Below are 72,089 nucleotides of genomic sequence, written 5' to 3' on the forward strand. Positions count from 1 at the left end.
ACCAGCGTTCAACGGGGTCTCTGCATTTGTAGTCATATTTTCATACATAGCTTTAGCAAATGTTTGTACTCCAACATCATGAATCATTTCCTTTAATCTATTCTCCATTGTCGAGTCCACAAATTCATGTGTTTCAGCCACAGTTGGTGTAAGATTCGCTAAATTTAATTAAATAAATAAATAATTAATTAATAAATGTGGGTAGGAGGAGCCTTTATAACATTAAATGTTAATTAATGTGATGTAGAAAAGTATTAGCTAAAATGGTTGAAAGTACTTGGTTATGTGAGAGGACTTGGGTTCAAGTCCTATGTGTGTCATATATGTGATATTTACTTGATTATTATTTTAATAATATGATGGATCATGATGAGTGATAATATAATCCTAGAATCTTAAGAGTGAAACTTTGGTAGTGATTGAGGCAAAGGAACTGAATTGGGAGAGAGCAAAAAGGGAGGCCATTGGCGATAAAAGAAACTCTCAAAAGTCCAATTTTAAGCAATGGAAAAAAGGTTAGGGGAGCTGAACCACATTCTATTTATGTTTTATGTGTAACTGTATGAATTATAGCATGTATATGTATGATCATTCCTCTTTTGCATTGAAATTCGTTTTTCTAAAATTTTTCCAAAAATCGCCTGGCGGGATATGAACTGCCGTCAGGCGACTCATATATTTTGTGTGGTTTTTTGGGTTCCTGCTAAGGAACCGCCTGACGGTAAGCAACGTGCCGCCAAGCGACACAAGCCTAATCCACCCAGTTTATAGGTTTTTTCATGAACTACCTGGCGATGATGAATACCCGCCAAGCGATCTGAGGATAGTGACTCAATTTTGTAGTTTTACTGGTTATGGAATGATTTTGATGGGGAAAAAGGGATATTCTAACTATTGGTGAATGATTAGATGCCAGGTATCGTCGAATTTCATGTGATTGGGGGTTAAATTGAAAGGAAATTGTAGGAACATCGGTTTAGGGTTTAAGAAATTGGGGGTTTTCAAGTTGATAAGGATTAAGGTGCGAATTGAAGTTGGGTACCTGTAGGCACTCTTCCGAATTGATATTTCCTAGCGTGGGATGTACAATTGACTGTTAAATTATGAAAATCATTAGAGGAACGCGTTTTGGAAATGTTGGGGAGTGAAAAATTGTCGCCAGGCGACATGCGTGGACCAGCAAAGGGATGGTTGACTTGACAGGGGCAGATTGGCTTGCAGTGTGGAATGGTATTGGGTAGTGAACCTGATCAGGAGGAAAAATATATATAGTGGAGTTAGTTGGATTTTGGAAAGGGACTCATGACTTGTGAGGTTAAGAGTGGGAAGCCATAGGTAAGATCTAAGTGATTGAAATGAATTGGACAATAAAATGACTGAACTACCGCAAGAGTGAATTTACTTGAGCGAGACATTGTGTTCCTAATGGTTATAGAAAGTTTATTATTAACCTAAGGTTGAATGTTGTTAAGGATTACTAATAGCATGAATTAAATGGGGATTCTTTGATGTGATAATTATGTTGATGGGCAGGCACAATAGACACTCATAATAGGCAAAGAAATGACAATTAAACTGGTTAAGTGTCAATTAATTTATGTTCAGCTTAGAGGGAGGTTGCATTCTTAAAGGGAATTGAAGGATATTGTAAGACCCGTGGGATTTAATTAATTAAATAGATAATTAATTAATAAATGCGGGTGGGAAAATAATTATGAAAAGCATGACGTGGAAAAGTACTAACTCAAGTGGTTGAGAGTACTTTCATTGTGTGAAAGGACTTGGGTTCGAATCCTATGTATGCCATTTTTGAGTTTTTATTCGTTAATATTTTTAATATATGTTAATCATGTTGTAAAATAATATGTTAATTGGATGATGATTGTTAGCATGAAATATGAATTGGCATGATGGCTTGATGTTGATTGGGCAATTGCATGGTTATGGGTTCAAGTCTTGGGAAACCCAAAGTAAACCTTACTTTTCTTTTGCTAATGTTAACTTTGGATAGAATTGGAAGGGGTATGCATAGCCACCAGGCGGCTCATCCATTTTTGTGTGTGCTATTGTGTTTCTGGGTGTAGCGCCTAGCGGTGAATCCCTGTACCACTAGGCGACTCAAAGTCTGGGAATGTTATGGGTTTTTCTGCATGAAGCGCCTGGCGGATTTGGCTGAGACCGCCAGGCAATGCGGGTCTGTGGACCGATTTGTGTTGTTTCGCGTGGTTTGACATGAATTGCTTGAAGGAAAAGCGAGGAGTGGCTCTTAGGAGATGATCGAGATTAGTAAATCTCTGACTTTGGGCGTAGTTGATAGAGTAATTCGATGGAACAATGAGTATGGAACGTAGGGTTGGCAAAGTGATGTTTTAACGAATTTTTGGATAATGGGTGGTGATTTGCACTGGAATTGTGTTAGATGTGGTCGACGCTGAAAATTTGTACCCTTGCTAGCATGTGTACGATCGGAAAGATGAACCTAACATAGAACAAAATGGAGGAGTGTCCAAGGTGGGCTTTATAGCGCTGGAATTTCTGGAGTTTCCCAGAATCCTAAGCACCGCCTGGCGGTAATGGTTTAGTCGCCAGGTGCAAGCACAGAGAAGGGGAAATTGTGTGGCTGTGAGGTGTACTGGAGGGGTTTTGTTGCTGAGTCGTGATTTTGGGGGAGGAGTAGATTTGTGAGGAGGACAAAGTTGGGTGCGGTAGAGGGATGTGAAAACTTGGTGGTGATATGTGGAAATTGGAGTATGACATTTGGAGAGTTGAAGTGGAGAGGACATATATCTTAGGTACAACAAGGGCTACAGCTGGAGCGACAGTGGGGTGTTGTACAACTCACGTGGAGACAGTAATGGGGATAGGAGAAAACACAGAATAGTATGATTAATTGAGATAAGCCAAAGTGGATAAATTGTAATATATTAGTACTAAACAAAGATTGGTAAACAAAGGAAATCTGATATAAGCTTAGCTATATGACGAGATGATGAAGTTAGAACAGGTGCGTAAGACTATCAATGATTTATTGGATTAGTAAGATTGTACTTAAGACATTATAATTAGTTGAAATTTCGGTTTGGAGATCTTATATGGTATTGAGACTTTTGGTTAGATGACTTGTTGTAAGTGAAGTTGATTAGTTGGGAAGGTTCACTATTAGTTGTACTAACTTAGAATGCAAACTGTTAGAGAGCCAAACTAGAAAGGGGAAAAATCATTTAAGTGAGATTGTTGATATATCGCCCGGCGGTGAGCTGGAGACCGCCAGGCGGAAGTGACAAAACAGAAGGGCACCTGATTCGTGGGCGCCTGGCGGTGAGGGACTTTCAGCTAGGCGGTACCTGCAGCGAGGGAAGTTTTTGAGGCGTTGTGCGCCTGGCGGTACGCGACACCCGCCAGGCGGTCTGGGAGCTGGCAGTGCGTGGCGACACATGTCCCCCGCCAGGCGATTTGTACTGCTGCAGCTTGGAATTTTGGTTGTGTAATTGTGATCTACAAGGCATCTAGTGGTTCTTTAAAGGTGGGTTTGCTGGTGTTCCTTGAGTTGTGGCTCGGAACGTATCCCTTGAGTTGTGGCTCGGGATAGGGGTTAAGCACGTGGTATTCCTTGAGTTGTGGCTCGGAATAGCATCTCTTGAGTTGTGGCTTGGGATGGCGGATGAACACGAGGAACCCTTGAGTTGTGGCTTGGGTTGGCGAGTGTTGCCGGTGTGAGTGTGCTGGTTGTGACCAGTACAGATGGGTCCAAATAGATTGCCCTCCTCAGTTGTTGGCTGACGAGTTTGGTAGTCTTGGGACGATACAGACTATGTTCGTATATGGGAACTCTACCTAGCGTTACGGTGTATGATCCGTAGCATTGTTTCCCGCACGTGCTCTATCGGTTGTGGCCGATAGGTATGGCAGCAAGTCACCTTGAAGTAATCATTAGACGATGTAGAACACGAATAATCTGATTGGGGGTAAGATGGTAGGAATTAAAGTATAGAATAATGTGGGATGTTAAGTTATGAATAGTGATATGTGTGTATGTAGATATATATATATATATATATATATATATATATATATATATATATATATATATATATATATATATATATATATATATATATAACTGTAATATTATATATGTTTTATTTGTTAAGCTCACGATATCTGCGTGTGTTTGGCGATGATCGTGTACGCAGTACACGAGAGCAGATGTTGTTGATGCAGATGTCTCAGGTGAAGCTTAGTCGCGGAGAGGGGGATATACTAGGGGAATCCTTATATTTTCTTTTATTGCTTTTGGAATCTGTTGTAAACCCTGATGGGTGATTTTATAACATTGTTCTTTTGGTTTTCATAACGGATGGTTATGAACATTATTTGCTCATTTAATAAATTTTAAATTTTCCTGTGTTTTGGGAAAATGAGGTATTATTAAATGCGCTGTTATTTAATTATTTCTTTTATTTTATTTATGAATCCGTAATATCTTGACGGGATGTTACAGATCATAATTTGTAAGATGTGAATGATGGTGGTCAATGTATAGGGGTATATATAATTAATTAGACATATATATATATATATATATATATATATATATATATATAAGAGGTTTTAGCAAACTAGATGCATATCACAGGATTAAAGTGGTAGAACTTGGCTAAAAGTGTGCAAAAGCAGTAAGATGCGTGTTACTGGTTTGTCATCTGGCGGTGGTGTTTGAACTGCTAGGTGATAGCCACGAAATAGTGCGGTGAAGGTGGTCCCGCCAGGCGATGTCTGTAGAACAATGGGCTCTGAGGCGCTTGGTGCTTGGCGATATGTGTCCCTTGCCAGGCGGTCTAGAAGCCTCTTGCGCCTGGCGACTTGTGAGTAGTGCCATGCGATATTGGTGAGGCAAAAGTGGTTTGCTTGTTTGATTGTGCGTGGTTTACAAGGCTTTAGTGATATCTCGAAGGTCGGCTTGCTAGTGTTCTTTGAGTTGTGGCTCGGAACGTATCCCTTGAGTTGTGGCTCGGGATAGGGGTTAAGCACGTGGCATTCCTTGAGTTGTGGCTCGGAATGGCATCTCTTGAGTTGTGACTCGGGATGGTGGATGAACAAGAGGAACTCTTGAGTTGTGGCTCGGGTCGGCAAGTGTTGCCGGTGTGAGTGTACACATTGTGGTGTGTATGGTTGGTCCAATTAGATTGCCCTCTTCAATTTTAAGCTGACGAGTTTGGTAGTCTTGGGACGTTACGAATTTAAGGATGTGTGCATTGCTTAATTGCATAATGAAGTTGGATTGTAACTTTCGCTTAATGGGTTATTATCTATTGGATTGAGAGAAGGCAGAGGTGTTGATTTGGTGGCCTATGATAAGTGAAATTGTGTTTGAATCAAGGATGTCAATACGTTTTTAATCACTCTCGCATTTAATTTAATTTGTTGATTAGCATATTGAATCTGCCAACCCCTGTATGTTATAGTGTTGTGTTCATCTAGAAATTGAAGCTTTGGACGAAAATATTGGTCATTGGAAGACGACTTGGTTCAACTTTCACATATTGCATTTCACTGTTTTAATTTGGTGGGGTACGACCTCTATTAGCAACAAATGGGCATATATCTTGAATTTCCATTATAATCAACCTTAGGAAAGCTTTCTACATTTCCATGTATTGGAACTCAACCATAGAAGGAATAAAATTTGGAAGGGAGTATAGGTGGCTGTCATGTGGAGTTTATGGAATCATAGAAACAATGTTGTGTTTAGCAACGTCATATCTAATGGAGAAGAAATATTTTGTATGGCTCAACTAAGAGTGTGAGCATGGATGAAACATAAAAGCACTAATGTAAGATTCTCTTTTTCGGATTGGTGCATATGTCATGTACACTACATCAGATCTATAACATAGCAAACCACTGAAATATTAGACTACAAAGGTAAGAACAATTGGGAGGTGGGTGATTAGATGGAAGGCAAGAGGGGGGTGAATTTTAACAAATATATTCTAGGTTTGTTTTGGATACAAGTGTGGATATAAAGGGCAAGAGGGACTGGAAGAATGGGAAATGGAACTACCAAATACTAGTAGAAGGCATGCTACTACAATGTCAAAGGGTGATTGCTAAACCACTCACAACTAGGATGAACATAGGTTGAAAACAAAATCATGAAAACAACAATCAATGAACGTGGGATATTGATGTGAAAGATGAAATTTGCAATGTGTTTTCAAGAGCACCATGAACAACCTTTATATGGAAACAAAGGCAAGTTGAATAATTTGATCTAAGTCTTGGAATCATAGGTAAAAGAAAGTAATGAATGGTAAACCAACCAAAGAAATTATAAGCGTGGAAAGATGTATTGAGTATCACAACAAAATTCTTGTATGCTTTAATGAATATTTTTTCCTTGCAAATGCACATATAAATCTATGTTTTTTTTTAGTGGTATAGATGTGATAAACCCACCTTTTTTTGTTTGGTTGGTCGGGATTTTTTATATTATATGTACAGGTTATTAACCATGACATATAAGGGTTGAATGATTGGGAATAATATATATATTTTTGTATACGGGCTGGGATATCCAAATGTTCTTATATATATATACTCGTCATGAATGTAACGGTAATAAGCAGAAGGAAGAAGTATGAAGAAGTATACATCGTTATAAAGTCGACATAGGGGTGAAGAAGTATATATCGTCATAAAGTCGACATAGGGGTGAAGAAGTATGAAGAAGTATATATCGTCATAAAGCTGGCATAGGGGTGAAAAAGTATGAAGAAGTATATATCGTCATAAAGACGACATAGGAGTGAAGAAGTATGAAGAAGTATATATCGTCGTAAAGCCGATATGGTAATGAAGAGATTTAGAAGAGATTGCATCGCCATAAAACTGACGTTCTGAAGAAGAGTGCGAGTCGTCATAAAACCGACATGGTGGTAAAAGAAGTCATATGGCCACAAAGGAGAATTGATATTAGGCTGGGTCGATCTGTTAAAATAAGATTGTAAAGATAAGACATGTAATCATTTAGTTTTTATTCAGCATTGGTTGATGATATATTGTGGTTAAGATTTAGGAAGATATTGATGATATATTTTATAACAAATTCATTTTATTATAAATAAGAATGTTACTCCCATGGTCAAGGGACAGATTGTTTTTTACCTAAGCAAATCTTAAGTTAGGGTTAAAGATATTTCTTTCTTTTTCTTTTTGGTTAAGAATTATCCGACACTTTTCTTAACCAAAACAATATATATATATATATATATATAATGCGGATATTTTCAGGGGCAGAGAGGGGTCGTGGTGCCCTCCAAATTTTGAATGTTTTTTAATTATATATATATATATATATATTTGAAATTTATTAAATTTTTTAAATTGTAGGTGGAATATATTAGGAAACGATGAAAATTAAATTGTGTATCTTTTTATTTCTTTTATATAAAGCACAACATCTAAAGTTAATAGATAATAAAATATAAAGTTAAATATAATAAAGAATACAAATATTCAAGTTCAATTTTTCTTTTGGTTTCTGATTTTGTTCAAAAATTGACACTAGGATTATGTTAATTACATCAACAATAAAGCAAGTCATTCATATTAAGAGTTTCAATTTTAATGAAAAAAATCATTGATCTATTTCAAGGAATTTAACGAAATTTATCGTAAAAGATTAAATTGCATAAGTTTTTTAAAAATAGAGACCAAATTGAGACTAAAAAAAATCTGGAGAACCAACTTAACATTTTCAAACGAAAATATGAATAAAAAAAGTAATTAAACCAAATATTTATTAACATAATTTTTATTTTCCTTTTCATTGCCTTTTTAGTTTTTCACAAATTGTAATAATCTCTCACTCTCATAGGTTTTCTTTTTATTTTTAGAGAAAAAAAGTTAGACATAAACTCATTATATTTCTCATTTATCCTCTTCTTTTCTTGTCTCTTGTCTCGCTTGATAATGAAAACATTTTTTTTATCTCATGAGATTTTTGTATATTCATTTTTTGTATGAATATAGAAATAATAATAATAATGTATTATGTAAATTTTCATAACCAATTTTTAATTGTCACTTGACTATAATATATTTTTCTTTTAATAATTATGTGTCTCAATTTTTTATTAGATTATGATAAATTATTTTTCAATATTATTTACAAAAAAAAAATATTTTAATAAAGAATAAAAGAATAAATTCATTGCTTAAAAGTGGTGAGAAGGGAATTATTGATGAAAACAAGATAGATTATACTCCTTCACGTATTTTGAAGCATTATACTAATAATGATTAGAGAAACCGTTTTTGGAAAAATTATACTAATAATCAAATCTAATGATCTCAAACCTATATTACTTTGCCCCCTCCAACATTTTTGGTCAAGATCTACCACTATATATATATATATATATATATATATATATACATGTATATGTGTATATACATATACATGTATATACATATGTATATGTATATACATATGTATATACATGTATATGTATATACACATATACATGTATATATATATATATATATATATATATATATATACATGTATATGTGTATACACATATACATATATATATATATATATATATATATATATATGTGTATATATATATATATATATATATATATATATATATACACATATATATATATATATATATATATACTAGAATTATGACCCGTGCAACGTACAGGGTATTTTTTAGATGAATGAATTTTGTTTTTTTATAGTAAATGGAAAAAAATTAAGAAATTAAAAATAAATATTAATAGTAATGATAAATAAGTTTAAAATAGGTGATATTAATTTTATCATGTTTATAAATGAATGCATAAAGTTCTGAACATTCAGGATCATAACAATACTAATTGTAGTAATTATTGTTTTGTCTAATATAAAGTTTTAACTTTTTGAACATTTATAACATGTATACAAAACTTCTGATAGATTTCATGGGTTAGAAGACCATTATAGTCTGCAATATAAAATTGATATAACTTTATTAAATTTAAAGTTTGACCAAAAAAGCAAAAGAATGCAATACAATAATTGACAAATAACCAAAATAGTATAAGATTAATTTGTATACCTCTTATCAAATATTTTTAAATATTTATTTGTAAACCACATTTGTAGTTGTAGCGGTTAGTTACATTTCCATTTTCATCCATAATTAGTATTTTCAATCCAATCTTCTTTATTATTTCACTGTAGAATCTGTTACATATAGTTGTCCATGAATGAATATGGAGCGAGGAAGATAAAGTCCAACTTTAGAGAGGGTTTATAACTAATTAAATTAAATATTCACAATACATCACACAAATTCATTTCTTAATTAAATTAAATATTAATATAACTAAAATTCATTTCTCAATAAAAAAATAATATAATTAAAATCCAACTACAATACATCACACAAATTTTCAATTAAAATTTAATACAATCATAATTTCGTAATTTTGCAACCACAATTTTGTATAGAACCAAAACATAATAACATTTAGTATTTATTAATTATAACGTTAGTATTTATTACTTTTCGTATTTATTAATTATAATGTTAGTATTTATTATTTCTTGTATATATAAATTTATATTAATGTTATTCGTGATGGATAAGAAATTGCTTCTTTTGATTTATTTTCCCTCTTTTATTTTATTTTAATTCTTTTCATATTTTTATATTTTATATATTAATGCTATTCGTTAAGACTGGTAAAAGATTATTTCTTTTGATTTATTTTCCCTCTTTTATTTTATTTTAATTCTTTTCATATTTCCATACTTATTATTAAAAAAAACAAACATAAATAATTTCAAAATTATATATTAATATTTCGTGTTTGAAACAAAATATTATATTTTAAAAGTGCACAATATAAAATAAAGTACTAAAAAATTAAATTAAATATTAAATTATGTAATTAAATATTAATGAGAGAGCTTAAATACCTTCTTTTTTCACCAAAATCAGTATTAAAATAAAATCATTAATTATTCTACAAACTTGAAAGAAACTACAACTATAAAAGAAAAACCTAAAATTTATCATATCATAAAAAAAATCAGCAAAAAGTAAAGATATGAGGTTGTCATCCCTCTGAATTCTACATACTACATAGTCCTTATCATTAGACTTACTAAAACCACTACATTATCATCAACTAATATGGGAACATAGTACAGAGGATTCAATCTCTCGAATTCTGATGATAATAGAAACTTTTACAATCAAAGAAACTTTCCTTACCACTGTTAAGTTTGGCTCGTATCACACTACATTTCTTATTGAGCTCTAAATTCACGTGGACTATAATACTCTCCTTTTGCTTTGTCGCTCTGAATTCACCTAGACTATAATGTTCTCCTTTTACTTGGTCCTCTTCTTTGTACTCATATGGAATGCCTAGTCATATCACATCAAAAGAATAGAAAACAAAATCAGTCACGAAACCAAAGTTTCATTAAAGAGGTTCTTTTATATTATATATATGTATATGTATAAAGACTAACGAAAAAATAAATTTGAAAATTAGTTAATTAACTTATCAATTCTCACACTTCAAAAGAAGATGACGTATTTAAAGGGATAAATTAGATAATGGGACGACTGCAAAATATTCCATGAATGACTTAATAAACAATAATTCATATGTGTTTAAATTAGTTCATATGTGTTTAAATGATTCGATTATATTAAAACATATTATATGTCAGTGAAACAATTTCATGAACAATTTCTTATTATATACCCGAAACGGTGATCAAGAAATGAACTTCAACCTAAAAGGAAGAATTGAAAAAAAAATCAAAAGAATTGAAAAAAAGAAACTGATGCTCACAGGACATTGAAAGAATAAGAAAACATCTTAAATAAAAATAAATGTGCATAACCTAGATTTAAATGTAATAACATTGAACAAATATCAAGACAGTATGAATCCAATCCTGAAAGAATAAGTTGAGAAAATGGAAGACAATTGCAGGATCTGATGATTTTGAGCACCTGAAATTAGCATTTTGCAATTAGCGGTGGTGACGGACATATTAAATTTAAAAAACTGATGCGCACAGGAAATGATTGGCACCAAAGGCTTGGATCTTTACCAAGGTAACCAATCACTAAATAGTTGCTTGTGAATAATGTTTGTGTGACCATCCAAGTGCTCCACCACATTCCCCTTATAGAAACAAAAATCCCACTTACCATCCAACAATTAATGTGTTTTAAGGACAATAGTAACAACTTCCATACTAAATAAATTACTAAAGCAATGTTGGTTTATAAAATTGTATCATAATCAAATTGCTTACTACTACAATGATATAACTTAACAAAATGATATAACTTAACATGTACTATTAAACGTTTTTTATTTGTAGTTCATTGAATTTTTTCTTTTCAATGGAAGAAACCTATTTCACCTAGGTCTATCCATGATCATTAGACATAAAATGATACGATCTATGCTTAATGATTAGTTAAAAATTTTGCGCGATCTTGTTACAAAATTCTGCTATGATTTTTATTTACTTGGCTCTTGTACACTTTTTTTTCTGTTGTAACGTCATAATTCCTTATACATCCAATCACCGAATCTTAAGAATAACAATGATGATATAGTAAAATTTGATAGAAGTAACATGCCAATATGTTGTGATGATGAAATGATAATAAAACAGAAATGTCTTGCTAATAAAACAATGCCTCTGCTGGAAGATCACAATGCAGTTAATGAACTTACTTCGATCTTGAATTGTAATTTGTGCTACCTTAAATTGTATTATGTATAGACTCCAACACTGCCTAAGACAACAGTTCCACCTTGGGTTCCAATCAACAAATCTGAGTATGTCAGAATAATGGGATAAAGCTTCAGAAAGAGGATCACCAAGTTGTAGAAGTTGTTTAGTGTGCTTCCACTTAAAACGTCCTTTTTTACTGTTTATTAATCACGTGTGCATGGTTCGTTGCTTGGGTAACCCTGCACGTCACATACACACGGACCTTTCCTCTTAGCCTTTATATACCCACCTTTCTCTCTCTTTTTGTACACAAAACTATCATTCAATATACAGTTTCTCTTTTCTTTTCTTTTCTCTGTGCTTTTTGCTTTTCATGTTGAGTCTGAGCGAATATGCAACTTTCGCACTGCATGCCTAACGCTCTGCTGCATCTTCAAGTGTTTTTGATATGCCCATACGATTCTAAGATGGTATCAGAGCACTTCATTTGAAGTGCTCTACTGCGCATCTTTGATCGTTCTTTCTTTCTTTGTTCTTTAATCTGTTATTGCATTTCTGGTACTTCTTTCTTTCTTTCACCATGAGCAAAGATTCATCTGATATCATTTCTGTCAATAGTTACCTATACTTGCATCCAAATGAAAGTCCGGCTGTTGCGTTGGTCTTGCTGGTCCTAGACATCAACAACTATCATTCATGGAAGAGGTCCATGACTACGGCTCTCATTGCAAAGAACAAGTTCGAGTTCGTTGATGGATCAACTCCTGAACCAGCAAAGGATGAAGACATCTATCAAGCATGGAGAAGGTGCAATAACATGGTGGTTTCTTGGCTCGTTCATTCGGTGTCACCGTCCATTCGTCAAAGCATTCTGTGGATGAGCAAAGCTGAGGATATTTGGAAAGATCTTCAAGCAAGATATTTTCAAGGGAATCTTATACGCGTTTTTGATCTTCAAATGGAGGCCTCTTCCATCAAGCAAGGGGATCTTACGGTAACCGATTATTTCACTAAACTCCGCATAATCTGGGATGAGATAGAAAACTTTCGACCCGATCCTACATGTTCTTGCAAGTGTTCTTGTGGTGTAATGACTTTGATATTACAAAGAAAGGTGGAAGACCAAGTGATGCAATTTCTCAAAGGCTTGAATGAACAATATAATAATGTAAAATCTCATGTGCTTTTGATGGATCCCATGCCTTCGATCAATAAGATTTTTTCATATGTTGCTCAACAAGAGAGACAAATCATGGGAAATAACGCTTTCAATGACATGGAGGTGAAAGTCAATGCTGCCAACAATCAAATAAGTTGCACTTTTTGTTGGAAGAGCGGCCATCTTGAAGCCAATTGCTACAAGAAAAATGGGTTTCCCCAGAACAGTGACAACAAGGGTTTCAAGAATGTAAATAAGAAAGTTTGTGTTCATTGTGGACGAAACGGGAACACTATAGATGTTTGCTATAGAAAACACGGGTTTCCAGCAAGATATAAGTTCTCCAACAGTAAAGCTAATGCTGTCAAAACCATGGATGATCAACAAGAAAGTAGTCAAGATAATGTGACTCAGGAACAAGACTTTCGTCCGACGCAACAACAATATCAGGCTCTCATGAATTTGCTTCAAAGCAATAACAACGAAGGTTTAGCAACGGAGGCACATGCAAATAAGATCAATATCATTTGCACATATTTGACTCAACGAGGTAACAGTTTTGTTGGCACTTGCGTTCTTGGTAAAAATAATGTTTGGATCTTAGACTCAGGGGCAACAGATCATGTATCTTGCTCTTTGAAATACTTTGAAACTTATATTAAAATCAAACCCATTACTGTTAATCTCCCAAATAACACTTTTGTTAATGCCACACATAAAGGTAATGTTAGATTAAAGGATAAGCTTCTTTTAAAAGATGTCTTGTTTGTCCCTTCTTTTGGCTATAATTTGATGTCTATCTCCAAGCTTATGTGCACCCTCAGTGTTGAGATTATCTTCACTTCTAACCTTTGTGTCATTCAGGATCAGATTTCGAGAAAGAAGATTGGTATAGCTAAATCCAATCATGGCCTTTATATCTTCGATGATCAAGTTTCTCCTCTTGTCAATTCTCAAAATTGTAATAGTGTAGATGTTAATCTTTGGCATGATAGATTGGGCCATTTGTCTGATGATAGATTAGCCATTTTGAATCGAAAACATTCATATATCAGATATAATAAGACTGGTAGATGTGACTCTTGCCATTTTGCTAAACAGAAAAAGCTTATGTTTCCCAGTTCTATTTCTTATGCGAATAAATGCTTTGATATTTTGCATGTTGACATATGGGGACCATGCACTATACCCTCCTTGCATTCTCATATATATTTTCTCACGATTGTCGATGGTTATTCACGCTTTACATGGGTTTACTTACTATATAACAAATTTGAAGCTCGAAAATATCTCGCAAATTTTATATCTCTTGTTAAGAATCAATTTGAGATGTCAGTAAAAACTATACGTAGCGATAATGGCCCAGAATTCAACATGAAGGAATTGTTTGAGGCTGAGGGCATCGTGCACCAAACCAGCTGCGTGGAAACACCAGAACAGAACGGATTAGTCGAACGCAAACATCAACATTTGATGAACGTGACTCGTGCTCTTCTTTTCAGGTCATGTGTTCCTTCTACTTTTTGGTGTTATGCTCTAGAATATGCCACTTATCTTGTGAATATCACTCCTACACCTTTATTGAAAAATGACTCTCCTTTTGAAAGATTATATAAAAGAAAGCCTGATCTCACTATTTTACGCGTTTTTGGATGTTTATGTTACAACGGAACTTTGACTGCCAACAAGACCAAGTTAGACCCTAGGGCTGATCTTGGTATTTTTCTTGGTTTTAAAAACAACACCAAAGGATACATGGTTTTTAGTCTCAATAATCATGGTCTGTCAGTATCTAGGAACATTGTGTTTCACGAAGATATCTTTCCATACTATAATATTTCTAATGATAAAAGAAACACCAATGAACCTTCTCTACTTATTGATTCCTTTCCCAATCTCGCGTATGAAGAAACTGAGAATACTTCCCATGAAACTGTGAGTCACAATGATAATGTTCAAAATGAAAATAATGATAGCATTACTTCTCGGGATCATGTTTCTAGAACTAGGAGGCTTCCGTCGTATCTAAATGATTATCATGTTTACTTTAACACCTCAAAAACAATCAAACATCCTATAGAGTCTTACATCTCATATTCTAAACTCTCTCCACACTTTAAACACCTTATTTGTTCACTTGACAATAACAAACAACCTGCCACCTTCGAGGAAGCCACGGGCATCAAAGAATGGTGTAATGCTATGAACGAGGAGATAAAAGCCTTGGAGCGAAATAAGACTTGGACTGTTGTTGACTTGCCACCTAACAAGAGTGCTATAGGTTGTAGATGGGTGTACAAAGTGAAGTTCAAAGCCGATGGAAGTGTTGAGAGACATAAGGCACGCCTTGTTGCCAAAGGCTACACACAAATGGAGGGATTGGATTTCTTAGATACGTTCTCCCCTGTTGCTAAGCTCACCACCATTCGACTCCTTTTGTCTCTTGCAGTTGTAAAGGGATGGCACTTGAAACAATTGGACATGAACAATGCGTTCCTTCACGGAGAGCTGAACGAAGAAGTATACATGGCTCTTCCCTCTGGTGTAAGTTCCAACAAACCTAATCAAGTTTGTAAATTGCATAAGTCTTTGTATGGCCTTAGGCAGGCTAGCCGCCAATGGTACGAAAAATTGACAACTCTTTTGCTATCACATAACTTTAAACTTGCTAAAGGTGACCACACTCTCTTCATTAAAAGGTCTGACACCAGTATAACTACCCTTTTAATATATGTGCATGACATTATATTAACCGGGAACAATATCACTGAGATCAATAACATCACCAAAACTCTGGATGATACTTTAAAATTAAGAATTTAGGAGATTTAACCTTTTTCCTTGGTCTTGAGGTGGCACGGAGCAAGAAGGGAATACACCTTTCACAGCGCAAATACACTTTGGACCTTCTGCGAGAGACGGGTATGCTCGCCTCAGCACCTGTTTCCACCCCCATGAATTTTTCTAAACGTGCTATAGTAGATAAAGGTGTCCCTCTTTAAGATCCAACTCCTTTCAGAAGGCTTGTCGGCAAGCTCATATACCTAACCAATACTCGTCCCGACATCACTTACGCTGTTCACAATTTAAGTCAACATGTTTCTTCACCAACCACCGTGCATCAACAAGCCGTTTTTCGAATCCTGAGATATTTAAAGCAGAGTCCGGGAGATGGCATCTTCCTTGCTGCCAACAGTGAGCTCAAGCTCAATGGCTTCAGTGATTCGGACTGGGTCGGATGCCCCGAAGCACGAAAATCCTTGACTGGGTGCATTATCTATCTTGGACGTTCACCTATAGCGTGGAGATAAAAAAAAGAATACTGTCTCGAGAAGCTCTTCGGAAGCTGAATATAGAGCCCTTGCCTCAACCACATGCGAGCTTCAATGGTTGCTCTACCTGCTCGAAGACCTTCATGCTGAACATACACAACCAGCGCTTCTTTTCTGTGATAATCAATCAGCCTCACAAATTGCTTTAAATCCCGTGTTTCATGAGCGAACGAAACACATTGAGATAGATTGCCATGTTGTGAGAGAGAAGGTTCAACAGGGAATCATCAAGCTTCTGCCCATTAGCACGAAGGAACAACATGCAGACATTCTCACCAAAGTCCTTGCTCCTGCTGTCTTCCATTCCATACGTAGCAAGCTGGGAATGCTCAACATTCACTCCCAGCTTGAGGGGGGCTGTCAGAATAATGGGATAAAGCTTCAGAAAGAGGATCACCAAGTTGCAGAAGTTGTTTAGTGTGCTTCCACTTAAAACTTCCTTTTTTACTGTTTATTAATCACGTGTGCATGGTTTGTTGCTTGGGTAACCCTGCACATCACATACACACGGACCTTTCCTCTTAGCCTTTATATACCCACCTTTATCTCTCTTTTTGTACACAGAACTATCATTCAATATACAGTTTCTCTTTTCTTTTCTTTTCTCTGTGCTTTTTGCTTTTCATGTTGAGTTTGAGCGAATATGCAACTTTCGCACTGCATGCCTAACACTCTGCTGCATCTTCAAGTGTTTTTGATATGCCCATACGATTCTAAGAAGTCCGGTTGAAAAAAATCAGAAGCAATACACTGATCTAACATATATAAAATAAATTATCTGGATTTAAGTGCATAACCTGGATTTAAGTGTAGTAGCTTTGAACAAATATCAAGATAGTTTGGATCCAATCCTGAAAGAACAAGTTGAGTAAATGGAAGACAGTTGCAGGATCTGTAGATTTTTAGAACCTCAAATCAACATTTTGCGATTACTAGTTGTGGCAAACAGATTAATTCAAATAAACGGACGCGCACAGATTAAGTGTAGTACCTTGTAGTTCCCAAATGTTTCCGCTCTTCATCAGAACTCAACTTTGGAATCAAGGGAAAGTAATACCAACAATCTAAACTCCATAACAATGTAATTATTGTTTAATCTATAACAACAATCTAGCATAGCATTAAATAATTTCTCTGTTATCAAAGGTGTCAACACCCAATTTTGTCTAGGTAAAAAATAAAATTTTGACTTTGATAATAATTAAGAGAAGAGAAAAATAGAAGAAAAAAATGAACATAGAGTATATACATATATTTTTATTTTTACTTTCTATCTTATTATAACTTTAGTTTTATCTTTTTATTTTTATTTTTTTATTTTACTTTCAGCTTGTTTTATTGTTTTTATTTTATTTTATATATCTTTTTTTAATATATTATAAAAATTAAGATGAGGTGAAAAGGTGGAAATTGGAAGTCAAACGTAAGTCCTCTGCTGATAGTTCCCTCTCCATGCAAGGAAAACGTTCAAACCTTCATATTTTACTCCATCTCTTTGTCTTTGCACAAAAATAGAAATGTTGGATATCTGTGTATGTGTATTACTATGGCACGGCAGTCGTAGAGCAAAGGTATAGGATGACTGGAAGCATAGCTATTGAAAAGGGGACACAACTTCCAAGCAGAGGGGAGGATTTTACCGTTTCAAAAATACAGTTGATAACACAGGCAACAAAGAGGGAAGAGAGCAGGAGAGATCGGGGGAGCACAAAGAGGAGATCTCTCGGGCTAGAGACAGGAGAAGGGGTTGGAAGAAGAGAGTTCATGTACAAGGGAGGAGGATAGCACTTGAATAAAGAAAAAGCAAGCAAGCCATGGAGGAAAGAATGGTTTGAGATGGGAAGCCACCGATAGAAACTGCACTGGTAGAGACTGCAAGAGGTTGGTAGAGACTACAAGAGGTAAGTATACTTGAATGTTTGAACGTTTGAGGTGAAACTGATGTTGTTGTGTTGTGCTTGAGAATGAATAAAATGTAGTCGTGTATATTGAGCTTTGCGTGTCATTTATTCGATTCATTAGATCTGTGTACATTACTACATTATCATTGTTTGAATTCTCCGTTATCACCCTCGACTAAACCCTTCGCCATCATTCATCATCACATAGCCAACCAGAATCAACTACCGATCCTCACCCTTCTTTGTTCGTTCACTCTGATAGTTGGCATCAGCAATACACAAAAAAAACCCATTCTCCATTTCAATCCCGCAGCATTCCCATTCACCTCAACATCACAATACCATCTCAACCTGCAAACAAAACACACAAGCAAAAAACCAAACCAGAATCACATTCATTCTTCATCATCTATAGGAACCACCCATTGATTCTGTTACAGCCTCGCCCCTGTAATTCAACATCACACAAGACTAGAACCCCATTTCAACAACAAGCGTTCATTCCTGTCCTTGCATTACATTCATCATTAGCTACATCCAATCGGAACAGAGAAATGAAAAAAGGAATTGAGCCGCGTTGACGCGAAGCCGCCGGCGAGTCAGGGTTTCTCGCAGAGGACTCGTGTGCAAATTGGTGCTAGGGTTGAGCCGTGTTGATGCGAGGAAAAGGGAATTGAACTAGAATCTCCAACGGTGTTCCAAGTTCCCGGCAACGGCGCTACGATGGCGATTTGGGTCGCGGTGATCTATGCATTGTCGGCAGTGGCCTTGGACGCTGGAGCAACGCTCGTTCAAGTCGTGCCTGGGAGGAGGGAGAGTGAAGGTCGCGTATCCTAGGCTCTCATCGAGGTCTGTGGTGGCGTCGTTGTCGCCAACAGCGTCTTTGGCTGGTTGCAGCGGGGAGATGATCTCTTGGGTTAGATGAGTGCGCGAGAACGAGTCTTTGAGCCGTTGAGAACGAGGGCGACGTCTCCAGCGTCAATAGGTGCCGCCGGCATGCTAGCTGCATGAAGGCGCGGTGGCGTGGTGATGCAATGATGAAGGTGGTGTGTTGGTGGACAGTACCCATGAGGATATTTTTGGGGTCGAGAGTGATAGAGAGGGGGCTTGGCTCTTGTTTTTTCAAGCAACTAGGGTTTAGGTTAAGTTCACCATACCACATCTCATATTGGGCTGATTAGCCCACTTCCCTTCTTACACCGCCACTTTTAATATTCTCACCCTCCCACTCTTGTGTATTAGAATTGAATTTGTTTTCTCCGCGCACTCCTTTTTTATATCTGCACCTCCATTTATTTGAGTTGGGTTGTTTCTGTTTTTTTTTTCGTGCACCCCTGATATTTGTTAGCACCACACCCCCATTTCTGTTTTGGATTCGTTTGTTGTTACTGTGTGCAACCCATGTTCCACTTCACACATCTCTAGTAACTACCTGCTGCACCACCAGGTTTACTAACTCTACTACTCACTTGTGTTTTATTCCTATTTTGGGTTTGTTTTATACTTTACTTGTTGTACCCCACCTTTAATAAACACACCTCATTTACTTCATGTATCTCCCACTAATTACTCATGCATCCCGTATTTTATTTTCCACTTTTATCCTTCTTAAATAATTTCATCCTTTTATTTATTTATCTATTTTTTATTATTCTTTATTTTATTTTATTTATTTAAAAAAAACAAATATATTTGAAAATTATCAAAATTACAAAAATAGGAAAATCTAAAAATTCTTTTTCACTTTACTATGTTTGTCCGGTCGCTTGCACCGCGTGACACTCATTTTCAAAAATACCAAAAATAGTTTTCTTTCTCTTTTAGTGTTTGTCCGACCGCTTGCGTCGTGTGACACATATTTTCAAGTAATTCAACAAATACAAAAAAAATATAAAATTTCAAAAATATAAAAATATCAACATTTTCAAACAACTATGTTTCTCCTAAGAACTACGTGGTCCTTGATTCTCCACTGTGAGATACGTAGGAGCAAGGCCAGTTCTTGTCAGGTTCACCTCCAAAAATTAAATCATTTTCTTTGTCTTCCATATATCTTTTAAGAACTACGTAACCCCAATTTCTCATTTTGAATGAGAATACGTAGGACCAAGGTCAATCCTTGTCGGGCCCAAAAAATTAAAAATTATTTTTGTTTCTTTTTAGCATCTTTGTCTCTTTATTTTTGGGTAAAATAACATTTTGAAAATCACATAAACTTTGCATATTTAATTAAAGGTACCGCCCTCGGGCGGGCGGGCGTTGTAGGGTGCTAAAACCTTCCCTACATGTAACCGACTCCCAAATCCAAAATCTAGTTTTTCGCAAACTTGTCTTATCTTTATGGTTTTTCGTAGTTTTCCAGAATAACTATGGTGGCGACTCCTAAATCTCTTTTTTAAACTCATTTTCTTTCTTTGTTCGCTGTCCCCTCGCGATCACGGTTGCGACAAAAGGATCAAGCTTTTGTTTTTTCTTCTAAAATACTTTAAATGAATAAATAATTATGATTGTGATTTTAGACACAAACACGCATAAAAAACCAAAGAACATTAAATGAAAATGTCATCACAACATTTGTTTCCTCTCTTCATCAGAAGTCAACTTTGGATTCAAGGGAAAGTAATACCAACATTCTAAACTCCATAACAATGCAATTATTGTTTAATCAAAACATGTGAATAATGAAAACAATTAAAATTTGAATGTAAAGAACATAATGTTGTACTGCAATCTGCTTTAGAGTAAAACAAAATCTTCACCTAAAAAGAAACAACTGAAAGTAAATTTAAGATTTATATGCTAAACAAAAAAAAAATAACTTGTCTGATAGCAACAGAAACACCAGAAATAGTTTACTTTTGTAAGGCCCAATTATTCTACCTTAGCATTTTAAGGGTTGCCTTACAACTTTTGGGCCTAAAGGCTGACCCAAAGGATAAAACCTTTTCCAGTTACCCTAACGTTTCCACTTTCATTCATTCACAGATTTGCAGCCGTCTCCCTCAACTGTACCACTAGAGCTCTGCTAGGGTTAGCTTTCCCGTCTCGAACCAGTCCGCTCAAGACCCAAGTACTACTTTCTGCTCCATGTAAGTAATTCTAAACCTACTGCCTTTACTCCCTAAAGCCCTTCTTCGTATTCCACCGTTTAGGGTTCGGTAATAATCTTATTTTCCTACTGTTATGTCAGTTTCCAAGGCCATCTCTCGAGTTGCTGTACTCCGTAGTCCCGTGTCGAAGCCTCGTGTAACCATTTCCAGGTACGGGAAGCTAGGGTTCGCCCTTTTTCTTTTGAGTAATATTGGTTGTGCCTCTGTTTTGCCGTTTGGTTGTGTTTGATATGTTATATGAACTGGGATACGAGGAATTTGTGCCATTTGTGATCTGTGGAGTGTAAATGCACGAGAGAACAAAGGTGACCTCTGGTTTTCTCGCCCAAGCGAGCTTGTCTCGCCTAAGCGAGATCAACAGAGGCTCGCCCAAGATGTTTCACGCGAGCGGTCGCTCAGGCGAGCCACGTTGCTCCTGAACGAGCGAGCATCTCGCCCAAGCGAGACCTTGCGTGAGCTACTGTTCCCCTTTTTCGAGCCCTCGCCTGAGCGAGACCCTTCAGCCTAAGTGAGGTGCTGTGCGAGGCAGTGCGATGTGTGGATGCTTTCTTGACCTTGTATGAATAATGCTTGCTTGGTTTTAAGTATTGTGTTGAAAGTATGAGATAAATGAGTATGTATGAGTAGTGTAAAGTTATGAGATGTGAATAATGGGTTGGCATGAGTTTATCATTGATTTCAAATGAGATGGTTGGTATTAAAGATGCATGATAATGAGAAGAGTTGGAAATCCTTTATGCATGAAAGGCTTATGATGAGTTGGAATGAGTTGGGCCTGGAACATGAAAGGCGTTGGCTTTCAAGATTGGTATGATGAACATATACATGCATGGTGAATGTTCTTGGCTGTATGATCATGTTTGGTCGATCTTAGTGCATAATTCCTTGGGGTCTCTAGGTGAGACTTTCAGGGTCGTGCTTTAGTGGTCGGGACGTAATTCCATGGCCCCTCTTAGTGGGTGTCCATGGTGGTGCCCCATATGTATAACCAGGTAAGGATTCAAGGTAAGGTTGCATCCTGACACTCTTAGGAGTCAATTAGTCTCACCTAGAGCGGACTGACTCCTGTGGTGAGAGTAGCAGGAGGCCTGAAATTCTTTAAGGACTAACCTTGTGGTGAGGGAAATTGATTCATTGTTGTCGCAACCGAAATCGCAACGGGACGACAAACCAAAAAAATAAAATTTGTAAAAACAGAGTTTTGGAGTCGCCACCATAGTTATTATAGGAAACTATGGAAAACCATAACAAAAAAAGCAAGGTCTGCGAAAAACCAGAATTTAGGTCCGGGAGTCGATTACACGTGGGGAAGGTATTAGCACCCCCACCACGTCCGTCCTAAGAGAATACCTTTAATTAAATGTGCAAAAGTTATGTGGTTTTTTCAAAATATTTAATTTTCCCTAAAAATATTAATAAAAGATTGTACAAAAAACAACAAAACTATTTTTTTTATTTTTTGGGCCCGACGAGGATTAATCCTCGCTCCTACGTATCTCCATGTGAATGGAGAATCAGGGTTACGTAGTACGTTTTGAAAAAACTATTTGGAAAACTATTTAAAAAATGATTTAATTTGTTTTATAATTTTGAAAACCTTTTTATTTAAATTTTAGTATTATTTTAAAATTGGTGTCATGCAACGCGAGCGGTCGGATAGACACTTGAAATAAATTCTTGTTTTCTAATCTTTTATTTTTTTATCTTTTTAAATCATTTATATATTTTTCATATTTTTTTTAAGTTATTTTAAAATAGTTATGGATGTCATTGCGACATGAGCAACCAAATAGATATAAAGAATAAACAAAGAAAAATGTTTTTTTATTTTTATATCATTTGTATATATTTTTAGAAAAAATAAAAGTCTAAATTGGATGTCATGCGACGCGAGCGGCCGGGCAGACAATAAAGAAATGGGAAAAAAAAATTTATGATAAAAAGAAGAATGAAAATTAAAAAAACTAAATCAAAAGATGAAAGAATTGAGAATGACGTACCTTACAAAAATTTCAATATCTCCTCACCTTTTCTTTTTTCTTTCTTTGCTTCCTCTTCTAATATTTTTGTGTTTTTTTCTCAAGAGAGATAAAAATGAGAGGTGCCTATGTGGGTGATAATGAGAGGAAGAGAGAGTGTAGAGAATGTTTTCTTCTTCTTCTTCTTTCTACTTCCTTCAATGTTTTTTTAAGAGATATAAAAAAGGAGGTGTGTATGTGAGAGTGGTGATGGGAACGAATTAGAGAAGTGTAGAGAATTCTTTTTTTCTGGTCATGATAGAGTGCGTATTTATATTCACAACTTGCAATGTCAATGCAATCTCAGCCTTAATTGTAACGAACAATATAAGGAAGGAATTGGTCATGATAGTATCAAATTATGAGTATCAAATCGCAGCAAATTAGAGCACAAAATTAATCCCAATTAATAATATTGATTCTTACCATTTGAAGAAATATTGCTTCTAATTATTATTATATAATTAATTTCTCTATCAGGAACAAAGGTAGAAAATATTTGATTTATTGGGTTCATGAAAATTAATAACAAATTGGGCTCTTCCCTCTTTATTCCTTTTTTTTTCTTTTTTTTCTCTAAAGTTGATGTTTGAAAATCTTTTTGAAGAAAATTTTGTTTCACATTTTTTTTTATTTTCCATTAACTAAAAAACCCTTTTTTTTATTTTTTTTTTATTTTTTTCGAAAATAAATTTATTCACCCGGACGAAATTGGGTGTTGACAATTGTAACACTGTAACACATAGCTCGGGGGTGAGTAGAGGCATCCACCACAAGTGCAAGCATCCACTGAATCCGACCAGGTTATATGTATCCGGATGAGTCGAGTCGTGTCTTAGTGTATTGTTTGAAAAGTCATAACATGCTTGGGTGATATGTGTGTATGGTATGGTGAATATATATATTTGATCGTATGGATGAAATCTTTGGTGCTCTAGCTTACCCTACTTTCTTTGTTGTGTGTTCTACTGTGTGGTACTCCCTTTTGCGATGATCATCAACTTGTTGGTGTGAGCAGATGCGAGGAACACCCGTGGGCAACAGGGAGCTGATGGTTCCGCCGCATAGTCCGTGTGGACTGGACTTTAGTTTCTTTTGGGCTTTTCTTTAGGGCTATGGCCCATGTATTTGTTTGTTCTTGGATTTATATACATTTGGTAAAACCGTTATCCTGTTTTTGTTGGCATCGTGGTGTGCCTAGTTTTGTAGGGGTGGCGTTAAGGACCCCAAGACTGCGTTGTTATACTAGTATGCTTCAAGACAACTTAAGGTACATGAGCATAACTATCCCACTCATGACTTGGAGTTGGCAGCCATAGTATTCGGCTTGAAGATCTGGAGACACTATTTGTATGGTGCTTAGTTTCGCGTGTTCAGTGACCACAAGAGCCTCAAGTACTTGTTTGATCAGAAGGAGCTGAACATGAGGCAGAGGAGGTGGATGGAATTGCTAATGGATTATGACTTCGAGCTCCTATATCATCCTGGGAAGGCAAATGTGGTGGCAGATACCTTGAGTAGGAAGATAGTGCACATTGCACACCTTATGATTAAGGAGGTGGAACTATTGGAGAAGTTCAGAGACATGAGGGTGCAGGTGGAGTTGGGGCCCGAATCCATTAGTTGTAGTACTCTTGCTATATCTAGTGACATTTTGGACTCAGTCAGAGAGAGGCAGTTGTTGGATGCCAGTTTGAACAAGGTCAGAGAACAACTTGGATCAGATGAAGCCAGAGACTTTGCTTTGGGTGATGATGGTATACTGAGGTTCCAAGGTAGAGTATGTATACCTGATGATGCAGGGGTGAAGAAGTTAATCCTTGAGGAAGGACACAAAAGTCGTCTTAGCTTGCATCCTGGCATGACTAAGATGTATCAGGACCTCAAGGAGACCTTCTGGTGGCAGGGGATGAAGAAAGATGTGGCCCTGTTTGTATCAGCCTGTCTGACCTTTTAGAAGGCGAAAGTGAAGCACTAGAGACCCGGTGGGATCCTATAACCCTTAGAGATACCAGTGTGGAAATGAGACAGCATCTCCATGGATTTTTTGACCCATCTGCCACGGACTTTTAGAGGACATGACACCATCTGGGTGATCGTGGATCGACTGACCAAGAGTGCCCACTTCTTGGCGATGAACTTGAGGATGTCCATGGCCAAGTTAGCCTAGTTGTACATTAAGGAGATCATAAGGTTGCATGGAGTACCTTCGAGCATACTTTCTGATAGAGACCCACGATTTACATCCCGGTTCTGGCAAACCTTACAAGAGGCTTTGGGGACCAAGTTGACTATGAGCTCAGCCTACCATCCCCAAACCGATGGCCAATCAGAGAGGACCATTCAGTCACTTGAGGACTTACTGCGGACGTGTATATTGGATCACCTGGGGGCTTGGATGAGGTGTTGCCCTTGATTGAGTTTACCTACAACAACAGCTTTCATGCGAGCATTGGCATGGCGCCGTATGAGACTCTTTATAGTAGGAAGTGTAGGACTCCCCTATGTTGGTATCAGGATGGGGAAGCAGTGCTTGTCGGACCAGAGTTGTTGGAACAAACTACGGAGAAATTCAAGATGGTGAGAGATAGGATGCAAGCCTCTCAGAGTAGGCAAAAGGCTTATGCAGATCGTAGAAGGAGACCCTTGGAGTTTGCGGCGGGCGATCATGTGTTCCTGAGGGTGACCTGAACCACTGGTGTGGGAAGGGCTCTCCGCTCGAGGAAGCTCTCTCCTAAGTTCCTTGGTCCATATCAGATCACGAGGAGGATTGGGCCAGTGGCTTACGAGATAGCTTTGCCCCCCTCAGTTGGCGAACCTTCACTCGGTATTTCATGTATCACAACTGAGAAAATATGTTTTCGACCCGTCTCATGTGCTAGAAGTTGAAGATATACAGATTAGGGAAGACCTCACAGTGGAAGTACCCCCTATCACTTTAGAGGATGGCAAGGTTGAGGAACGCCGAGGAAAGGCCGTTAGTCTTGTTAAAGTCATCTAGGATCGGAGGACGGGTGACTCGACTTGGGAGTTAGAGGAGGACATGAGAAAATCACATCCACATTTGTTTACCTGGTGAGTCTTAATTTTCGAGGTCAAAAATTTTCTTGTTGGGGAGAATGTAACGCCCAATTATTCTGCCTTAGCATTTTAAGGGCTACCTAACAACTGTTGGGCCTAAAGGTTGGCCCAAAGGATAAAACCTTTTCCAGTTACCCTAACGTTTCCACTTTCATTCATTCACAGATTTGCAGCTGTCTCCCTCAACTGTACCACTAGAGCTCTGCTAGGGTTAGCTTTCCCGTCTCGAACCAGTCCGCTCAAGGCTCAAGTACTACTTTCTGCTCCATGTAAGTAATTCTAAACCTACTGCCCTTACTCCCTAAAGCCCTTCTTCGTATTCCACCGTTTAGGGTTCAGTAATAATCTTATTTTCCTACTGTTCTACAAGTTTCCAAGGCCGTCTCTCGAGCTGTTGTGCTCCGTAGTCCCGTGTCGAAGCCTCGTGTAACCCTTTCCAGGTAAGGGAAGCTAGGGTTCACCCTTTTTTCTTTTGAGTAATATTGATTGTGCCTCTGTTTTACCGTTTGGTTATGTTTGATATGTTATATGAACTGGGATACGAGGAATTTGTGCCATTTATGATCTGTGGAGTGTAAATGCACGAGAGAACAGAGATAAGCTCTGGTTTTCTCAAATTTGATAACGCTGTCATTGACGCGATCAAATTAATACTACTAAACTATAGCAACTTCAGTATTGCTAAGATAGTAGTCAAGAAAATAGAAAGGGTAAAGTAACCCTAAGTCGTCTCCAAACGAACACGGAATTGATTTTTAACAAGTTAGTTCTTATAAAATCTATACAAAACGGTTAGTCAAATAAAATAATAAAATTATTGGAAGATTAAGATAAAGGAAAGATAAAAAAAGATAAAAACAATAGTAAAGAAAATAGATTGATTCCATTGCTTTTTCAAAATAGATTCATCATCGGTTATCTAAAGATTATTGCTCAATTAATTATTGTTGTAAATTTACAAATTAATCAATGTAAAGTCTCAATTAATTTGTTGGCGTTCTCACTTTTAACCAAAGTACAGTCTCAATTAAAAGTGAGAACTTTTAGATTATCCATAGTAAATTCAACCAAAGTACAGTCTCAATCAACTTTACTATAACTAATCATGTCTAGAGTAAAAAAGCTTAATTAATCAAAGTAAAGTCTCAATTAAGTGTATTTAGAGTAAATACCTTTAACCAAAGTAAAGTCTCAATTATTGGTAAAAACTCCTTTAATCATATGAAAGTTTCTAAATAAAATCAAAGTAAAGTCTCAATTCAATTTAAAAACCCTTGGACTCGTATGACCAACATGCATATAGATTTAAAAGCATTACTTCTTACATGATTCAAAGATAAAAGACATAGATGAATTAAAATCTCAACAATAATAAAAAGAACAAAGAAATTAATTGATCTAACCTCAGAATCCAATTAAGAAATTACAATGGAATCAACCCAAGAAGTTTAGAACTCCATGAATGCAAAATAAAAATAGAAGAATAGAGACAAGAAAAGAGAGAGAAAGGAAACGAAATTAGGCACCCCTAAGGGTTCCAAAACTCCGAAGTCCCGAGCTTGTCTTTTTTCTGCTTCTCCCTTGGTCTCTTTATATAGGAATTGGACTGGGCTTTTCTGTTGCTAAAATCTCTCAAATATCTTTTAAAATAAAGATAAAGATAAATATTTAAAAATATTTGGAGAGATATAGACTATTTGACAAATATAATTGGTTGATAATATCAATATCAAATATAATTAAATTAATTAATTAATTAAAGATATATGATAAATTATCACCAATTAGTATTTGTATTAATTTTCCAAATCAACCCTTTGCAATCTCCTTAAATTATCTTCTAAAGAATCCAATATCTTCAAGATATATTTGTTTGTTATGGAACTAAAAAGATTCAAGAAGATCTTGTCATATTTGAAAAGATTTGGTAGTTATTATCTTTTAATATTTTATGATATAATTAAATAAGATAATTATTTAAAAATATCAAATAAAATATCTAAAGATATATTTTCCCAAATTATGTTCTATCATAAAGATAAAGAAAACCGCAAGGTCCAATTTTTCTTTCCTCTCTTCTTGGTTTAGCCAAACTTCTTCACTTTTTCAAGCTTTTCTTGTCATCTTCATGCAATGCTTGGCTTGGATTTTTATGCTTTTGATAATTTCTTATTCTTGGATTTATCTTTAAGGTGTCATGAAGCTTTAATCAATTTATTTCCACTACTCCATGAGCTCAACTTAGCTGCAGCTGCATTAACACACTTCAAAATATCCAAAGAACATTTATGCAACTAAAAAGCTATTTTTAACATGTTTTTGTATCTCATGCTCAATAATCCCAATAATAGGAAATCCCAATTAAATCAATCTTTAAGCACACAAATTCAATTAAATACCCAGAATTAAACATTAAATGAGGGCAAAAATACGCACTCATCATACCCACACACTTATCCTTTTGCACTCCTTGGCAAAATTGAGTAATTTCAAAACTTGTTCTGAGGTATTTTATTTCACATCAACACTGGATCAAAGCAATGAACATCATTGGAGACAAATCAATCTTCTAGAAATCAATTATCATGTATATACAAACAGAAAGATTCTATTTTTCACACATAAGTTAATCTTTTGAATTCACAAGACAATCAATTATGAAAGAAAGTACTCAAGTTAAATGTGTATTTTCTCACCAAAATTCGCTCAAGTGTTTTGGCTTGTGTTTTCACTCAAAATACTCATGCAAGTAACCACTTGTAATACTTAACAAGACTCTAATATTCACAAACTTTCAAAAAACATGCATTAAAAGATCATGAGGACTCTTTTACAGGTTATAATGGGGCCAAGGCAAAGGTAGGAAAAATTTTAGGATTTTTGGGTTTTTGAAATTTAAATATAGATAGAATAATGGATCATAATTTCAAAAACAACTCTTTTGTGTTTATTGCTTGTTGCTCTCTCTCTCTCTCTTTTTTAGAAAGCAATTATTATTTTTTTTTCATTTCAGCACTTTTTCATCAACAATTTTTCCTTTTGCCATTTTTTTTAATTTGTGGGTGAGGTACTCAGCCACACACTTTATTCCTCAACAATTCCTGAACACAATCCATTAGCTCCTTCTTTCTTCCTAAGGTAAAACATGGTCTTTTTCTTTTCAATGTTTATGCAATAGGCTTAAAACAAGAAAAAGAGGTTTAAAGCTCAAAGGGGCTACCAATGGATTAATATCAAGGTGGGCTTATTTGGCCAAGTAGCTAAAAATAAGAAATGCCTCAATCATATCAAATCATGCATATTCACCTAAGTTGCAAAACAAAACAATCAAGCTAAATATTTGAGTATAAACAAACATGAGCAAGTCACTCAAGAAAAAATAGGAATGGCACATGGCAGTCCATCCTTTGCATTAAGGCTCAAGACTCATAAGATCATATTCTTTCACAAAAGATTTAATCAAGAAATTCTCAAATCAACTCAATTAGCAAATCATAGAAACAATTCACTCATATCAACATGACTTTTATTTTTCCAGAATTATGATCATCCCAATTATTGAATCAAATCCTAAAAATCCAATGTCAATATGTTTTATTGAAAACAGGGAAATATTTTTGGTGGATTTCTTAAGAGACATATTGTTTAAAAGTTCCACTTAGTAAAACGTTAATACTTTCACAATTTTCTCAAAAAGAAATCACAATTTTTTTTTCTTTTTAAATGAAAACAAAAACAAAAAATTGAAAAACAGAAAAAAGAAAAATTCTAAATATAGTTTGTTTCCCCCATACTTATTTCAAAAAAAAATGTCCTTGATGGACTTATTTTGGGGAGGAAACGAAAAATCTTGTGACTATTGGCTCAATCTGGCCATATGTCAAAATTTATTTTCTTTAATTTTATAAAGTACAAGTCAGCTTGTACAATTTTATTAAAGAAAACAAAAACACATATTTTTGAAATTTTTTTAATATTTTTAAAATTAAAAACAGAAACAAAAAACAAACATGCATGCAAATTAACTTTTCTATCAACAATGATTTCAAAAGAATTTGAATATAAGCTTTTTATCCGTTGTAGCAACCTTTCTTCTTTTTTTGCAGCCATGTCAACAAAGATAACCACTGAAAACTTATTTGTATCATTTACATCAACAAACTTGATGTGTGGAGTGTGTGGCTTCAACTCAACTTGAGCATCATCAGGTGCATTCGGATGGTTAATCGGATCATCAGTAATCCTTGTAATCTCATCTTGTGAGCACAATTTTTCACCTGGTGTTGTTGACTCTACTGCTTCATCATTAACCAAGTCAGTTGCAATAGTAGATGCTTCAGCTGCATCTTTGAATATTGTTTTCTCTTCAACTGCACTTGGTTCCTCTATTGTATTGTTCTCACAACTTTGCTCTTGAAAATGATCATTTGTACTCATATCCTCATCAACGGGTATAATTTTATATTCACATTGAGCAGCATCAACATATCCATCAGTAGATATGTTTGTGTGAGAATCTTTAATTTCTTCATCAGCAACATCTTTAGCAAAATTGATATGTCCATCAGTAGACATATTACTTTGAGCATCATTATATCCATCAGTAGATATATCAATGTGATGTGATTCCGCTATTGGTTTTTCAGACTGACTCTGCAAGCTTTGTGTGGCGGCATTCATCATCTGTTTATGATCTGTCTGATTCATCTTCATCATTTCAGTCATCATTTTCATCATATCTTCCAAAGTGACCTTTCTCACTGCATCATTCATTAGCTGACTCAAATCTTCAGACATTTGTTCAGCTCTGATGGCCAACTTCAGAAGCACATTTTTGATTTCATGACGAAGTGCATTAAAATCTAAATTTTCAGGAAATCTTTGATGGGGTTGAGGGGTGGTATTAACAGTTACAAGTAATTCTATGAAGTTGTTCTTACTTGCATCCCTCAACATATCAGACAATATTTGCTTATTTTCGTACCACTCTTGCTCAATATTTCTGCATCTTTGATCAACTCGCAACCTTTCATCCATAGACTCTAATTTCTCTATAACTTCACCCATTAATATCATAACTTCCCTATAGGATGGTCCATTGGTTGCTTCAAATTGCTGTGGTGGTACATATTGTTGTTGAAAACTATTTGGAACATATAGTTGCTGAGGTGGACACTCAGAATATGGTTGTTGCTCATATCCCAAAAAAGATGATCTAGGATATAGATCATTAAATTGTCGTAAAGTTAACCCACTTATATCAGGTGCAGAAGTAGGTGTGACAATTTGTTGTTGAAAATCACGTGGTTATTGTGGATAACAATTGTAATCCATTTGAAAACTACAATGTTGATTATTTTCATATGAAAAATTATTTTGCCTTTTTGAAAGAGGTTTTCTGAAAAGAAATAAGTTGAAACCTTGATGAGTAGACTTCCAGGAAGGAGAGGTGCGTCTCAGTGGACAACTTAAGTACCTTGTCTTTCCTTAGCCAAAGTGTTTCCCAACTAGTTAGAACAAAAACTATGCTTTAAAAAAAAAATAAAATAACTAAAGAATATAAAAAATTTGTTAGAACAAAAAATTTGAGATAAAAAAAATTTTAGTGATAAACAAAAAAAATAAAATCAAAAGAAAAAAATAAAAATAATAATAAAAATAAAAAATCAAATCAAATCAAAAGAATAAAAATAAAAATAAGAACTAAAATGATAAAAATTCTAACCGTGTTCCCCAACAACGGCGCCAAATTTGATAACGCTGTCGTTGACGTGATCAAATTAATACTACTAAACTATAGCAACTTCAGTATTGCTAAGATAGTAGTCAAGAAAATAGAAAGGGTAAAGTAACCCTAAGTCGTCTCCCAACGAACACGAAATTGATTTTTAACAAGTTAGTTCTTATAAAATCTATACAAAACGGTTAGTCAAATAAAATAATAAAATTATGGGAAGATTAAGATAAAGGAAAGATAAAAAAAGATAAAAACAATAGTAAAGAAAATAGATTGATTGCATTGCTTTTTCAAAATAGATTCATCATCGGTTATCTAAAGATTATTGCTCAATTAATTATTGTTGTAAATTTACAAATTAATCAATGTAAAGTCTCAATTAATTTGTTGGCGTTCTCACTTTTAACCAAAGTACAGTCTCAATTAAAAGTGAGAACTTTTAGATTATCCATAGTAAATTCAACCAAAGTACAGTCTCAATCAACTTTACTATAATTAATCATGTCTATTCTTTTATCTCCTCACCAAATAAAAAAGCTTAATTAATCAAAGTAAAGTCTCAATTAATTGTATTTAGAGTAAATACCTTTAACCAAAGTAAAGACTCAATTATTGGTAAAAACTCATTTAATCATATGAAAGTTTCTAAATAAAATCAAAGTAAAGTCTCAATTCAATTTAAAAACCCTTGGACTCATATGACCAACATGAATATAGATTTAAAATCATTACTTCTTACGTGATTCAAAGATAAAAGACATACATGAATTAAAACCTCAACAATAATAAAAAGAACAAAGAAATTAATTTATCTAACCTCAGAATCCAATTAAGAAATTACAATGGAATCAACCCAAGAAGTTTAGAACTCCATGAATGCAAAATAAAAATAGAAGAATAGAGATAAGAAAAGAGAGAGAAAGGAAACGAAATTAGGCACCCCTAAGAGTTCCAAAACTCCGAAGTCCCGAGCTTGTCTTTTTTCTGCTTCTCCCTTGGTCTCTTTATATAGGAATTGGACTGGGCTTTTCTGTTGCTAAAATCTCTCAAATATCTTTTAAAATAAAGATAAAGATAAATATTTAAAAATATTTGGAGAGATATAGACTATTTGACAAATATAATTGGTTGATAATATCAATATCTAATATAATTAAATTAATTAATTAATTAAAGATATATGATAAATTATCACCAATTAGTATTTGTATTAATTTTCCAAATCAACCCTTTGCAATCTCCTTAAATTATCTTCTAAATAATCCAATATCTTCAAGATATATTTGTTTGTTGTGGAACTAAAAAGATTCAAGAATATCTTGTCATATTTAAAAAGATTTGGTAGTTATTATCTTTTAATATTTTATGATATAATTAAATAAGATAATTATTTAAAAATATTAAATAAAATATCTAAAGATATATTTTCCCAAATTATGTTCTATCATAAAGATAAAGAAAACTGCAAGGTCGAATTTTTCTTTCCTCTCTTCTTGGTTTAGCCAAACTTCTTCACTTTTTCAAGCTTTTCTTGTCGTCTTCATGCAATGTTTGGCTTGGATTTTTGTGCTTTTGATAATTTCTTATTCTTGGATTTATCTTTAAGGTGTCATGAAGCTTTAATCAATTTATTTCCACTACTCCATGAGCTCAACTTAGCTGCAGCTGCACTAACACACTTCAAAATATCCAAAGAACATTTATGCAACTAAAAAGCTATTTTTAACATGTTTTTGTATCTCATGCTCAATAATCCCAATAATAGGAAATCCCAATTAAATCAATCTTTAAGCACACAAATTCAATTAAATACCCAGAATTAAACATTAAATGAGGGCAAAAATACGCACTCATCATCGCCCAAGCGAGCTTGTCTCGCCTAGGCGAGAACAATAGAGGCTCGCCCAAGATGTTTCACGTGAGCGGTCGCTCAGGTGACCCACGTTGCTCCTGAACGAGCGAGCATCTCGCCCAAGCGAGAGGGGTCTCGCCTAAGCGAGACCTCGCATGAGCTATTGTTCCCTTTTTTCGAGCCCTCACCTAGACGAAGGGGGCTCGCCTGAGCGAGACCCTTCAGCCTGAGCGAGGTGCTGGGCGAGGCAGTGTGATGTGTGAATGCTTTCTTGACCTTGTATGAATAATGCTTTCTTGGTTTTAAGTATTGTGTTGAAAGTATGAGATAAATGAGTATGTATGAGTAGTGTAAAGTTATGAGATGTGAATAATGGGTTAGCATGAGTTTAGCATTGATTTCTAATGAGATGGTTGGTATTAAAGAGGCATGATAATGAGAAGAGTTGGAAATCCTTTATGCATGAGAGGCTTATGATGAGTTGGAATGAGTTGGGCCTGGAACATGAAAGGCGTTGGCTTTCAAGATTGGTATCATAAACGTATACATGCATGGTGAATGTTCTTGGCTGTATGATCATGTTTGGTCTGTGTCAGTGCATAATTCCTTGGGGTCTCTAGGTGAGACTTTCAGGGTCGCACTTCAGTGGTCGGGACGTAATTCCATGGCCCCTGTTAGTGGGTGTCCCTGGTGGTGCCCCATCTGTATAACCAGGTAAGGATTCAAGGTAAGGTTGCATCCTGACACTCTAAGGAGTCAGTTAGTCTCACCTAGAGCGGACTGACTCCTGTGGTGAGAGTAGTAGGAGGCCTGAAATTCTCTAAGGGTTAACCTTGTGGTGAGGGAAATTGATTCATTGTAATACTATAACACATAGCTCGGGGGTGAGCAGCTCGGGGGTGAGCAGAGGTATCCACCACAAGTGCAAGCATCCGCTGAATCTGACCAGGTTATATGTATCCGGATGAGTCGAGTCGTGTCTTAGTGTATTGTTTGAAAAGTCATAACATGCTTGGGTGATATGTGTGTATGGTATGGTGAATATATATATTTGATCGTATGGATGAAATCTTTGGTGCTCTAGCTTACCCTACTTTCTTTGTTGTGTGTTCTGCTATGTGGTACTCCCTTTTGCGATGATCATCAACTTGTTGGTGTGAGCAGATGCGAGAAACACCCGTGGGCAACAGGGAGGTGATGGTTCCGACGCATAGTCCGTGTGGACTGGACTTTAGTTTCTTTTGGGCTTTTCTTTAGGGCTATGACCCATGTATTTGTTTGTTCTTCGATTTATATACATTTGGTAAAACCGTTATCCTGTTTCTGTTGACATCATGGTGTGCCTAGTTTTGTAGGGATGGCGTTAAGGACCCCAAGACTGCGTTGTTATACTATTTGGCGTTTCTTTTAATTACGGATATTAATTAAATGGGACGTTACAACTTTGATAATAAGCATTTTATGTTTTAACTTATGTAGAGGTGGATTACGTACTCATGTGCTTTATGCAATTTTTTTAGTTTCCATTTTCACAAAAACTAAGACCATTTTAAACTTTCTTCAATTTGGTTTCTCATTTCATTTGTTCTAAAAATTTCTTCAAAATTAATACAATTACTTCTCATCTAATACAATAACATCAACATTCAGATGTTAAAACAAAGCTGTAAATACCAATCCCACTTCATGTTTGTTATTTTTATTTTATTCTCTTGAGTGCAGATACAAATGAGGAAAGCCAAGAAATCAACAACTATCACCCATGCATTTGAAAACCAAATTAAATTGAGCACAATGAAAGATTAACATAATGAATTGAAAAAAAATTAAAATTATATCTTTGAATCAACAATACAACAATAAAAATAATCAATACAACATCGACTATGTAAAATAAAACACAAAACTTTTACCAATAGCAAAATAAAAATAATAAAGAACTTTAATCAGTGAAATACACCATAAAAAACACATAACAATGCATATAGAGCGGGAAAAAAAATCATAGCTTTTACCATCTATTGTTCAATAAGTAGCTATGCACCAAGATCTTAAACACATAGAAAAATCAGAAAATCAAAGAACAATAATGGAAGAAGATAAAAAAAAAATCAAATTATGCAGACATGTCCTTGGAGCTGAAACTATTGAAGGTATTTAATAGCTTGATCAATTATGTAGACTCAATTATATTGAAGGTATTCCATTATCAATTTAATTCACCTATGGACTCTGCTTTTGAGTTTTCTTACCTCTAAAATTTGGTTAGCATTATCAACTACTCCTCGGACCCTGCTTATGTCAGTGCCATATTCAAAACTAATTGACATCATTTGCTTATCAGTTAATTTGGCCACCGTTTGTGCGTCAAATTCTGAAAATGCAGCTCTGTCACATAATTTAAAAATATCAGTTTCCTCCACCAAAAAAAAGTTCATGAAAATTATTAATATGAATGCCTTTCAACAGAAATCAACTTGAAATCTTGGCGTTTCTTCAAACTTGAGGTCTAATCAGATCAAACTTGAGCACCGTTTAAGACTAAAAGCTCAAATAACATGTTGTCAGTCATCATTGTCAATTTCTGCATATTCTTGTGATGTGTTTGAGACAGAAAACGAAAGAAGTAGTGGCTTACTTGTCATCATGGAACCCCCCATTCGTTGTCGTGTCAATGGAAAATTTAAGAAATCTATGCATATAAGCTTTTAGTAAAGACGGATAATATGTGGTTCTCTGTCACTTTTCTTTATCTAGTTTGGATAGTTTTCTCTAGTATAACTTATATAACAATTTTTTTTAATTTAAAATACTTTTTAAAAATTATGTAAAAACACTTCTATGCAAAATATATAAGCTAATTTTAATTTATAAAAATGACTCGTCCAGAGATAATTTAGTGCTCCACCTTTTCCTTGTATTATTTACACAAAAGTATTTAAATTAACCAATAACAAAGTATGTTTTAAAAAGTAATTAAAAAATGTGTTATTAGTATTTTTCTTTATGTTATCATTCAACCAACATTGATCATCACTTAGAGTAATGATTGAGAGTAACATTTTTTTAACAATGGGAATATGTGAATGATAATATAAAAAAAAATCAAGTCAACTTTCTTTCCCTTTATTTTTTTTTTTTTTTGCCTTTTCTCTATAAACCTCTTATGCTTATTTATTGGTTTCAGCCTGACTGGTTGAAAAATTCCTAATTGAAGAATAATATTTTTTTCTACCTGGGAGGAGATGATTCACTGCAACAACTTTCAAAGAATTCCACCATACAGTCTCAGGGTGGGTCGAAGAATGCCACCTGAAAATTGCACATCACTCATTCACATTTTCCGGGAAAATCTCTCGAAGACATCATTAGAATGCATAAAGAAGATGATTTTTTTAAGTAATAGGTAGAAAGAACATCATTCTCACTATGGTTTATTCTTTTAAGATAAAGTCATAAAAACTTAAACATTAAGACTCCTTGAAAAAATATCATCAACATCTGATACAGTATTTCAGTGGATAAAGCATATCCTACACTAACTGGTTCAGTATGGTTCAGTAATCCCCCATCCGTCGTCGTGATAAGCAATATGAGAAAAATTAACCAAAAAATCATCACTAAACATTAGGGTATCTTCTTCGACCTTGCATTCTGTATATGAATTTCCAAAACTACAAATTAGGTAAAGAAATGTGAAATTATAAGAAATAAAATACCATGGAAAGCTCTTCGTCCTTCTGTTTGATAGCGTGATGTTCGGTGAAGGCATTCAGGCACCCAAAAAGAACAACGTAAATCAAGAACAAAAGAACATAAAAGCAGTAAACGGTGAAAGCATAACCAAAACTTGATTTTTGTACTTGACTTTTCTTGTCTTCTTTGTTAGTAAAGGCATAACCAAAAAATAAACAAAAACGAAGTTGTGATAACAAACTGTGAAATGATGGAAAACAACATTTAGGATTTAAAATTCTAAAAGGTTTGAGTTGGGTATTTGAGAGATGAAATCCTAAAATACAGTATACACATTTCGTAGAGGGTTGCGTTGATGATCGGGAAGTAAGAAAAGATTCATAAGAAGGGTAGGGTTTCAGTGATGAATATGGAGAGTAGGATTCGAAAGTTGAGAGAAAAGTGAGACAGCAGAGGGTGAGAGAAAAGTTGAGAGTGAGGCGGCAGAGAGTGAGAGAAGAGTTGAGAGTGAAAGAATTAGGGTTGTAGCATAGGATATGAATTTTTGTTCTTGAATTTAAAGCACAATGAGGAAATGACACGTGTAAGAGCCACACATTGCCACTTATCAAAAAAATATAGTGTTTAAACTTTCTACTTTTAGGTAATTTTATGTGTTTAAACTTTCATTTGTATTATATATATATATATATATATATATATATATATATATATATATATATATATATATATATATATATATAAACCTACGATGTACCGATACTTCAACTTGGGTCACGTATTTGTGTCTGACATGTATTTGTGTCCAATACTTTATCGATACTTAGTGAAGTAGTGAAATATCTAATTTATAAAGTCATAGTACAATACAAGAAAATCTTTGAATAATAACAAATTTTAGTGACAAAAAATAATTAATCACTATATAGTAACCAATTTAAGTACCAATTTAAAAACTAAAAATTATTTGCAACTAAAATAGTTCAACAAAAATATAATTGGTGTCTAAATTGATAATTAAAATAGTTTTTATTATGAATTGATTTCTAAATTGGTCCCTAACATTAACTACCAAGATTTTGACTGTTAAAATAATTGGTCTCTAATTAGAAAATTAGTCTCTAACATATTTTTTGTTACTAAAATAGGTCATTATTTGAAAGTTTTCTTATAGTGATATTTTTACAATGACAATAATTTTTAATTTTTTATGTTGACATACTTTAGTATATATAGTTTTAATTTGGATTCACACAATAACAATCATATATTTATTATGTTTTTAAGAATTATTGTACATTTTTCAATATTCATATATCACGTATAGTATTCTATTATTTTCAAAATAAACGTATCGACGTATCAGAAACGTATCGTATCTGATACACGTATCATATCCGTAAATCATAGATATAAACACTTATACTTTGCCAGTAAAATAAAAACCAATGTTTTTCGGATTTACTTTTCGATCTGTGTTTTGCTACCCTTCAATTTCAATGCTAACATATTCAGTTCTACCGAAATAAACGAAACGAAAGGGGTTACCTGCAAAACCCTAACACACACTTGGTGAACTGGGAAACCCAACGTCAAAAAGCACCACAATAACCACCAACATCAAAGCGCCAAAAAGCCCTTCACCGTCGGAGCATGCCCAAACCAAAACAAGAAAACGAAAATCATAAAACCCTAATCAACATTTATTATGTTTAGTGGACAAAATCGTTAACGAACCCAAACCAGATTGAATGCAACGACGAACCCAATCAATTATTATGTTTAGATTAGAGTATCATTTTCCTTTTAATTATGAAATTAATTTACTAAAAAAGTTGTTAGTGTTAGAGAAATTTCTATAGAGTGATATATTTGTGCGTGTCCAAGTAGGGCTCCTATATAAAGAGAAGTGAAGTATCTTTTGCTTATTATTTATCATTTATAGTTAACTATATTCAAATATAAAAAAAGTATGGTTCAAAGGTTCTATCTTGGGACCCTTCGATGGTGGATGGTGGTGCGATCAAACAAAGAGACACGACTTCGTTTGAAGCAGAAGAAAGCATGCAAACACCTGGCTGTATCGCAAAGGAGAAAGATGACTGAACTTGCGTGGACAAACCAATAAGCTTGTAACAAAGTATTCCCAGGTCTCGCAATATGTTGGTGCATTAATAACTGCAATTAATTTTTATTTAGGTACATGCATTATTTTTTTTATTCTACTGTTATTGGTTCATAAAATATAGACAATATATTCAACGCCACTTTAATATTTGAAAACTAACTAACTATATTTTATTTCTGTTATACATATCGTCATAAAAGGTAACCTTTTTGGTGATTAAATAAATTTATATAAAAAAATTCTTAACCGTTAAAATTGTTTAATAATAATTTAGATTTGTATGTGATTTGGATAAGATTTTTCTCAATATTTGTTTCCGCACAAAATTTAAATTCAAAATCAAGCAACATTACATTTGAGACCAAATCTTTTGGGACATGTCCCATTACCTTAATGCCCCACTAAGGTTACAAGCTAACGCTATATAGCTAGACAATCCTCATAGACTGTCAGATGTTTATAAAGAATAAGATCCTCCGTTAACTGTCTGATGTAGGACTTGAAAAGGAAAGACTGTGATGATTGAAAAAGTAATAACTCCATTCTTTCACCTCCTGCACAAATCAGCTCTACTAAATACAAGAAAAAACCTTCAATCCACACTCTCAATAATTCATGAAATCTATAAAATTTTGACAAAAAAAATTATGAAAATCTCAACTCGAATCTGGCTCTTTGGACCAACTCGATCATCTTGACAATGTTTTGTTCCATAAAACTATAGAAGAAAAAAGTGTGTAACCAATCAGAATAATTTTCAGAAACTACTAGGTTATGCACGGGTCTTTGATTTTTTTTTTATTTAGACAAGATATTTATATAATTATTTAATGAATTAATATTTGATTGTTAGGTAACCTTGTTATTTAATTATTATTTTAGTATGGATTTATTGTGTAAAAGTTTATTTGTGAGGTTATACATAGTGTGTAAAAACATTTTCCAAGACCTATTGTGAAATTTTAAATATAATACTTAAGTTAAGAATTACATGATATGATAAAGTTAAAATTTTTGAATTTTGTGTATATTTTTATAATAATAATAATCATTTAACTAAAAAATAAGTAGTATTTTTTATTATTAATTTCTTAAAATTAATGTAGTAGATCATATTGATCTTAGTAGTCATTTACAGTACTTTGTTCATTTATTTTTTATTAATAAGAATAACATTAATTGATGAGAAGGTAGAAGTTGAAGTGTTTAAATATGTTAGTATTTAGAATATTTTTAATTAGTTATTATTGTATGGTTAAAATTGAGTTATTATTATTTAGTTATTATTGTTTAGTAGACCAACATTAGATAAAAAATGTGTTTGCTAAGGTATTATTGCACGGGTGGATTTTTCCTGTTTTCTTTTAAACTTAGATTAAGAAAAATATTATAATTATAATTAATTTTAAACAAATAATTTATTTATGTAATTATGTTTAAGTGTTATAATGGTTTATAATTATATTTATATATATATATAATATTTAAAAAATGATAATAATTTTTTATTATACTAATAATAAGTCTACTATTAATATTAATAATACCAATATTAAAACATTGTTCTATGATTAAAATTTATAATTAAATTTTTGAATTATATATTATATTAAAATGAAATGTATATGCACGAATCATTGTTAAAATAAAATGTAGAAATATTATGTATTATGAATCTCGTACAAAATAAAAATACAAAACCATTACAATTTTTAACAGAAACATAGACATAAAAACTTAAACTAATATTTAAAACGAATTGGTTATATAGAAAGATTACTCAAAAAAAAAGAATATATATATATATATATATATATATATATATATATATATATATATATATATATATATATATATATATATATATATAAAAGATTTAGAATAACATGAAATTTGTGTACACGGACTATATCTAAAATAAGATGTAGGCATATTATAGGTTATGGATCCCGTACAAAACAACAACAATATTAATATTATTAATAATAATAATAATAATAATAATAATAATAATACAAAATATTAACAATAATATTAATAATAAAAATAATAATACTAAATATTTAATAATATTATTAATAATAATATTAATATTAATTCAAATAATAATAATAATAATAATGGTAGTAGAATAATGTAGCAATATTGTAGATCATTGATCCCATACATGATGATGATAATAATAATAATAATTATGAAAATAATAATAATAATAATAATAATAATAATATTAAAAATAATAACAATAAATATTTATTAATACTAATCATATTAATAATAATAACATTAATATATTATTAGTTAGGTGTAGTAAAATATTATCGTTGTATAATTAAATTTTATATTTAAACTTTGAGTTATATATGAAATTGGAAGGATAAAATGTTAGTATATTATGCATTATGGATCTCGTATAAATCAAGAATATAAGACAAAATTTTTGATAATTTATTAATAGAAGTATAAATATTAAATCAATATTTAAAATAAATTGGTCATATGATATCATAAAATATGAAGTTAAATATATATATATATATATATATATATATATATATATATATATATATATATATATATATATATATATATATATATATATATATATAATATGCAAGACAATGTGAAATTTAATTTCCATTAAAAAAGTTAAAATTTAGAATAATATGAAATGCATGTACAGATTGTTTCTAAAATCAAATATAGAAATATTATGCATTATGAATTCCGTATATAATAATAATAATAATAATAATAATAATAATAATAATAATAATAATAATAATAATAGTGTAAACATATTGTAGATTATGAATCTGTACAAAATAATAATAATAATAATAATAATAATAATAATAATATTATGGAAAAACATAAATAATTATTCACGGATATCTTTTGCAACAAAATAATTAAAAATAATAATATTATTTTATACTAACATTTTAAATAAAAATAACAAAGTGTAATAAATCTTTCCAATTTTCAATAAATATAAATTCAACTTCCAATTAGTAATAAAATATTAATATTAATAAATCAATAAATAAAGAAATAGAATATAACAATTGATTATATTTATAATAACAAACAATATTAGTAAAAATAACACTAATAATCGAAGAAAAATATTAAAATAAAAGATAATTATTGAATATAAATATAAAATCAATGATAAATATATTGCAAATTAAGGAAGAAAATGTAAATTGAATTCTTGATTTTTTATATACGCATGTTATTTTTAAAATCAAATATAGACATATTATATGTTATATTATGTATTATGAATCCTATACAAAACAACATAACCAATAATATAATAATAATAATAATAATAATAATAATAATAATAATAATAATAATAATAATAATAATAATAATAATAATAGAATCACAATAACATTTAAATAATATTAAATATTTGTTAATCCTAATAATATTAATAGTACTACAAAAATAATAATAATAAGAATAATTATAATAATAATAATAATAATAATAATAATAATAATAATACAACGGTATAAGCATATTGTGGTTGACATTAATATAATAGTGTATATATAATGTAGATTATAGATGTAGGGCCCACTTTATTTTCTGCTTTTAATTAAAAGGATGCCCCAAATTAGTTGGGCCTAGGGCTGGCCCAAAGGGGATCCAAGAACCCTAAACTGCCCTAACCCTAACCACTATGCTCATCTTCGTAAAACAAAACTCTTACTTTCTCTTTGAGCAGTTGCGAAGCTCTGCTAGGGTTGAACCATTATTTCTCATCAAGTGAGCCTAGACCAGTTTTCTACTCTTCGTAAGTTAGCTTCCAACTCATGCTCTTACTCCATTATGTTCATTCTTCGTAATTCCAACTAGGGTTGTCTTAATGATCTCGTTTTAAGCTCGTTTCACTGTTTTCCAGCCCTCTAAGCTATTCCTTGAGCTACTATTCATCGCGGTCCGGGTGTCGAAGTCCTTTTGCTAACCCTTTTCCAGGTAAGGGAAGCTAGAGTTTATGTTTTTAAAGTTATTTTTCATGATTTTTGGTCTGTTGTATGGTTGTGATGCTTGAATGAGGTTGTTTGATTGATGTGGCGCTACTATTTTTCTACACTGCACACTATTCGTAAAATGACGATTTCTACTACGTTAACCGTTGGCTCGAGCTGAAATTTTAACAGCTGATCCTTAACACATAGCTTTTGACTTTGACCGGTCCGATCGTGAATCAGAGCTCTGTAGTGAGAGCAGTGTTTATCGCAAGAACACTGTAGTTTGGTTGTTTCTCTGATCTTGAATGGTTATTATTGGCTTGAATCTAATTGTTATATTAAAAGCATGTGATAAATGATCATGCATGAGTGATGTGATTCATGGATTATGGATGATGGGTTTGGGATAAATCTTGGCTTGCGATTTCAATGAAATGGTTGGTTATATATGTGGTCATGAATTCAGTATGAACAATAATGTTACATTGATGGCATGGTATTGGTATGAGGTGAAGTTTTATATCCCTGAATTGGGAAGAATGTGATGGTATGAAATCAACATGGAATATGAATGAGGATGGGTTACAAAGGATGGCGTGAGGTGTTAAATGCATGATCAATATTATCTGTTTGTTTGGAATGTTATTGGTATGTTGTCAGTACGTAAATCCATGAGTCTCTAGGTGAGACTTCCTGGTGGTGCTTCAATGGTCGGGACGTAATTCCATGGCCCTTGTTAGTGGGAGTCCATGGTGGTGCCCCATCTATATGGTCTGGTAAGGATTCAAGGTAAGGTTGCATCCTAACACTCTAAGGAGTCAGTTAGTCTCACTTAGAGCGGACTGACTCCTATGGTGAGAGTAGTAGGAGACCTAAAACTCATTAAGGGCTAACCTTGTGTGTGAGGGAATTGATTCATTGTAACACTTGTAACACATAGCTCGGGGGTGAGCAGAGGTATCCACCACAAGTGCAAGCATCCGTTGAATCCGACCTGATTATATGTAATCCGGATGAGTCGAGTTTGAGTCTAGTGTATTGCTTGAGAAGTCATAACATGATTGGTTGATGAATACTGTTTTGGATTGTGTAATAGCATGTGACTGCTTGATAAACTGTTTCTACTCTAGCTTACCCTGTTTGCTTGTTTGGTTGTCTTGTGTGTGGTCCTTCTGCTTTTGCGATGATCATCAATTCATTGATGTGAGCAGATGCGAGAGGCACTCTTGGTCAACAGGGAAGAGATGATTCCGCTGCATAGTCTACCTGATCTGGACTTCATGTTTTATTTGGGCTTTTCTTTAGGGCTATGGCCCATGTACGCTTTGCTCTTTAGTATTCTATTAAGTTTCGTTAAGTCCTTAAATTCTTGGTTGTATTTGGCATCATGGTGTGCCTTAGTTTCTCCTAGCATTTTTGGATATTGTAAGGAGTAATGTTTATACTCCAGGACTTGTCTCTAAATTTCTATCTGTGTGGCATTTCATTTAAATTAAAGTTATTATTTAAATGGGGTGTTACATTAATGGTATCAGAGCAGTTCATCCTTAGGATGACCTGAGTTTGTGGGTTTGTTCATTCCTCGCAGGCATGAGTAGTCATGTCTAGTCGAGTGTGTCAGTAAAACCAAAAGTTTTAAGAACAGAAAAACGCCTTGATAAAGTAATGAGGGTGCACACTCATGACTAAATCAAAGGTTGTTTTTCCTTTCTTAATCCCAATGGTTTGGAGAAGGAAGGGTGACAGATGAAAGGTTTGGATGTCTGTAGATGATGGAGTGTTGCCTTTTATGTTCTAGTTTTTCCTGTTACGCCCCTGTGTTTTGTGTCTCGTGTCTATAGCGATGAGGGAAACTTGACCTACTCATCCTTACAAGGATTTGTAGGGTGTATGAGACAATCTCTTGTCTCAAAGATGTGAAGATGTAGAAGGTTGTATATCGATAGGTGATGAAAGTTAAGTCTTGGTTTAGAGGGCTAGCTGAGAAATGAATTTGAAGGTTAAGAAGCAACGCTTTGGGCCGCAAGAACTACAAGATCGAATTCTAAGATCGTGTACCACAAGTTTTACGAGAAGAGCTGAGTTTAGGGATGGGTATAAGAGAAGATATCGGTGTGTGCTCGTATAGCAAGGTTTGGAAAATCAACTAGGTTTTACATCTTGACAAGGTCTGAGGTTCGAAGTGGAACATTGTGGAAGGTTTGAGATTAAGGGTAGAGACCATGAAGTGTATAAGGAAAGCAAATAGGTAGTTGGAGGCTTACATAAGGTAGAGCCTTGAAGATCAGTCAAGTATGATGATGTTATCTGAGAAGGAAGTATATTAGGGGTTATATATATATATATATATATATATATATATATATATATCAGATCAATAGTAGTAAGAAGTAGGTGGATCTTCTCAGCAATAGCATTCATCCAAGTCAAGAGTAGAAGGAGTGTTCTAAGTAAGGTGGCTCACAAAAGAGAAAGGTTTAACCTGGGATATGAGATGGGCGGTTTCAAGTATCAGAAGAAGAAACACATAGTTGAGTTTGTCCTGGTGGGGAAGGATAGTTAGTAATGTCATGATGCAGGGAAATAGGAAAGGAAAATAAAAGTTTTGAGTAGCTACGAGAGTGTTTGCGATGATTAGTACTAAAGTGGTTAGCACAAATGGTCTAATTCAAAAGATACATGTTAAGAATGCGGTGATTAGATTATAGGTTTTGGTCTCGTTTAAGGTCGTATATTCCTTGATGTCTCCAGTATGGTAAAGGAGTCATGGTGATCTGTAAGAAGGAGCTGAGGTTAAGATAGTGGTTTTGCTACAATTGCGGCCAAGTGGAGATTCACTCGGGTGTGTGGTTCTTTCATGGGGATCAAAGTATTTAAACTCAAATCCAATTTGAATTATTTCCTTTGCAGGGTTGGGACATAATCTCAAGGGTGGATTGGTTGCTTTCCCAATCTCATTCTGATGAGCTGGGACAACCAACGAGGTAGTGTTCTTTGATTTAAAAGAGATAAGTTAGTGATCGAGTATGAAGTATGGAGCAAGTAAAATAGTAGGGGCAGGGTTTCATGTGAATTAAAAGTCATCTGACAAAGAAAAGTGAATAATAGACGCAAATAATCTGGGTGGTAGAAGAGTCTATAGACGTGAACTGAAGCAAGTACTAAAATTTTGACCTTGGTGTGGTGGAGTTCACTTTTGCATTGGTGTCTGAAGAAGAACCTGTGTTAATAGTTTCCAAATGGAAGGTTCCTACTGAGAGTTTGAAGTGAATATCGAAGTGAAAGAGATGTTGGAGAAGTAGTGGCTTATACTAAGTATAATCACAAGGATAAACTGTTTAAGGGTAAACGTTGGATAAGGGAAGATTGACTTTTCGGGTCAATGGTTTTATGGAGTGGAAATCTGATAAAGGTAAGGAATGTCAAACATGTTAGCGGTATCATCAAGGTTTAGCGGTGAGTTTTCCAAGCGCGAAAAGGGTCTTTGGAATGTTCAAGAAGAGTATGGACAAAGACTGGAGTGACTAGTAGGACAAATGGTTTGAAAACGGTGGATACGATGTTGAGAGAATAGGATGTTAAGGCTATGCAAAAGGGTGTTCAAAGGGTTTTGTAAGTTACATGAGTTTTGGAGGAAGGATTCTCAACGACGATTGCTTCCTTGGCGCGGCAGACATGAAAGAAGCATTATTTTGAGTAAACAAATAAGTGACTTTGCGTGTTGATCAGAGTAGTGCCATGGGATGACGACAAGTGATACTTATGAAGGGTAAGAGGTGCGTGAAAAGAACTATCTTACTCACGACCTAGAGTATTACTACGACAACCAGTTCTTGTTAAACAACAAAAGTGTCGTTCTTATGAGTATCAATTAAAGATGTTCATAGAATCATTTAGAGTTGGAATTATGGGGTTACTCAGAGAAAGTTGTGTAAGAGTAGTAGGAGATGGTTTGAGTTATGATTTCAAGTTAGAGTGCCATCTTGGAATTGAGAAAGTGAAAGTAGATGTTTAGCCAGGGAATGGAATTCAAGATCCGTGATTTGACGAATTAAGAGTAAGGGTTGATTGAGAAACATAAGTGTTTGGGTTGGAAAGAGAATGTGTGAGGAGATTTCATTAATCTAGTCATCTTACTAAACTAGTGAGTCTCTCAACAAGGTTGGAAAAAAAAAAGTAATTCAGAAAAATCTTAGTTTGAGAAGTATCTTAGAGTTGATATGTATAAATCAAACTAGAAATTTCAAGTCAAGGAAAGACCTGGTTCTAAGGCTTTTGTGGAAGGATAATTACAAGTTAGTAGATTAGAAATGAAGGTGACATACCGAAATGTCGTAATAGAGGAAAGCTTAATTTGGATCCAGAATGACTTGGTTGTGGACTTTGTTACCATTGGTTGAAGTCAGTAAAGGAGGCAAGATGTTATGAGTGTCGTTATGCATAAAAGTGGTCAAGAGTGTAGATGGTAAGGTAGTAAGCCAAAACTCAATAGTGATCAAGTCAGTGGAGTGAGGCATAAAGGAGTGAACGAGGTGATGGGAAGTGAGAACGAACATGCTATAGTTTGAGACTTAAAGTCATATGAGACTTTGATAAAACCTACAAGAGGTAGTGGGGAGCTTATGAGAGGTGAGTTAGTATATCAGATACAAATTAGTTGGGTAAGTATAAAGGAGCATTCGATTTTTAAGGTTACATGTTGGAAGTTATTTCGAGTGTAGTGACTAAACCAATCTACTCTGTTGAACACATATCGCTTAGCATATAGGCAAAGTTTCCAGTAGCTATAGGTGTTGGAGTCATCAAATCTGTCATGTCTAAGTGGTGGTTATCATAGGGTGTGAGGAAAACGTAGTTTTCTTCCTATCACATCGGTGAATTTTCGAGGACGAAATTTTTTATTGTTGGGGAGAATGTAAGGCCCACTTTATTTTCTGCCTTTAATTAAAAGGGATGCCCCAAATCAGTTGGGCCTAGGGCTGGCCCAAAGGGGATCCAAGAACCCTAAACTGCCCTAACCGTAACCACTATGCTCATCTTCGTAAAACAGAACTCTTACTTCCTCTTTGAGCAACTGCAAAGCTCTGCTAGGGTTGAACCACTATTTCTCATCAAGTGAGCCCAGACCAGTTTTCTACTCTTCGTAAGTCAGCTTCCAACTCATGCTCTTGCTCCATTCTGTTCATTCTTCGTAGTTCCAACTAGGGTTGTCTTAATGATCTCGTTTTAAGCTCGTTCCACTGTTTTCCAGCCCTCGAAGCTATTCCTTGAGCTACTGTTCATCACGGTTCGGGTGTTGAAGTCCTCTGCTAACCCCTTTCCAGGTAAGGGAAGCTAGGGTTTATGTTTTTAAAGTTATTTTTGCTGTTTTTTGGTCTGTTGTATGGTTGTGATGCTTGAATGAGGTTGTTGGTCGAATAAAAATGTATGGTGTGCAAGTATGTTTGATTGATGTGGCGCTACTATTTTTCTACACTGCACACTTTTCGTAAAATGACGATTTCCACTACGTTAACCGTTTGATAGAGCGGAAAGTTTAACAGTTGATCTTTAACACATAATTCTTGACTTTGATCGGTCGGATCTTTAATCGGAACTCTGTAGTGAGAGCAATTTTTATCGCAAGGTCACTGAATTTGTGTTGTTGACAACACTGCACACTTTTCGTAAAATGAAAGTTACTACTTCGTTAACCGTTGGATCGAGCTGATATTTTAATAGCTGATCCTTAACACAAAGCTTTTGACTTTGACCGGTTCGATCTTGAAGTAGAGCTTTGTAGTGAGAGTAGTTTTTATCGCAAGATCGCTGTAGTTTGGTTGTTTCTCTGATCTTGAATGGTTATTATTGGCTTGAATCTAATTGTTATATTAAAAGCATGTGATAAATGATCATGCATGAGTGATGTGATTCATGGATTGTGGATGATGTGTTTGGGATAAATCTTGGCTTGCGATTTCAATGAAATTGTTGGTTATATATGTGGTCATGAATTCAGTATGAACAATAATGTTACATTGATGGCATGGTATTGGTATGAGGTGAAGTTTTATATCCCTGAATTGGGAAGAATGTGATGGTATGAAATCAACATGGAATATGAATGAGGATGGGTTACAAAGGATGGCGTGAGGTGTTAAATGCATGATCAATATTATCTGTTTGTTTGGAATGTTATTGGTATGTTGTCAGTACGTAAATCCATGAGTCTCTAGGTGAGACTTCCTGGTGGTGCTTCAATGGTCGGGACGTAATTCCATGGCCCTTGTTAGTGGGAGTCCATGGTGGTGCCCCATCTATATGGTCTGGTAAGGATTCAAGGTAAGGTTGCATCCTAACACTCTAAGGAGTCAGTTAGTCTCACTTAGAGCGGACTGACTCCTATGGTGAGAGTAGTAGGAGACCTAAAACTCATTAAGGGCTAACCTTGTGTGTGAGGGAATTGATTCATTGTAACACTTGTAACACATAGCTCGGGGGTGAGCAGAGGTATCCACCACAAGTGCAAGCATCCGTTGAATCCGACCTGATTATATGTAATCCGGATGAGTCGAGTTTGAGTCTAGTGTATTGCTTGAGAAGTCATAACATGATTGGTTGATGAATACTGTTTTGGATTGTGTAATAGCATGTGACTGCTTGATAAACTGTTTCTACTCTAGCTTACCCTGTTTGCTTGTTTGGTTGTCTTGTGTGTGGTCCTTCTGCTTTTGCGATGATCATCAATTCATTGATGTGAGCAGATGCGAGAGGCACTCTTGGTCAACAGGGAAGAGATGATTCCGCTGCATAGTCTACCTGATCTGGACTTCATGTTTTATTTGGGCTTTTCTTTAGGGCTATGGCCCATGTACGCTTTGCTCTTTAGTATTCTATTAAGTTTCGTTAAGTCCTTAAATTCTTGGTTGTATTTGGCATCATGGTGTGCCTTAGTTTCTCCTAGCATTTTTGGATATTGTAAGGAGTAATGTTTATACTCCAGGACTTGTCTCTAAATTTCTATCTGTGTGGCATTTCATTTAAATTAAAGTTATTATTTAAATGGGGTGTTACATTAATGGTATCAGAGCAGTTCATCCTTAGGATGACCTGAGTTTGTGGGTTTGTTCATTCCTCGCAGGCATGAGTAGTCATGTCTAGTCGAGTGTGTCAGTAAAACCAAAAGTTTTAAGAACAGAAAAACGCCTTGATAAAGTAATGAGGGTGCACACTCATGACTAAATCAAAGGTTGTTTTTCCTTTCTTAATCCCAATGGTTTGGAGAAGGAAGGGTGACAGATGAAAGGTTTGGATGTCTGTAGATGATGGAGTGTTGCCTTTTATGTTCTAGTTTTTCCTGTTACGCCCCTGTGTTTTGTGTCTCGTGTCTATAGCGATGAGGGAAACTTGACCTACTCATCCTTACAAGGATTTGTAGGGTGTATGAGACAATCTCTTGTCTCAAAGATGTGAAGATGTAGAAGGTTGTATATCGATAGGTGATGAAAGTTAAGTCTTGGTTTAGAGGGCTAGCTGAGAAATGAATTTGAAGGTTAAGAAGCAACGCTTTGGGCCGCAAGAACTACAAGATCGAATTCTAAGATCGTGTACCACAAGTTTTACGAGAAGAGCTGAGTTTAGGGATGGGTATAAGAGAAGATATCGGTGTGTGCTCGTATAGCAAGGTTTGGAAAATCAACTAGGTTTTACATCTTGACAAGGTCTGAGGTTCGAAGTGGAACATTGTGGAAGGTTTGAGATTAAGGGTAGAGACCATGAAGTGTATAAGGAAAGCAAATAGGTAGTTGGAGGCTTACATAAGGTAGAGCCTTGAAGATCAGTCAAGTATGATGATGTTATCTGAGAAGGAAGTATATTAGGGGTTATATATATATATATATATATATATATATATATATATCAGATCAATAGTAGTAAGAAGTAGGTGGATCTTCTCAGCAATAGCATTCATCCAAGTCAAGAGTAGAAGGAGTGTTCTAAGTAAGGTGGCTCACAAAAGAGAAAGGTTTAACCTGGGATATGAGATGGGCGGTTTCAAGTATCAGAAGAAGAAACACATAGTTGAGTTTGTCCTGGTGGGGAAGGATAGTTAGTAATGTCATGATGCAGGGAAATAGGAAAGGAAAATAAAAGTTTTGAGTAGCTACGAGAGTGTTTGCGATGATTAGTACTAAAGTGGTTAGCACAAATGGTCTAATTCAAAAGATACATGTTAAGAATGCGGTGATTAGATTATAGGTTTTGGTCTCGTTTAAGGTCGTATATTCCTTGATGTCTCCAGTATGGTAAAGGAGTCATGGTGATCTGTAAGAAGGAGCTGAGGTTAAGATAGTGGTTTTGCTACAATTGCGGCCAAGTGGAGATTCACTCGGGTGTGTGGTTCTTTCATGGGGATCAAAGTATTTAAACTCAAATCCAATTTGAATTATTTCCTTTGCAGGGTTGGGACATAATCTCAAGGGTGGATTGGTTGCTTTCCCAATCTCATTCTGATGAGCTGGGACAACCAACGAGGTAGTGTTCTTTGATTTAAAAGAGATAAGTTAGTGATCGAGTATGAAGTATGGAGCAAGTAAAATAGTAGGGGCAGGGTTTCATGTGAATTAAAAGTCATCTGACAAAGAAAAGTGAATAATAGACGCAAATAATCTGGGTGGTAGAAGAGTCTATAGACGTGAACTGAAGCAAGTACTAAAATTTTGACCTTGGTGTGGTGGAGTTCACTTTTGCATTGGTGTCTGAAGAAGAACCTGTGTTAATAGTTTCCAAATGGAAGGTTCCTACTGAGAGTTTGAAGTGAATATCGAAGTGAAAGAGATGTTGGAGAAGTAGTGGCTTATACTAAGTATAATCACAAGGATAAACTGTTTAAGGGTAAACGTTGGATAAGGGAAGATTGACTTTTCGGGTCAATGGTTTTATGGAGTGGAAATCTGATAAAGGTAAGGAATGTCAAACATGTTAGCGGTATCATCAAGGTTTAGCGGTGAGTTTTCCAAGCGCGAAAAGGGTCTTTGGAATGTTCAAGAAGAGTATGGACAAAGACTGGAGTGACTAGTAGGACAAATGGTTTGAAAACGGTGGATACGATGTTGAGAGAATAGGATGTTAAGGCTATGCAAAAGGGTGTTCAAAGGGTTTTGTAAGTTACATGAGTTTTGGAGGAAGGATTCTCAACGACGATTGCTTCCTTGGCGCGGCAGACATGAAAGAAGCATTATTTTGAGTAAACAAATAAGTGACTTTGCGTGTTGATCAGAGTAGTGCCATGGGATGACGACAAGTGATACTTATGAAGGGTAAGAGGTGCGTGAAAAGAACTATCTTACTCACGACCTAGAGTATTACTACGACAACCAGTTCTTGTTAAACAACAAAAGTGTCGTTCTTATGAGTATCAATTAAAGATGTTCATAGAATCATTTAGAGTTGGAATTATGGGGTTACTCAGAGAAAGTTGTGTAAGAGTAGTAGGAGATGGTTTGAGTTATGATTTCAAGTTAGAGTGCCATCTTGGAATTGAGAAAGTGAAAGTAGATGTTTAGCCAGGGAATGGAATTCAAGATCCGTGATTTGACGAATTAAGAGTAAGGGTTGATTGAGAAACATAAGTGTTTGGGTTGGAAAGAGAATGTGTGAGGAGATTTCATTAATCTAGTCATCTTACTAAACTAGTGAGTCTCTCAACAAGGTTGGAAAAAAAAAAGTAATTCAGAAAAATCTTAGTTTGAGAAGTATCTTAGAGTTGATATGTATAAATCAAACTAGAAATTTCAAGTCAAGGAAAGACCTGGTTCTAAGGCTTTTGTGGAAGGATAATTACAAGTTAGTAGATTAGAAATGAAGGTGACATACCGAAATGTCGTAATAGAGGAAAGCTTAATTTGGATCCAGAATGACTTGGTTGTGGACTTTGTTACCATTGGTTGAAGTCAGTAAAGGAGGCAAGATGTTATGAGTGTCGTTATGCATAAAAGTGGTCAAGAGTGTAGATGGTAAGGTAGTAAGCCAAAACTCAATAGTGATCAAGTCAGTGGAGTGAGGCATAAAGGAGTGAACGAGGTGATGGGAAGTGAGAACGAACATGCTATAGTTTGAGACTTAAAGTCATATGAGACTTTGATAAAACCTACAAGAGGTAGTGGGGAGCTTATGAGAGGTGAGTTAGTATATCAGATACAAATTAGTTGGGTAAGTATAAAGGAGCATTCGATTTTTAAGGTTACATGTTGGAAGTTATTTCGAGTGTAGTGACTAAACCAATCTACTCTGTTGAACACATATCGCTTAGCATATAGGCAAAGTTTCCAGTAGCTATAGGTGTTGGAGTCATCAAATCTGTCATGTCTAAGTGGTGGTTATCATAGGGTGTGAGGAAAACGTAGTTTTCTTCCTATCACATCGGTGAATTTTCGAGGACGAAATTTTTTATTGTTGGGGAGAATGTAAGGCCCACTTTATTTTCTGCCTTTAATTAAAAGGGATGCCCCAAATCAGTTGGGCCTAGGGCTGGCCCAAAGGGGATCCAAGAACCCTAAACTGCCCTAACCGTAACCACTATGCTCATCTTCGTAAAACAGAACTCTTACTTCCTCTTTGAGCAACTGCAAAGCTCTGCTAGGGTTGAACCACTATTTCTCATCAAGTGAGCCCAGACCAGTTTTCTACTCTTCGTAAGTCAGCTTCCAACTCATGCTCTTGCTCCATTCTGTTCATTCTTCGTAGTTCCAACTAGGGTTGTCTTAATGATCTCGTTTTAAGCTCGTTCCACTGTTTTCCAGCCCTCGAAGCTATTCCTTGAGCTACTGTTCATCACGGTTCGGGTGTTGAAGTCCTCTGCTAACCCCTTTCCAGGTAAGGGAAGCTAGGGTTTATGTTTTTAAAGTTATTTTTGCTGTTTTTTGGTCTGTTGTATGGTTGTGATGCTTGAATGAGGTTGTTGGTCGAATAAAAATGTATGGTGTGCAAGTATGTTTGATTGATGTGGCGCTACTATTTTTCTACACTGCACACTTTTCGTAAAATGACGATTTCCACTACGTTAACCGTTTGATAGAGCGGAAAGTTTAACAGTTGATCTTTAACACATAATTCTTGACTTTGATCGGTCGGATCTTTAATCGGAACTCTGTAGTGAGAGCAATTTTTATCGCAAGGTCACTGAATTTGTGTTGTTGACAACACTGCACACTTTTCGTAAAATGAAAGTTACTACTTCGTTAACCGTTGGATCGAGCTGATATTTTAATAGCTGATCCTTAACACAAAGCTTTTGACTTTGACCGGTTCGATCTTGAAGTAGAGCTTTGTAGTGAGAGTAGTTTTTATCGCAAGATCGCTGTAGTTTGGTTGTTTCTCTGATCTTGAATGGTTATTATTGGCTTGAATCTAATTGTTATATTAAAAGCATGTGATAAATGATCATGCATGAGTGATGTGATTCATGGATTGTGGATGATGTGTTTGGGATAAATCTTGGCTTGCGATTTCAATGAAATTGTTGGTTATATATGTGGTCATGAATTCGGTATGAACAATAATGCTACATTGATGACATGGTATTGTATGAGGTGAAGTTCTATATCCCCGAATTGGGAAGAATGTGATGGTATGAAATCAACATGGAATATGAATGAGGATGGGTTACAAAGGATGGCGTGAGGTGTTAAATGCATGATCAATATTATTTGTTTGTTTGGAATGTGATTGGTATGTTGTCAGTACGTAAATCCACGAGTCTCTAGGTGAGACTTCCTAGTGGTGCTTCAATGGTCGGGATGTAATTCCATGGCCCTTGTTAGTGGGAGTCCATGGTGGTGCCCCATCTATATGGTCTGCTAAGGATTCAAGGTAAGGTTGCATCCTCACACTCTAAGGAGTCAATTAGTCTCACTTAGAGCGGACTGACTCCTGTGGTGAGAGTAGCAGGAGGTCTGAAACTCATTAAGGGCTAACCTTGTGTGTGAGGAATTGATTCATTGTAACACTTGTAACACATAGCTCAGGGGTGAGCAACTCGGGAGTGAGCAAAGGTATCCACCAAGAGTGCAAGCATCCGTTGAATCCGACCTGATTATATGTAATTCGGATGAGTCAAGTCTGAGTCTAGTGTATTGTTTGAGAAGTCATAACATGATTGGGGGATGAATATTGTTTTGGATTGTGTAATAACATGTGACTGCTTGATAAACTGTTTCTACTCTAGATTACCATGTTTGCTTGTTTGGTTGTCTTGTATGTGGTCCTTCTCCTTTTGCGATGATCATCAATTCATTGATGTGAGCAGTTGCGAGAGGCACTCGAGGTCAACAAGGAAGAGATGATTCCGCTGCATAGTCTACCTTGGCTAGACTTCATGTTTTATTTGGGCTTTTCTTTAGGGCTATGGCCCATGTACGCTTTGCTCTTTAGTATTCTATTAACTTTCGTTAAGTCCTTGAATTCTTGGTTGTATCTGGCATCATGGTGTGCCTTAGTTTCTCCTAACATTTTTGGATATTGTAAGGAGTAACGTTTATACTCCAAGACTTGTCTCTAAATTTCTATCTGTGTGGCATTTCATTTAAATTAAAGTTATTATTTAAATGAGGTGTTACAATAGATATCGTACAATATAATAATAATAATAATACTCCAAAAAAATTAAATAATTAATCACTCGTATTTTTTGTAACATATTAATTAAAAATAAAAAATATTATTTTACACTCATTCTAATTTCAATACCAATACTTATAATAATAACACTAATATATTGTGTGTTACCAATAATAATAATAATAATAATAATAATAATAATAATAATAATAATAATAATAATAATAATAATAATAATAATAATAATAATAATAATAATAATAATAATAATAATAATAATACATGTATATTGTGATTAACAATAATGTAATAGTGTAAACATATTGTACATTATATGAATCTTATACAAAATAATAATAATAATATTATTATGAAATAATTAAATAATTAATCACATGTATTTTTTGTAATAAATTAATTAAATAATTGTACCACACCTAGCCAACTCGACCAAATAGTAATAAAACGATACATATATGCCAAAGCAGTCAAGTAATCAACCTAGGCTGAGTTGACCTGAGCCTTACCAGCCTAAACCGATAACCTGAACGTCTAGAGGGACAACCTGCACAAGACGACACATGACCAATGTAAATCACCAACAAAAGTAGTCGGCCTAGGCCGGCTACTCCAAATATACTTAATAAAATCCAAGCCCCCTAGTGTTCAATAGGTCCTCCTAAGGGCCTACGTTAGGGTCCAGGCCCACTTACAACCTAAATTGGAGCCCAATCCAGGGCCCGGCCCATGACAACCAAAAATGATTACTGCTCTATAAATACACATGGACCCAGTAATTAAAGGTACGCATTCATTACTCCATTAATCATTGATTTGTCCTTTTGAGAGCTTTGACTTACTTGAGCTTCAGAGTCCCTTCTGCAGGTAACCCCTCCTAGGTCCAAGCCGACATGTATCAACCAGGAAGAGGCCAACTGAGGAGATAGCGGACTACATGGGTAAGGTGACGCTTATACCTAACTTATCTTGTTTGTTCTCTGCAGGAACAATTGGCACCCACCGTGGGGTACGAGACGAACACCTTTAGTACCCGTTTTTCTTCGAAGATGGTTTCCACCCGCAGCAGAGCTGGAATGAACAAGCAGGCAGATGCTGGTCCCTCAGGACCTGCTGGCATCACCCCTGACCTAGCCGCCATCCTGGACGGCCAGGCGAAGATGTAACAAGAACTAGCAGATATGAAGAAATGTAGCGCTGATGAGATGGAGGCGCTGCGGACAGAAAACTCACGCCTTAGGCAAAAGATTGAAGCTGATCCCACCCAGAAGGGAAAGGCTAAGGAGGTGTTTGAGGCTGCAAGGTCCCCGGCCTTCCAGCCCACATAAGAGGAAAGCGAATACAACCCCACCCATCACACCTTCACCACCACCCAACAAATATCCATTCCCTCTACCCATCCCATTCACTTCCCATCCACTCAACCGGAGCATATTGCAACCCCAACCCCTACTGCTACTCTCCCCACCACCCAAATCCCCTACAACGTACCCACCACCCTACACACTACACACGTACCACTCTACAACCCCCAATACCTGCCAACAACCCACATCCCCCCTCACAACCTTACCTCCACCTTCCCCGCTATGATCAACCATCCCATCCCACCTCATCTGCTCCCTCCCCACTAGCCTAGACGTCGTCACCCCTTCAACGACTTTATCGCCAACACCCCCCTTCTTGCCCAGTGGGAACCCTTCACGCTGGACCGCTACACCGGCGAAACCGACCCTGATGAACACCTTAAAGTATACATCACCCATGTCGCCCTGTACACATCCCAAGACGCAGTCTTCTGCAAAGCCTTTCCCACCACCCTCAAGGGCCCTGCTCTGGAATGGTTCACAACCCTTCCGCCTTACTCCATCGACAGCTTCGACGTTCTTTCACACATGTTCTCCACCCAGTTTCCTGGCAGCCGTCCACACCAAACTACCACAATCTCCCTCCTGGGCATTAGACAGGAACAACGCGAACCACTCAGAGCGTTCATAGATTGCTTCAGTAAGGCAGCTCTTCGCACCCCACACCTCAACCAAGAGATGATCCTCCAGTGCATGGCACTTACCCTACAACCCGACCCCTTCGCCAACAACGTCTACCTCCACCCACCTGCCTCTATGCACACACTTAAATTACGCGCGACCGACTATGTCCGCATGGAGGAGATGCAGACCCTCCAAACCAAATTCTGCAACGACTATGCAGCCACCGCCGCCAACCTTACCCCGCAACCTCCCTGCCTTGTTACCCGCCCACGCGAGCCCCGCCAACCCCGCTTCACCAAATACGCCCCTCTTACCGTAGCCCGCTCCCGTATCCTCGATGAAGCTCTACAAGCTGACCTCATCCCTCCACCACGCAAGACAACCACACCTCCTAACGCAGATATGACCAAGTATTGCCGCTACCACCACAACCATGGCCACATTACAGAAGACTGTAAAGTACTCTAGGATAAGATAGAAGAACTGGTCCGTGCTGGACATGTTCGCCGCTTCCTCCGACGAGACGATCATTCCTCTCGATCCCGCCACCCCCTCGATCCGACCACAGACGCCCTCCACACGACTCCCGTCACGACAGACGCCCAGCTTAAACTGCTAACGAGGAACCCCAACCGGCCCGTACCGACATCACCCCACAGATCCTCCACTACGTGACACTATCAACACTATCTTTGGTGGCTTCACTAGTGGAGGATCCACTTCTTCTGCCAGAAAGAAACACCTCCGCTATATCCAATTCATCAATTATATCATCCATTCCCACCACAGATGCCGTATGCCTCCCATCATTTTCACATATGACGACTTTCATGGCCTCGACCATCATCAAGATGACCCCATGGTCATCACCGTTGAAATCGAGAACTACGTCGTTAAGAAAGTCCTTGTCGACCAAGGCAGCTTCGTTGATATTCTCTACTGGGCCACCTATGAAAAACTCCAACTCTCGGACACCGGTATGGTCCCGTATGACGAACCCATCTATGACTTTTCTGGCGAACAAGTATCCACCTGCGGCTACATCGACCTTCACACCATGTTTCGCGAAGGAACCCAGACCAAAACCATTCTAATTCGCTTCCTTATCGTCGACGCGCCAACATCCTACAATGTCCTCCTGGGCCGTCCTTCCCTCAACACCCTTGGCACTGTTATCTCCACCCCCACTTGGCCATGAAGTTCCCTTCTCCTTCCGGTGACATCCTCACCGTCCACTGCGACCAGCGCCTGGCACACGAATGCTACATGGCCAGTCTGCACCCGTAACTCCCAATTCAACAAACCAACCACATTGAGCGACCACCTGGCTCCGGCATCGCCCTATCAGGCGAAGATCTCGACCCCAGAGTAGGCCGGGACATTCGTCTCGAACCAGTTGAGGAGACCTCCCCTCTAGAGCTTCCCAACGGCCACTCCATCAACCTTGGCACCGGTTTGAACTCTGACGAGCGTGCCATCATCACACCCATCCTCATCAGCAACACAGACTTTTTCGCCTAGTGAGCCGCTGACCTACCTGGGGTGGACCCTCTAGTAGCATCCCACAAACTATCCATCTACAAAGAAGCCTGCTACATCTCCCAGAAGAAGCGCAAACTTGGCGAAGAACGCCGACTAGAGGCTAAGGTTGAAGCCGACAAGTTACTAAATGCAGGATTCATCGAAGAAGCTCAGTACACCACTTGGCTTTCTAACGTAGTCTTTGTGAAAAAAGCCAGTGGCAAATGGCGGATGTGTGTAGACTACACGGATCTGAACAAGACCTGCCCTCGCGATGACTTGTTGACGGTGCGACAGGGAATAAAATGCTTAGCTTTTTGGATGCATATTCCAGGTACAACCAAATCCCCATGGCTGCATCTCACATGAACAAGACCGCCTTCATCACGGATGATGCCAACTACTTCTATAGAGTTATGCCTTTCGGTCTTAAGAACGCTGGAGCGACCTACCAACGGTTAATGGACAAGGTTTTCAGTCATCTAATGGGACAATGTGTCGAAGTATATGTTGACGATATGGTTGTCAAGTCTCCAAGCCACCACCAACATGCCAAGGACCTCTCGGCGGTTTTCTCCGCACTACGCCAATACAACCTTCACCTCAACCTTGACAAGTGTGTATTCGGCATCGACCGTGGTAAATTTCTTGGGTTTATGTTGACCCAACGCAGCATAGAGGCCAATCCCGAAAAATGCAAGGCAATTATCGAGATGCGCAGTCCCGCTACCATCAAAGAGGTCCAACGCCTCATAGGCCGCCCCACAGCCATTTCCCGCTTCCTACCCAAACTGGCTGAACAAACCCAACCCATAGTCCAACTCCTAATGAAATCCACCCGGTTCACGAGGACTGACGATTGTGAACAAATCTTTCAAAAACTAAAAACTACCCTAACCTCACCACCTATCCTCCACAAGCCGGACATCTGCCATCCCCTCCCCGTATACATCACAGCCACCGACCACACCGTTAGCGCCGTGCTCGTTCAAGAGATAGAAGGCACGCAGCATCTTGTCTACTTCGTTAGCAGAACGTTGCAAGATTCTGAAACTAGATATCAAATACTTCCAAAACCACAGCATCATCGTCAAAACCGACTACCCCATCCAAAAAATATTGCAAAAACCAGATCTAGCCGGACGGATGTCATCTTGGGCCGTCGAGCTGTCAGAATTCAACATTCGCTACGAACCCCATGGCCCTATTAAAGCCCAATGTCTCTTAGATTTTGTCAATGACCTCCAGCACACACCCACAGAGGACTAGTGGACGCTTCATGTAGATGGTTCCTCAAATCCAAAAGGTGTCAGTGATGGCATCGTGTTAGAAGGGCCTAATGACATCCTCATCAAAAAATCCCTTCACTTTGCCTTCAAAACATCAAACAACCAGGCCGAATACGAAGCTATCCTCGCCGGCCTTTCCCTTGCCCGTGAAGTAGGTGTCAAGACGCTAACGTGCAAAATCGACTCCAAGCTTACTGTAGGGCACCTAAATGACGAGTTCCAGATTAAAGACCCCATCCTTCTACAATATTACCATCTGGTTCGTGCAGTCATTCAATTCGCCTTTGAACGAGTCTGCATCGAACACATCCCAAGGACCGACAACATCAGAGCCGACATCCTCTCCAAATTGGCCAGCACCAAATTAAAAAGCCGTCACCGATCCCTATTACAGCAAACATTATCTACACCCTCCATCACACATACCTGTCAAAACCTAACCCACGCCCCAACTGAAAACACCACCCCTTCCCAAAGCCATAACTGGACCACCCCCTATATCCAATACCTAAAAACCAGCAACCCTCCACAAGATGCAGACAAAACTTGGCTGACTAAGGCCGCCAGGTATACCATGATAGGCAATGACCTTTACAAACGCGGATACGACCAACCTCTCCTCAAATGTGTCACGGCAGAGCAAGCACAATATATTATTAAAGAGCTACATGAAGGAATTTATGGCTACCATTCCGGCACACGTACCATGGCTACCAGAGTCCTTAGAGTCAGGTACTTCTGGCCGACTATAGAAGCAGACTGTCAGGACTATGTCAGAAAGTGCAAACCATACCAAAAACATGGCAACCTCATCCACCAAAAGCAAGAACAACTCCATCACATACTATCCCCATGGCGCTTTGCTAAATGGGGAATGGACATCCTTGACCCCTTCTCACCCGGCAAGGGGCAAGTGAAATTTCTAATTGTAGCCGTCGACTACTTCACCAAATGGATAGAAGCCAAGCCACTAACCACCATCACGGCCTAGCAAGTTCAACAGTTTGTTTGGAAAGATATTATATGTAGATATGGTGTCCCACATACCATCATCACCGACAATGACCGACAATTTATAGATAAGGAGCTAGCCAAGTTCTACACTGGCCTAGGCATCAAACACATCACGAGTTTTGTAGAACACCCACAAACTAATGGACAAGGAGAGGCGGCCAACAAGGTTATCCTAGTGGAGCTGCGCAAGAGATTAGATAACACCAAAGGCCGATGGCCCGAAGAGTTAGTAGAAGTGCTATGGGCTTACAGGTGCACCCCTCAATCATCAACAAACGAATCCCCATTTCGCCTAGTTTACGGCGCAGACGTCATGATACCGGTTGAAATTGGCGAACCCACCCTGCGCCGAGAACTATACGACCCAACCCACAACCACCAAAACATGGTTACTCATCTCGACCTCTTACTCGAACTTAGAGAAAAAGCCCAGATACGCAATTTAGCTGCCAAACGAAGAGCTGCCATAAAGTATAACGCAAACCTAAGTCCACCATCATTCGCAATAGGGGACTTAGTATGGAGAATGGCCAGCAACGTAAGAAAGAAGGATGGCAAATTCTCCGCCAACTGGGACGACCCATACCGCATCCTGAAGACACATGAAGAGGAACTTATCGCTTGGAACACTTATCTGGAGAAGAGATTCCCAATACCTGAAATGTGTCCCACCTCAAATTCTACTTTAGTTAAATGCATACTATATTAAACTGAATACTTGTAACCCTGGGTGTACTCTTTTTCCTCACCCGGTCTTTTTTCCCTAAGGAGGGTTTTGGCCAGGGAGGTTTTAACGAGGCACCCCAGATTCAATGAATAAAACGAAGGGTTCTCAACTATACATCTTTTCTCTATTTCACTTTCATAATCGTTTAAGTTCCCCACCCTTACCACAAGTAAGCGGCCTAGGTCGAACACCCTTAACTTGATGTTAATCGTTTTAAGTTCCCTACCCTTACTACAAGTAAGTGGCTTGGGTCGAACACCCTCAACTCGTTGGTTAAATCGTTTAAGTTCCCCATCTGGACTGCTTCCATCTTCCTTAACAAGCTTCCCATCAATAACGTCCTTGTTCACATTAAACTTCGAGTCCGTAATGTCAACCTCCTGATGGAAAAAGGATGCTTGACGTAGTCCCTTCTCAAAGTCATTGATGTGCTCTTGTATAATGCAATTCTTCAGGTCATCAAGCTCACCTACAACACCATCATACTTGTCTTTCAGATCATCGTAGTCTTCCTTCAACTCCCTTATTCTCTTGTTCAATTTTTCCTCTGAATCCAAACACCGAACCCTCCACGTTGCCAGCCTCATTCTCTCTTCCTCCCAACCCTCCTTTTCCTTCTTCCACACAACCCTCTCTTCCTCAAACTTGTCGACTTTCCCCTGCAACTCTTCTACCTTTTCCCGACCTCCCTCCTTCACCTCCCGCCGATATAAAGACCCCACACGACGGCTTAATATCAAGGCTTTGCTTCCAAACTCCACCATTGTCCTCACGATATGATCCGCCTCCATGCTATCAATGGAGTTTATAATGGTATCTGGGAGATTGATCGCGATATCTTTCCTGACAGATATTTTCGGTAACTCAATCAACCCAGATTCTGACCCCTTCACTCCGCTAACCGACCCCGCCCCACTAGCTGACCCCGCCCCGAGTAAGGTCGCCCTTACTTTCTTCACATCCTTCCCCTTGCCGTGGCTAAGCGGCAACTCGGCCTTCCTCTTCGTTCCGCCGTGCACGTGTACTTCCACTACGGACTCTTTCAGGTTGGGAACATTAGTCTTCCCAGCCGCCTTCGCTTTAGCGGCCATCTCCTTCCTCAACGACTGGAATAGCGCCAAATTCTTCTTCTCCGATTGCGCCATGTGCCCTACAATAACATATTAAACCCCGTTTAAAACAACTTAGAATCAATAACACAATTTAAGTAACAAACAGATACCTTCAATATCTATAATCGGATGCACCGAATTATAAACTCTAACTAGGCCCTTAGTGGGCAACTTATTAACAAACTTCATCAACATCTCCACCACCTCCTCATCCCCCGCCGACAACTCATCGATCCCCATATCCTTGTACCGAGAAGGAGTGCCCGTCCAGCTAAATGGGAACTTTGTACTCCCATCTGCGTTCAAGAAATAGGGCTTGCCCTCTTCCTTCACCACGACTTTGAAGTACCCGTCCTTAAAATGCTTGAAAGACTGGGAAAATGCGTCCAATCTACTAATGCTGGGACGACTTATCAGAGACAGCTAAGTTGTCGCTTGGCGGGGTCTAGTATCATAGAAATACAGGAAGGCATAAGGCCAAGGCTCCAAATATAAAGATTGACACAAAATGCGAAAGGCTTGCATGTAAGCCCAACTGTTCAAGTGCAACTACGTAGGTGCCACATCCAGTGCGCGCAACACACCCATAGTGAAATCATCTAACGGCAGCCGCACATGCAGCTGAGAAAAGTGACACATGTACATGTAGAAGAACTTCTTCGTTGCCCCCTCCTGCCCGTGACACACACGGTCAATAGCGCTAACCCTCTCTAGGGAAACAATACTTCTGCTTACACCCTTTGCGATGACAGGCGTACAATTCAGCCAGAAGTTCAGAAGGCGAGACCATCGGAATAAGGATGATTGATTACGGACATCAGCAACTACCCACCCGTAACTGCCCTTGGCCGGCCAGTTACTCTCGGTCAGCTCCTCTGGGGATCTTCTCGGACCTCCCTCAACGTTTCCATAGGGATTCCACTTACATTACCGCCAGAACTGGTACACTCCTCGTCAACTTGCCTACCTATACTCCTCTCCGACTCTACACTCTCACTACTAGACGTAGATAACAACACGCTATCACTACTGGACATACCTTTACTCGTGTTTCTAGAAAGATGTCGGCTGAAATTGGGAACTAGTCGGACAAGAAAACGCACACAAGATCTCTGAATAGGAAATTCTCGCAAATGAACCAATAAACCCTTACTTGTTTTGAAATTCATATTTATAGGGCAGAATCCCAAACGGCAAAATCCCCTTCTCGCCAAAACAACAACCCATACCAATCGACACAATCATTACAAGAGACATAACTCTTAAAACGACGGCGCCAAAACCCCCCTGATTTGACCCCTAACACCCCTTCACCAACCATCAACCTTTCATCACCTTTAGCATTAACACTGTTCATCACACTTAAAGGCTGGGGGACTGGTGTACCACACCCAGCCGATCCCGTTAACATACCAACATATATCACCCTTGACCGACACCTATATTGGCCGAGGTTGGGGGACTGGTGTACCACACCTAGCCAACTTGACCAAATAGTAATAAAACGATACATATATGCCAAAGCAGTCTAGTAATCAACCTAGGCTGAGTTGGCCTGAGCCTTACCAGCCTAAACTGATAACCTGAACGTCTAGAGGGACAACCTGCACAAGACCACACATGACCAATGTAAACCGCCAACAAAAGTAGTCGGCCTAGGCCGGCTACTCCAAATATACTTAATAAAATCCAAGCCCCCTAGTGTTCAGTAGGTCCTCCTAAGGGCCTGGGTTAGGGCTCAGACCCACTTACAGCCCAAACTAGAGCCCAAGCCAAGGCCCGGCCCATGACATAACATAAAATGATTAATGCTCTATAAATAAACGTGGACCCTAGTAATTAAAGGTACGCATTCATTACTCCATTAATCACTGATTTGACCTTTTGAGAGCTTTGACTTACTTGAGCTTCGGAGTCCCTTCTGTAGGTAACCCCTCCTGGGTCCAAGCCGACATGTATCAACCGGGAAGAGGCCAACTAAGGAATTAGCGGACTACATGGGTAAGGTGACGCTTGTGCCTAACTTATCTTGTTTGTTCTCTGTAGGAACAATAATAATAATAATATTTTACACTAATAATAATTTCAATACCAATCCTAATATTATTGAATAAGATTATAATATCAATAATAAATATATTGGAAATGAAGGAAGAAAATGTGAATTGAATTCTTATTTTATTTATAGACTCATGTTATTTTTAAAATCAAATATAGGCATATTATATATTATGAATCCAGTATAAAACAACAACACCAATAATAATAATAATAATAATAATAATAATAATAATAATAATAATAATAATAATAATAATATTAATAATAAATCACAATAACATTAAAATAATATTAAATATTTGTTAATACTAGTGATATTAATAGTACTATAAATAATAATAATGATAGTAATAATAGAACCGTTTAAGCATATTGTATATTGTGGTATACATTAATATAATAGTGTAAATTATAGATCTCATACAATATAATAATAATAATACGAAAAAAAATAAATAATTAATCACTCGTAGTTTTTCTAACGAATTAATTAAAAATAAAAAATATTATTTTACACTCATTCTAATTTGGGGTAAGGGTGGGGAACTTAAACGAATTAAGCACAAGATAAGGGTGTTCGACCCAGGCCGCTTACTTAGGGTAAGGGTGGGAAACTTAAACGAATTAAGCACAAGATAAGGGTGTTCGACCCAGGCCGCTTACTTGGGGTAAGGGTGGGGAACTTAAACGAATTAAGCACAAGATAAGGGTGTTCAACCCAGGCCGCTTACTTGGGGTAAGGGTGGGGAACTTAATCAAATTAAGCACAAGATAAGGGTGTTCGACCCAGGTCGCTTACTTGGGGTAAGGGTGAGGAACTTAAACGAATTAAGCACAAGATAAGGGTGTTCGACCCAGGCTGCTTACTTGGGGTAAGGGTGGGGAACTTAAACGAATTAAGCACAAGATAAGGGTGTTCGACCCAGGCCACTTACTTGGGGTAAGGGTGGGGAACTTAAACAAATTAAGCACAAGATAAGGGTGTTCGACCCAGGCCGCTTACTTGGGGTAAGGGTGGGGAACTTAAACGGATGTAAAGGAAAACACATGGAAAGTCATATAGTTGGGAACCCTTCTTTTTATTTATTGAATAGGGGTGCCTCGTTAAAACCTCCCTGGCCAAAACCCTCCTTAGGAAAAAAAAACCAGGTGAGGAAAAAGAGTACACCCAAGGTTACAAGTATTGGTTCGATTACAATACATATTCAGCTGAAGTAGAACTTGAGGTGGGATACATTCCAAGTGTTGGGAATCTCTTCCCCCCATAATTGTTCTAGGCGATATGCTCCTCCTCCTGCATCTTCGCGTATGTGGTATGGGCCGTCCCAATTGGCGGAGAACTTGCCATCCTTCTTTCTAGCACTACTGGCCATTCTCCATACTAGGTCCCTGATGACGAATGATCGTGGACGTAGATTTGCACTATATCTCCTAGCAGCTCATCTTTTGGCAGCTAAATTGCGTATCTGGGCTTTTTATCTGAGTTCGGGTAGAAGGTCGAGTTGTAGGGCCATGTTTTGGTGATTGTGGGTAGGGTCGTACAGTTCTCAGCGTAGGGATGGTTCATCGATTTCTACCGGTATTATGGCGTCTGCGCCGTAGACTAGGCTGAATGGGGATTCGTTTGTTGATGATTGGGGGGTGCATCTGTAAGCCCATAGTACTTCTATTAACTCTTCTGGCCATCGGCCTTTTGCGGTATCCAATCTCTTGCGCAGTTCCACGAGGATAACTTTATTTGCCGCCTCTGCTTGTCCGTTTGTTTGTGGATGTTCTACAGAACTTGTGATGATGGTGTGTGGTACACCATATCTGCATATAATGCCCTTCTACACAAATTTTTGAACTTGCTGGGTTGTGATGGTAATTAGTGGCTTGGCTTCGATCCATTTAGTGAAATAATCGATGGCTACATTTTACCTGCCCCTTGCCGGGTGAAAATGGGCTAAGGATGTCCATTCCCCACTTAGTCAAAGGCCATGGGGACAGTATGTGGTGTAGTTGTTCTTGTTTCTGGTGAATAAGGTTGCCATGTTTTTGACATGGCTTGCATTTCCTGACATGATCCTGGTAGTCTGCTTCTATGGTCGGCCAGAAGTATCCGGCACTAAGAACTCTAGTATCCATGGTGCGTGCACCGGAATGATAACCACAAATGCCTTCGTGTAGCTCTTTGATGATGTATTGGGCTTGCTCTGCCGTGACACATTTAAGGAGGGGTTGGCCATATCCGCGCTTGTAGAGGTCATCGCCTATCATGGTGTACCTGGCCGCCTTAGCCAGCCAAGTTTTGTCCGCGTCTGGGGGGGGTTGCCGGTTTTGAGGTATTGGATGTAGGGGGTGGTCCAGTTTTGGCTTTGGCAGGGGGTGGTTGATCATAGCGGGGAAGGTGGAGATTAGGTTGTGAGGGGGGATGTGGGTTGTCGGAAGATATTGTGGGTTGTATGGTGGAATATGTGTGGTGTGTAGGGCGGTGGGTATGTTGTAGGGGATCTGGGTGGTAGGGAGGGTAGCGGCGGGGGTTGGGGGTGCGGTAAGCCCCGGTTAACCAGATAGGAAGTGATGGGGATGGGTAGAGCTTCAGAAGTTTCTTTGGCTTTTCCCTTCAGATTGGGGTCAGCCTCGATCCTTCGCCTCAAGCGAGAGTTCTCTTGCCTCAATGCCTCCATTTCATCAACGTTGCGTTTCTTCAAATCTGCGAGTTCTTGTTGCATCTTTGCTTGGCCGTCTAGGATGGCGGCCAGATCAGGGGTGATGCCAGGAGGTCAAGAGGGACCATCATCCGCTTGCTTGTTCACTCCAGCCTTGCTACGGGTGGAAACCATCTTCAGAGAACAACGGGTACTAAAGGTGTTCGTCTCGTGCCCTACGGTGGGCGCCAATTATTCCTGCAGAGAACAAATAAGATATGTTAGGCACAAGTGTCACCTTACCATGTAGTCCGCTATCTCTTCAGTTGGTCTCTCCCCGGTTGATACATGTCAGCTTGAACCCAGGAGGGGTTACCTGCAGAAGAGTCTTTGAAGCTCAAGTAAGTCAAAGCTCTCAGAAAGTCAAATTGGTGATTAATGAATGTGTACCTTTAATTCGTGGGGTCCATGCGTATTTATAGAGCATTAATGATGTTCGTTTACCCAATGGGCCGGGCCTTGGTTTGGGCCCTAGCCTGGGTTATGAGTGGGCCTGGGCCCTAACCCAGGCCCCCAAGGTCCATCGAACGCGGGGACCTCCATTTTACTAAGTCTTCGAGGGCGGTCTGATCCGTTTATTTCTTGGCTTGTCAAATGTCGTCTATAACACCCATGGCGCACCAATCCCTGGTCCCATAGCATGTCAGGTTACTACAGCCCGATGCACCCCAACCCCTCACCCTTCTCCATCCATTCATATTGGGTGGGTTGTTGCCAGTGGGGATCGAACCCCCAACCTGACCTTTAACACCTCTGGCTCACCAGCAGATGCTACCAGTTATGCTGCAGCGCAACTGGTAGCATCTATTGGTGTGCCAGAGGTGTTAAAGGTCAGGTTGGGGGTTCGATTCCCACTGGCAACAACCCACCCAGTATGAATGGACGGAGAAGGGTGAAGAGGTTGGGGTGCATTGGGCTGTAGTAACCTGACAGCCTCTGGGGCCCGAGGAGGGGTAGCCAGGGATATTACACTAGGCGCCCTGCTCGCATTGTGACCACTATCACTGGTTCGTGACCCGTCCGCCTGGCAGCTCGCTCACGCTGCCAAGCGCCATACAAGTAGCACAATGCTACTAGTTTTGACACTTAAACAGATCCCAAAGGATCTCAAATCACACAACCCACCAAAATATAACACAATTATGGTACTTTAGATATAGTCCTTTAACTGTATTACCAATCACACAACAAATCATAACAAAACAACAATTTCCAATGTAACTAACACACATTACATAACTTAAACAAAGAAGCATGCAATCTATTCCACTTCCAAGTATCAATCTCAATCATTCCAACACGCTTAAGATAACCAATTTGCACTTTACCTTTCATATCAGTCATTTTACTGTTTGACCCAAATCTATAATCATCCAATTCCATTTTATAGTGTCAAAATTAATGATTCCCATATACATGTATTCCTTATCATGTTTCTGCATACAATTATTATTGAGTTTAATGCTTATATCCCCATTATCACATAATTGTACCCAAATCAATTCACACCTTTTAACAGTCATAGTTCATTTTCTCACCTGTCAAGCTTTATTCTCACGCTCCATAATTACTTACACAATTTTACATACCATAGGTTCAATTAACTACATTCTAAAATCCTACTCGAGATAAATCCATGTGTTTCCTGCCTCTACGATGTCGCCTGGCGGTGATCACGGTACTGCCAGGCAGCGCACAACAATTCCAGGTCCTGTCCAGGTTTCCCACACTCAACGTGACCCCAACTAATCCCATACACACCATACAACATCATTCATATATAATTTCAACTGCACACATCGTATAGAGTTCATACTTGATCATATTGTCATCAATCCTAATGAACAATGCACTCATCATAGGCATGATTCAACATAATTATTCTGAATTTTCCCAGCATGAATCATAACCCCAATATCATACAAGGGCCACAAAATTCCAACAATTGAAACATTATGAACCAATCACATTAACCAAACATACACATACATTAACAATTCGATACAGACCTCATCACGTCACTGACAAACCAACCAACAATAAGAAAACAGCAGCAGCAATTACAGCGTCTGGCGGGTCACTTCAGGCCGCCAGGCGGATCATCCGCAAACCTAGAAAATTGGGCACAACCTCATGTACCGCCTAGTGGCAGTTCATGCGTCGCCAGGCGGTTTCTGGAAAAAATATAGAAAACGCGAAATAAAGCAGGAATTAAAGGTTTCCCCAATTCAAGCATGGCCCAGAACACATCTTCATACAAAACAGAAATAAACCACGCAATACGAACTCCCCTAACTTAGATTTCCTTAGCTTAGCCTTGACTCTTGCAAGCTCTCCCTTGATCACCAATGTCCTCCTTTACCTTTCCCTCAAGACAGCCCCCCAAGCCTCACTCAAACTCACCCAAAACTTACAAACTCATGCTCTCTTCTGCAACCACAATGACAGCCTCACCAAACCCTTTCTCTTACCCCTAATTAGCTTTTTATTGTGCTCTTAATATGGTTTGATTGCACCAAAACAAAATTAGCAATTAATCCATCATTAATCATCACTTAATGGCCTAATGCCTTATGTTTTTTCAGCCTCCCTTGCTGCCATGTCTATTAGGGTTTTCCTTTAACCCTTCAAATCCCAAGCCAAATCCAAAAATAGCCAAAAAGAAATTTAATTTGGGTTTCTCAAGGCTTGAACCCACAACCATGCAATGCCAAGTCAATACCCAACCATCATGCCAAACCATGTTTCATGCTAATTAATATAATTCAATCACTATGTCATTCTACAACATGATTATATAGATATAAAAATATAAAATCACATGAACAACACATAAATGGTATACATAAGACTCGAACACAAGTCCTCTCACATAAGTAAGTATTCTCAACCACTTGAGCTAATACTTTTCCACATCATAAAAGTTAGCATCAATTGCCATAAAGGCTTTTACTACCCTCATTTAATTAAATTCATATTTATTTATTTATTTAAATTAGTGGCTCTTACAAGCTACCTGTTTTTATTGCATGAAAAAAGGGGCATACATCAAATAAATGCAATATTAAACATTATGATGTTCCGAATGGAAAGTATACTTGGATGCCTATTGTTAGATAGTTAGTATGTCTCTCTAACCCCAAGGACCCAACAAAATTAATGGGGACCTAAAGAAATTATTTTTCTTATTTTGTAGTTAACTTCCAAATCCAGAAAATCAATGTGGTATCTTGACAGTGGATGCTCAAGACACATGACTGGTGATAAGAGGAAGATCAAGAATCCCAAAAGAA

At 37.0% G+C, this 72,089-nt stretch overlaps 1 long non-coding RNA gene across 1 annotated transcript; it reads left to right on the top strand.

Annotated features, from left to right (window-relative positions):
* Positions 1 to 17,603: 17,603 nt before the first annotated feature.
* LOC146881749 (uncharacterized) lies at positions 17,604 to 35,295 on the top strand. Its single transcript, XR_014986398.1, has 2 exons — positions 17,604 to 18,165; positions 35,128 to 35,295. It is a non-coding gene; the product is annotated as an uncharacterized LOC146881749 (long non-coding RNA).
* Positions 35,296 to 72,089: the final 36,794 nt, after the last annotated feature.

This window comes from Vigna unguiculata, chromosome 11 (genome assembly GCF_037176805.1).
Source record: "Vigna unguiculata cultivar grain cowpea cultivar isolate G323 ecotype 2 chromosome 11, ASM3717680v1, whole genome shotgun sequence".
Lineage (NCBI taxonomy): Eukaryota > Viridiplantae > Streptophyta > Magnoliopsida > Fabales > Fabaceae > Vigna > Vigna unguiculata.